We start from the raw sequence: 51,837 nt of genomic DNA, 5'->3' as shown, positions 1-51,837 counted from the left end.
TGTGCTTTGCTGTTGTGACACACAGAGTAACCAATATTATGAATAGGACATTTTGCACAAGTTGGATCTACAGTAAGTTATTTAGCAGCAGCAGATACAGTGCTATTTACTGATCATCTGCCTCTTCCTCCGGTGAGGTGCTGAAACTCTGATGAGAGCCTGGACTTTTAACCCTGGGCCAATCTATAAACTGATGAAGTTTTATTCAACTTTGCAGATTTTGACACAAGTACAGCCTTCACAGTTTTGTGTGTGTGTGTGAACATAGTGGCACAGCATAGTGATACTGCTTCACAATGGCTGAAGGCTAAGACCATTTCCTTGTGGAGTCTGCATGTTCTCTCCACCAGCTCCTGCTTCCTCCGATAGTCCAAGACTTGCTAAGTTTATTGATCACACTAAATATACTGTTTGATTTGAGCTTGTGATGTATGAGAGTGTCCTTTGAAGGACTAATAGATTGATTAGGGGTGATTGATATCTTTGTCTCCCTGTACCCTTGTATCAGGCAATATGGAAAACGGCTGTATGGAGGGATAAGCAAGAGGCTGAAGTGTTCACATTCTTTATCACCCATTTTCTAAAATTTCTTTGCAGAAATGACTGATGCAAAGACTTAACCTATTTGGGTAATATTTTAAATTCTTTATTCTTTAGGGGATGGACTCCTGACTCTGATATTTTCACTTAGTGGGAAAGAAAAAACAGCACTGCTGACATGGTGGAGGCTTGGGCTGAAGTCCTGGCACTGATCGTGGCACTTCTGGGCCTCACATTTTTGATACTGGCAAATGAAACTGATTGCTTTAGGGTAAGAGCACAATGTCCTGCATGACTCAGTAGCTCTGAGGTGATTTTTTATCCTTTACTGATTAAGTGAACCTTTTAAGGAGCATGCACAAAATGTCTGCTATGGAGGATTAGATATTCCTCCATATATATTCCAACATAAGAAGCTTGTCTTCACTGTTAATTACATAAAACTTGATTTTTGGTGAATTGGAATGTTCAAAATGTATTGGTTTTGTTTATCAGCAGGGTATCTCCTACTCAATAGCATGAAGGAATATTTGTTGTTATTGAAATGTAGCCTTCAGTTACCATCCAAGATTAAATTTTGAAACTCTGGATTAACTCCAGCTCTCTCTTATACATAAAATACAGCGGATTCAGAAAGTTCCCACACTCCTTTACTTCATGTAGACTGTAATATAGTGTAGATTAGATTTTGAATGGACACATTTGCCATTTTTGCCCATCAGTCTACACTCAGTGATACATCATTATAAAGTGAAAACATGTTTTCAGAAAGGTTAGCAAATTTATTAAAAATGAAAAATTGAAATCTCTCATTTAATTAGGTTTTCACACCCTATGCTATGGCACTGGTTAGTTTTGGTTCTCCTTGAGATGTGTCTAGAATTTGGTTGGAGTCCAACTTTGGCAAATAAAATGGATTGGATATACAGTCATATGAAAAAGTTTGGGAACCCCTCTTAATTCTTTGGATTTTTGTTTATCATTGGCTGAGCTTTCAAAGTAGCAACTTCCTTTTAATATATGACATGCCTTATGGAAACAGTAGTATTTCAGCAGTGACATTAAGTTTATTAGATTAACAGAAAATATGCAATATGCGTCATAACAAAATTAGACGGGTGCATAAATTTGGGCACCACAACAGAGATATTACATCAATACTTAGTTGAGCCTCCTTTTGCAAATACAACAGCCTCTAGACGCCTCCTATAGCCTTTGATGAGTGTCTGGATTCTGGATGGAGGTATTTTTGATCATTCTTCCATACAAAATCTCTCCAGTTCAGTTAAATTTGATGGCTGCCGAGCATGGACAACCTGCTTCAAATCATCTCATAGATTTTCGATGATATTCAAGTCAGGGGACTGTGATGGCCATTCCAGAGCATTGTACTTCTTCCTCTGCATGAATACCTTTGTAGATTTTGAACTGTGTTTTGGGTCATTGTCTTGTTAGAATATCCAACCACTACGTAACTTCAACTTTGTGACTGATGCTTGAACATTATCCTGAAGAATTTGTTGATAATGGGTTGAATTCATCCGACCCTCAACTTTAACAAGGGCCCCAGTCCCTGAACTAGCCACACAGCCCCACAGCATGATGGAGCCTCCACCAAATTTGACAGTAGGTAGCAGGTGTTCTTCTTCTGCCATGCAAAGTGCTTTTTGTTATGACCAAATAACTCAATTTTTGTCTCATCAGTCCAAAGCACTTTGTTCCAAAATGAATCAGGCTTGTCTAAATGAGCATCTGCATACAACGAGCAACTCTGTTTGTGGCGTGAGTGCAGAAAGGGCTTCTTTCTCACCACCCTGCCATACAGATGTTCTTTGTGCAAATTGCGCTGAATTGTAGAACGATGTACAGATACACCATCTGCAGCAAGATGTTCTTGCAGGTCTTTGGAGGTGATCTGTGGGTTGTCTGTAACCATTCTCACAATCCTGTGCATATGCCGCTCCTGTATTTTTCTTGACCTGCCAGACCTGTTGGGTTTAACAGCAACTGTGCCTGTGGCCTTCCATTTCCTGATTACATTCCTTACAGTTGAAACTGACAGTTTAAACATCTGAGATAGCTTTTTGCAGCCTTCCCCTAAACCATGATACTGAACAATCTTTGTTTTCAGATCTTTTGAGAGTTGCTTTGAGGATCCCATGCTGTCACTCTTCAGAGGAGAGACAAAGGGAAGCACACCTTGCAACTGACCATCTTAAATACCTTTATATCTCATGATTGGACACATCTGTCTATGAAGTTCAAGGCTTAACGAGCTAATCCAACCAATTTGGTGTTGCAAGTAATCAGTATTGAGCAGTTATATGCATTCAAATCAGCAAAATTACAAGGGGACCCAAATTTTTGCACAGCCAGTTTTTCACATTTGAATTAATTACTGCTTCACTAAAAATCTTTGTTCGGAAAACATCCCAGTACTCAGCTGTTCCTAGGAAATGAAAGACATACCACTGTTATCTTTTTTTTTGAAAGTAAATTATTATGCAGGCTGAGAGGGGATCCCAAACTTTTTCATATGACTGTAGTTTAGAAAGGCACACACCTATGTATATAAGGCCCGCGATTCATACAGCCTGTCAAGACAAAAACCAAGCCATGAAGTCAAAGAAACTGTCTGTATACCTCTCTTGTGATGAGGCAAAGATGAGAGGGAGTGTATAAACTATTGATAAAGCTTTGAGTTTTTCCAGGAGCAAAGTTGCCTCAATAATTGTGAAACAGAAGAAATTTTGAACCACTAGAACTCTTCCTAGACTAGGCAATCCAGCCACACTGCGTAAGCAGGGAAGATGGGCTTTGGTCAGTGAGGTGACCAAAAATCCAATGATCATGCTAACAGAGCTTCGGAAGTCCTCTCCTGAGATCCATCAATCAAGTGTTTATGGTTCAGTAGCTAACTCGGGGGTCTTCAATTACAGTCCTGGAGGGCTGCAGTGGTTGCAGGTTTTTGTTCTAACCCAGCTGCTCACTTAGAAAGCAATTCTTGCCAATTATGTAATTTCATGGCTTGTTAGTACTTTAACTCTGCTATGTCAGGTCATTCTCATATCCTAGATTTTCTTCATCCAAATGATTTGAAGGCTAAAATGGATGAGTAATTCTCAGTCCTTCACTTTTTTCTCTTCACTTTCCTTCCAAGTATTTATTTAAACCCAATAGTGCATGATAAATACACACAGGTGTAAATGGTAACAAGCTAAATGGAGAAATGCTGGTCTCTTTTGTCATTTGCATGTTATTGGTAATTAGGAACAATTAAAAACCAAGAATACAGCTGTTTAAGACTAAAATAAACAATAAGGGTTCAAAATCTTAACGAGCGAGACAACTAAAGTGAAGTGCTTCTTATTACGCAACTGGGTTGGAGCAAAAACCTGCAGCCACTGCGGACCTCCAGGACCGTGATTGATGACCCCTGATCTAACTAATTCTTGGAGTTTGCCAAAAGGCATTTAAAGGACTCTGACAGCAAAACAAAAACAATCATCTGGTTTGTTGAGTCAGAAATTTAATTCTTTGGACAAAACAAGTAGTATGTCTGGTGAAGACCAGGCACTACTCATCACCTGCATATATCCATCCCTATGGTGAAGCATGGTAGTGGCAGCATCATGTTATGGGGTTGCCGCTGGTGGCTGGGACAGAGAGACTGGTCAGAATTTAGGGAAGGATGAATGCAGCCGAACACAGAGAAGTCCTTGAAGACCACCTGCTCCAGACTGGAGTGACAGTTCACCTTTCATCATGACAATAACCTGGAGCATCTAGCCAAGCCAGTGCTGGACAGGCTTGGGGACAAGTCTGTGACTGTCCTTGAGTGGCCTGGTAGAAGTGCAGATTTTCAGACGCAATCTAATGGAGTTTTAAAAGATCTGCCAGGGAGAAAGGGATAAACTGCCCAATTCCAGGTGTACAAAGCTCTTACCGACTCTGTGACAATCACACAAATACAAATGACACTAAAATACCAGCTCCTTTTAGCATTGTGTCATTTGCACCTGTGTCTGCACTGCCTATCACTAATACTCAGTATTTGGATGCAATAAGTTTTACCCCAAGTCTCAATTTGAGGAGTTCTGGTGTAAGTGACATTTTAACAACAACTCACCAGCACAGCCAAAGCCGGACAGCAGAAAATGTCACATTTTGCTCCATTAAAAACCTTGACCAATAAGAAATTGCACTGCTCAGTGGAAATCCAAGTAGTGAATTGTATTGCTGCCAGCAGACGAGAAAAGTTTAATAATACAATCTACTTGATAGACCTCATACTCAAGACGTCAGTTTAAAGAATTTCTTTGGCCTTAAATTCCTTTGTTAATCATGACTCAAAAATGGCTTTAATGCATGCCATCTATGAATTTACTAAATATCAGAAGACCGTCTAGTAAGAGGTCACCAGCGTGTCCTGTGTGAAAGCTCAGGCCTCCCCAGACCCACCACCAAACCGGTCATGCTGAATGATGTTACAGGCAGCATAACATTATCCATGGCTTCTCCAGACCCTTTCACATCTGTTGCATATGCTCAGGGTGAACCTGCTCTCATCTGTGAAAAGCACATGGTGCCAGTGGTGGACCTACAAATTCTGGTATTCTATGGCAAAGGCCAATCTAGTTCCATGGTGCCGGGCAGTGAGCACAGGGCCCACTAGTGGAAGTCGAGCCCTCAGGCCCCCCTCATGAAGTCTGTTTCTGATTGTTTGGTCAGAGACATTCACACCAGTGTCCTGCTGGAGGTCATTTTGTAGGCTCTGGCAGTGCTGATCCTGTTCTTCCTTGCCAAAAGGAGCAGATACCAGTCCTGCTGATGGGTTAAGGACCTTTTACAGCCCTGTCCAGCTCTCCTAGAGTAACTGCCTGTAGCTTGGTCACAAAGTTGCACAGGAGAGTTCAAGGAGTAGAAACCTTATTGCTGTTCTGCCAGTTACAAACACAAGCCTCTTACAGAAGCGAACCTGTCTCACAGGGAGCAGCTGTCAAACGTGACACACCATCCCCAACTCCTGCTCAAAAGAACACAAAATCTTCTTCATCAAGGGGATCCAGTGGGTCTGCAGCAACGGCCGGAGTGGAGGAAGTCTGCGGGAAAAGAGACAGGAGAATGAGAGAGCACAGGATAGCTGCTTGATCTTTTAAATATTCATAGCACCACATGAGGAGCAAGTCGCACAGCAAGCCGACAAGCTGTCAGCTGATCCCGCAAACAGGTACTGAAATAGTGTGTTTCTTTTCCATTCAAAAACCGTTTAAAACGGGGTTTCTGTAGGGCCGGCACGTCCGCCAGTGGTAGTGGTCACTATATATATATATAGCATTGGCGATTCTAAATTGTCTCTGGTGTGTGGGTGTGTGCGCCCTGCGGTGGGCTGGCACCTTGCCCGGGGTTTGTTTCCTGCCTTGTGCCCTGTGTTGGCAGGGATTGGCTCATGTATTTAGGATATAGCGGGTTGGATAATGGATGGATGGACATTTGTATGCATAGCCCCATTTGCCTGTTTTCGTTTTTTTTCATTCTTCAGTAATATTTCAGCAAACCCGGAACTTGTCAGTTCAAATCCTGGTACTGACACCACTGTGTGACCCTGAGGAAGTCACTTCACCTGCCTGTGCTGCAAAAAACAAAAGTAATGTAACAAATTGTACCTCAGATGTTGCAAGTTGCTGGAATAAAGGCATAAGTCAAATAGATAAATATGTATTATACACATAGGAACTATTCATTTATTTTCAGTTAAGTCATCTGCAGCAAACCTTTATAAATGAGGGTTTCTCATTTTTAGAGAGTGCAAACTGTTTCTTCTTCATTGACGTTTTCTCTTGGAGAGCTTTTTTCATTTCATTGAAAATTAAAGCAGCAGCTACCAAAATATGTAGCTTTCTTATTAATTTTTCAACATTGTGTAAAATAACTTTATGAAGTAACATAAAAGGTTTAAATACTGGTTATCCTTTTACACTAAAATATTACTAAAGAGATACAAAAAAAGTAAAATGCATATGTTGTTTTTCTTTAAGGAGATTAAATATTACTGAAGAAAAAAAAAAAAAACTTAAACAGCCAAATGGGGCTATGCATACGAACTTAAAAGGTTTAAATAAAACAGAAATATATACCTTTTATTTTTACTTCCTTAACTTGTGGAGGGTGTATCTTGTAGCAAAGCCCTAAGTTTTTTCATGAAAGCCCGTTTCAGTCAATAAGTCTTAAAAACAGGTGTAAAGATATTGACAATAAGCTACACAAACCCACCAAGACATGCAATCGTTTAAATCAAGGCGTGAGTCGAAAAACACCATCCGATACTATTAGTTAACGATTTACACATTTCTATATGTATTGTAAGCATACAATACAACTGATAATATGTTGCGCTTATTTATCTGGTGTACCGACATTTTTGCGCGTTTAATGGCTGAAATCTAACGTGGTTTGTGCCCTTCAGAATGAAAACAGTTTGCATTTACCTTTTTAATAAAAGGCGAGCTTTTAAGCCTGAGAAATCACCCCGTAAATGCACACGTTTAATTCTTTATCACTTCAAACAACTGAACTATCCAGAACATTTCAGATAGATAGATAGAGATAGATAGATAGATACTTTATTAATCCCAGGGGGAAATTCACATACTCCAGCAGCAAAAAATATTAAATTAAAGAGTAATAAAAAAAAAAAAAAAAAATGCAGGTAAAAAACAGACAATAACTTGAATAATGTTCAACGTTTACCCCCTCTGGTGGAATTGAAGAGTCGCATAGTTTGGGGGAGGAATGATCTTCTCAGTCTGTCAGTGGAGCAGGACAGTGACAGCAGTCTGTCGCTGAAACTGCTCCTCTGTCTGGAGATGACACTGTTTAATGGATGTAATGGATTCTCCATAATTGATAGGAGCCTGCTGAGTGCCCGTTGCTCTGCTACGGATGTCAAACCATCCAGCTCTATGCCAACAATAGAGCCTGCCTTCCTCACCAGTTTGTCCAGGCGTGAGGCATCCTTCTTCTTAATGCTGCCTCCCCAGCACACCACTGCGTAGAAGAGGGCACTCGCCACAACCATCTGATAGAACATCTGCAGCATCTTACTGCAGATGTTGAAGGATGCCAGTCTTCTAAGGAAGTACAGGCGGCTCTGTCCTTTCTTGCACAGAGTATCAGTATTGGCAGTCCAGTCCAATTTATCGTCCAGCTGCACTCCCAGGTATTTATAGGTCTGCACCCTCTGCACACAGTCACCTCTGATGATCACGGGGTCCATGAGGGGCCTGGGTCTCCTAAAATCCACCACCAGTTCATTGGTTTTGCTGGTGTTCAGTTGTAGGTGGTTTAAGTCGCACCATTTAACAAAGTCCTTGATGAGGTTTCTATACTCCTCCTCCTGCCCACTCCTGATGCAGCCCATGATAGCAGTGTCGTCAGCAAACTTTTGCACGTGGCAGGACTCCGAGTTATATTGGAAGTCTGATGTATACAGGCTGAATAGGACCGGAGAAAGTACAGTCCCCTGCGGCGCTCCTGTGTTGCTGACCACAATGTCAGATCTGCAATTCCCGAGACGCACATACTGAGGTCTGTTTGTAAGATAGTCCACGATCCATGCCACCAGGTATGAATCTACTCCCATCTCTGTCATCTTGTCCCTAAGGAGCAGAGGTTGGATGGTGTTGAAGGCGCTAGAGAAGTCTAGAAACATAATTCTTACAGCGTCATTGCCTCTGTCCAAGTGGGAGAGGGATCGATGTAGCATATAGATGATGGCATCTTCCGCTCCCACCTTCTCCTGGTATGCAAACTGCAGAGGGTCGAGGGCAGGTTGGACCTGTGGCCTCAGGTGGTGAAGCAGCAGCCGCTCCATGGTCTTCATCACATGTGATGTTAGAGCGACAGGCCGGAAGTCATTCAGCTCACCAGGACGTGATACCTTTGGGACTGGGGTGATGCAAGATGTTTTCCAAAGCCTCGGGACTTTCCCCTGTTCCAGGCTCAGGTTGAAGATGTGCTGTAGAGGACCCCCCAGCTCTGATGCACAGACCTTCAGCAGTCGTGGCGATACTCCATCTGGACCTGCTGCTTTGCTGGCACAAAGTTTCCTCAGCTCTCTGCTCACTTGAGCTGCTGTAATTGTGGGTGGGGATATCTCTCCTATGTTGGTATCAGCAGAAGGATGTGTACAGAGTGCAGTACTCCGAGGTGAGAGTGGGTTAGGGTGGTCAAACCTGTTAAAGAAGATGTTCATTTGGTTTGCTCTCTTCACGTCTCTCTCGATGGTGGTACCCCGCTTTGAGCTGCAGCCAGTGATGATCTTCATCCCATCCCACACTTCCTTCATGCTGTTGTTCTGCAACTTCTGCTCCAGCTTTCTCCTGTACTGCTCTTTCGCCGCCCTGAGCTGGACTCGGAGTTCCTTCTGCACGCGCTTGAGCTCATGCTGATCACCTTCTTTAAAGGCCCTTTTCTTTTGGTTCAAAAGGCCCTTGATGTCACTTGTAATCCATGGCTTGTTGTTAGCATAGCAGCGTACAGTTCTTACTGGAACTACAATGTCCATACAGAAGTTGATGTAGTCAGTAGTGCAGTCAACAACCTCCTTAATGTTCTCACTATGTGATCCCTGCAGGATATCCCAGTCTGTAGTTCCAAAACATTGTCTCAGAGCATTCTCAGCCTCCGGGGTCCACTTTCTGAATGATCGTGTGGTTGTAGGTAGGACTCTCACTTTTGGTTTGTAGTGAGGCTGAAGCAGAACCAGGTTATGATCTCCTTTCCCAAGCTCAGGCAGCGGGGTGGCACTGTATGCGTCTTTAACGTTTGCATACAGTAAATCAATAGTCTTATTTCCCCGGGTGTTGCAGTCCACATACTGGGAGAATGCAGGTAATGTTTTGTCCAGCGTCACATGGTTAAAGTCTCCAGCGATTAGCACAAGTGCCTCGGGGTGCTGCATTTGTAACTTAGCAACAGCAGAATGGATGATGTCACTCGCTATTTCCACGTCCGCCCGAGGAGGAATATACACGATGACAACAATGACGTGTCCAAACTCTCTGGGCAAGTAATAGGGACGTAGACTTATGGCCAACAGTTCGATGTCCCTGCAGCAAGTGGAGATTTTGACTTTAACATGTCCAGAGTTACACCACCGTGTATTAACTTAGAGAGCGAGTCCTCCTCCTTTGTGCTTCCAACAGGTACTTGAGTCTCTGTCCGCTCTAACTGTGCTAAACCCGGGTAGCTCCACATTAGCATCTGGGATGGTGTTAGTTAGCCACGTTTCGCAGAAACACAACAAACTACATTCTCTGAAGGTTCTGACATTTTTCACCAGCGCAGCCAGTTCGTCGATCTTATTTGAGATTGAGTTCACATTCCCCAGAATAACAGAAGGCACCGAAGGCTTAATGCTTATGCTTCAGGCATACATCCAGCATTCAAACTATGTTTAAAAAGCACAACTGTAAAAGGAATTCAGCATTTCTTAATTGAAAATGTTCCTTTAATCCTCAACATGTCTCAATGAGTCGTTCTGGTGGTTTTACTTGACATTTTGATATTCTGGTTAATTGTGTTTGCAGTTGAGATGTTCTTTCCTGATTTATACTTGTTTTCTCGTTAATATTTGTTTCGCTGGTGTTAGTGTTCTGATTAGAGGTTATTGGTCCTTTGATGTCTCGACGGTTTCTTCTTAGAACAGCTCCTATTACGCAATTCCGTCACATACTTTTATATACATATGTTTCTCCGCTTTTCTGGAAACATGTAAAAAACTTGTGCCGCTCAAACGTCACATTGTGCTTTGGGTTGCAATACGTTTCGAATTTTTCAACTATTTTGTTCAATTTCATATTGTCTCCATCTTCTTCAAACTGAAAATTGTTATACACCTCTAGCCCCTCTTCGCCAATTACATGTAGAAGCATAAACGCTTTCATTTTTTCACTTTTCCTATCTGCTTCAATCGCAGCAAGATACAACTCGAATCTCTGTTTAAATCTTTTCCAATTTTCAGCTACATTTCCCTTTAACTGGAGATTTGGTGGGGGCTGTAATCCTAACATATTTTTTTTTCTCTTTTGCTAGAACGTCTTAGCGCTTTCTGATCACGTTTTTGGGTTACTCACAGACACGCGACTCGTTCAAAAGCTGAACCTCTTCTTCAGATTCCTCTTCCAATCCGCCACTTCTGACACCATGTAGTGATCTTGTTAGGTTCGTAGTTTAATCAATACACAGGATTGAAAGATATAATAACTTTTTAATAGACAGACTTTAGAGACATTTACTGTACAAGTTACTAATCGTTCTTTAGTTCACGCCCATTCTCCTACTTGCATCGGCATTCACAGGCATTACTAATCATTCTGTAAGTATCCCTTAACAGACCTTACTAATCAACTATCATTACAAAATCCAACGTGGTTTGTGCCCTTCAGAATGAAAACAGTTAGCATTTACCTTTTTAATAAAAGGCGAGCTTTTAAGCCTGAGAAATCACCCCGTAAATGCACACGTTTAATTGCACATGTATTAATATGTATGCTTACACAGTATTAAAAGACACTCAAAAATTAACGTCATTTACCTTTGTTCCCGCGTTTGATAAAAGGCGAGCTTTTAAGCCTGAGAAATCACCCCGTAAATGCACACGTTTAATTGCACATGTATTAATATGTATGCTTACACAGTATTAAAAGACACTCAAAAATTAACGTCATTTACCTTCGTTCTCGCGTTTGACTCGTGCTGTAAATCTCTTCCTTGTTTTTAGTTCAAGTGATTGCGTAGGAGGCGTGATGATGCGATACGTGACTCCGCCTCCTCCATTAGAGTATATGGACAAAAAACAGGTTCCAGTTATGACCATTACACGCAGAATTTCGAAATGAAACCTGCCTAACTTTTGTAAGTAAGCTGTAAGGAATGAGCCTGCCAAATTTCAGCCTTCCACCTACAGGGGAAGTTGGAGAATTAGTGATGACTGAGTGAGTGAGTCAGTCAGTCAGTCAGTCAGTTAGTGAGTCAGTGAGGGCTTTGCCTTTTATTAATTAGTATAGATATATATAAATACATACTAGCCGACGCCCGCAGTAGCATACGGTGGTGTAAGAATAGGAACAGAAAAACGGTGAGAAAGGAATTCAGAAATCAAGAAGAAATAAATTCTTCTTGAAAGACGCAGTTGTGCATAGGTGTTTGGTGGAGATGACAGATAATGAGTCGAAAGAGCTAACCCTAGAAAAAGCCACGTACAACTGACCGTGGCTGAAGACTGGTATCAGGTCTGTGCTCTGCTCTTTGGGTATCCGACAGTGCATGTAGAATTTCCGGCCAAGCAGGATTACATGTGAAAGTGATAAATACATCAAGCTTTCTGAATTTACGTACTATGGCCATGGCATCCTGGTAGTTTTGTTGCATGTATCTTGGACTTCCTGGAAATGTGGACAGTAATATGATCATTTTGCCTACACGTACGGTGTTATTTTCAGCGTTTGCTTGCAGTGCCTCTGCTAGTCCTTTGTCTTGTTCCACGTGCAGATTTTGTTGATGTAATCTGAGATAGTTGAGACGCGCCCTCTGTTTAAACATCTACGACGTACTGTTGGAATAGTTTGCCGCTGGAGTGCAAAATACTAAATGTATTCCTCATTGTTAATCTGTACACGTAAAATTGGCATTGAGTAAGCCTTATTCGCTTGCCGGTTCTTTTATCGGGAACATGTTGAAATTTTTGTGCCAGCCAATGTCTCGGTAAGGGAATAAAAGTGGGTAAACCATAGGAGCGCAATTCATATTGAGCGTGGAAATCTGTTCATAGGAGTTGCCTATGGCAGGGGTCCCCAACCACCGGGTCGCAGACTGGTACCGGTCCGCAGAGCATTTTGTGCCGGGCCGCGCCAAACGGATGGCTGTTTTATTTTGGAAAACACTTCCATCATAGGTGGCGATAAGGCAATGTACTTGGTGAATAGTTTATATATTGCGCACTTCATTATCTTTTGGTACACGTCTCCGCACCCTCCCCCAACCCGGTCCTCAGAAAACAATTACCCAAATTAAAAAGTTCCTAGGTCACAAAAAAGGTTGGGGTAATTTTAATCCACAAGCTAGCAAAAATGAGTAAAAAACAAACGTCTTTGGAGAGCTTCTTTGGAAAGGGAAAAAGGCCCAATGAGGAGACAGAAGAAGAGCCTTCGACTTCCAAGAAAAAGAAAGCTGCATTTAATAGACAATATCAGGATTCCTACTTAAAATACGGGTTTATCGCTACAGGCGATTCTCACGCACCAAGCCCACTCTGCATAATATGTGGCGACATGCTAGCAAATGAGGCTATGAAGCCTTCAGAACTGCTTCGGCACATGGAGACCAAGCACCCTGCATTAAAAGACAAGCCTTTGGAATTTTTTGAAAGTAGAAAACGTGAACAAGATGGACAGAGGCAATTGCTAATGGCCACCACCTCAACAAATACGAGTGCACTGAGAGCTTCATACCTAGTGGCTAACCGCATTGCTAAGTTGAAGAAACCTTTTACCATAGGTGAGGAATTGATCCTGCCGGCCGCTAAGGACATTTGCCATGAACTGCTAGGAGAGGCTGCTGTTAAAAAGATAGCACAGGTTCCTCTTTCGGCTAGCACCGTCACTAGGCGAATTGAGGACATAGCAGAGGACATTGAGACACAGTTGTTGGAGAGGATTAATAAGTCACCATGGTATGCAATTCAGGTTGATGAATCTACTGATATTGACAACAAGGCAATACTACTTGTTTATGTGCGATATATATATCAGGAGGAGGTGCATGAGGATATGTTATGTGCACTGTCACTGCCAAGCAACACCACTGGCACAGAACTATTCAAATCTTTAAATGATTACATATCAGGAAAACTGGATTGGTCCTTTTGTGTCAGCATATGCACGGACGGAGCTGCTGCCATGACTGGACGGATTTCTGGTTTAATTGCTCGGGTTAAGGAGGTTGCACCTGAATGTGAGGCTATGCACTGTCATTCACAGGGAAATGTTGGCTTGCCAAAAAATGTTACCTGAACTTAACAGCGTATTGAACGATGTCATTAAAGTCATTAACTACATCAAAGCAAATGCCCTAAACTCGCGTCTGTTCGAGCAGCTTTGTGATGAGATGGATGCAGAGCACAAACGCCTTCTCTTACACACAGAAGTAAGATGGCTATCTAAAGGGAGATCGTTGGCCAGAGTTTTTGAGTTACGAGAGCCACTGCGGAGATTTCTTTCAGAAAAAAAGCCACAACTGGCAGAACATTTCAGTGACATGAACTGGGTCGCAAAACTTGCTTACTTGTGCGACATATTCAATCTGCTTAATGAACTCAATCTGTCACTTCAGGGGAAAATGACAACTGTCTTCAAGTTGGCAGACAAAATAGCTGCATTCAAAGCCAAACTTGAATTGTGGGGATGCCGAGTGAACAGAAAGATATTTGACATGTTTCAAACATTAGCAGGGGTTTTGGAAGAAACTGAGCCTGATTCAAAATTCTCACAGGTTGTGCATGACCACCTGTCTCTGCTTTTAAAAGAGTTCGAGCGGTACTTTCCAACCACAACAGACCCCCGAACTTCGAAAGAATGGATACGCGACCCATTTGTGAACAAACCAGGTGAATCGAGCCTGTCCGTGCAAGAAGAAGATCAACTGCTAGAAATTGCAAATGACGGTGGCCTTAAAAGTATGTTTCAAACAACAACTCTGCCGGTGTTCTGGATTAAGATCAAGGCAGAATTTCCAGAGATCACCAAAAAAGCACTGAATGCCTTGCTTCCGTTTCCAACAACCTATCTTTGTGAAGCAGGATTTTCTGCAGTGACAACGATCAAAACCAAATTACGGAGTAGACTGGACATAAGTAACACACTTTGGGTGACATTGTCTCCCATTACCCCCAGATGGGACCGGCTCATAAAAGGGAAACAAGCTCAGGGCTCCCACTAATTCTGAGGGATGGTGAGTTGTATTTTTACGCACTTTGTTTTTAGTTGTTTCTATACCGTTCTGTTTACATTAAACTTGTTCATGGCGCAAGAAAGGTTGTTTAATGTGTTTTGTTACACGTATATCATCCCACCCGTACATCCCCCCGCCCCCCCCCCCCCCCCCCCCCCGTACATTTGGTGATACATTTGCATGTGTATTTAAAACAGTATGGTCTGTGGCCAGGAGGTTGAGTTATCTATGCACACATGGAAGCAAACGCTAAAGAAGTGTTGTATTCTCGAATGTGTTCATGATAATTTTTAGCTTCTGATGTTTGCTGTGTAAGAAGCTGTTGTAAAGACACAGGAGCTGCAGGCAGCATGTGGAAGGGTTTGGAAAAGAATGAATAGGAATCGAGAAATACCTTGTCGGCTGCATTAGGGCGGGAACGGTTTTGAAGTGGAAGCAGGACGAACCAGAAGAGAAATATATATATAAGATATATATATATATATATATAATACAGTTAGGTCCATAAATATTTGAACAGAGACAACTTTTTTCTAATTTTGGTTCTGTACATTACCACAATGAATTTTAAATAAAACAACTCAGATGCAGGTGAAGTGCAGACTTTCAGCTTTAATTCAGTGGGGTGAACAAAACGATTACATAAAAATGTGAGGCAACTAAAGCATTTTTTAACACAATTCCTTCATTTCAGGGGCTCAAAAGTAATTGGACAATTGACTCAAAAGCTATTTCATGGGCAGGTGTGGGCAAGTCCGTCATTATGTCATTATCAATTAAGCAGATAAAAGGCCTGGAGTTGATTTGAGGTGTGGTGCTTGCATGTGGAAGATTTTGCTGTGAACAGACAACATGTGGTCAAAGGAGCTCTCCATGCAGATGAAAGAAGCCATCTTTAAGCTGCAAAAACAGAAAAATCCCATCCGAGAAATTGCTACAATATTACGAGTGGCAAAATCTACAGTTTGGTACATTCTGAGAAAGAAAGCAAGCACTGATGAACTCAGCAACGCAAAAAGACCTGGACGTCCACGGAAGACAACAGTGGTGGATGATTGCAGAATCATTTCCATGGTGAAGAGAAACCCCTTCACAACAGCCAACCAAGTGAACAACACCCTCCAGGGGGTAGGCGTATCGATATTCATCCATCCATCCATCCATTTTCCAACCCGCTGAATCCGAACACAGGGTCACGGGGGTCTGCTGGAGCCAATCGCAGCCAACACAGGGCACAAGGCAGGAACCAATCCTGGGCAGGGTGCCAACCCACCGCAGTATCGATATTCAAGTCTACCATAAAGAGAAGACTGCAAGAAAGTAAATACAGAGGATGCACTGCAAGGTGTAACGGCTTGGGCGTGCATGGCTGCCAGTGGCACTGGGACACTAGTGTTTATTCATGATGTGACACATGACAGAAGCAGCCAAATGAATTCTGAGGTGTTCAGAGACATACTGTCTGCTCACATCCAGCTAAATGCAGTCAAATTGATTGGGCGGCGTTTCATGATGCAGATGGACAATGACCCAAAACATACAGCCAAAGCAACCCAGGAGTTTATTAAAGCAAGGAAGTGGAAAATTCTTGAATGGCCAAGTCAGTCACCTGATCTTAACCCAATTGAGCATGTATTTCACTTGTTGAAGACTAAACTTCAGACAGAAAAGCCCACAAACAAACAGCAACTGAAAGCCGCTGCAGTAAAGGCCTGGCAGAGCATTAAAAAGGAGGAAACCCAGCATCTGGTGATGTCCATGAGTTCAAGACATCAGGCTGTCAAAGGGTTTTCAACCAAGTATTAGAAATGAACATTTTATTTCCAGTTATTTAATTTGTCCAATTACTTTTGAGCCCCTGAAATGAAGGGATTGTGTTAAAAAATGCTTTAGTTGCCTCACATTTTTATGCAATCGTTTTGTTCACCCCACTGAATTAAAGCTGAAAGTCTGCACTTCAACTGCATCGGAGTTGTTTCATTTAAAATTCATTGTGGTAATGTACAGAACCAAAACTAGAAAAAAGTTGTCTCTGTCCAAATATTTATGGACCTAACTGTATATCTATCTATCTATCTATAATATCTCAAGGGGGAAGTCCCAATTTCCTATCTTCACAGAGGAACAAGTACAGTATCTTTTGATTAATCAACCCGCAGTTACACACCACAACACACTACGCAAACCATACACGAGTGACCCATTCCCACTAAATACAATGGTTGAATTGTGACCCTACACAACCCAACTGGAACATCCAGGACCCATAGTTTAAGAAACTGTGTTATAGGGGGTTATTGTTCCACATCCTGGGTGAGACAAAGATTAGGTTAACTGTGTTAGTGTGAGTGTGCTGGTGTGAGAGGGCCCCTGAGGCTTGTGTGTTACATTAATTGACAATTGTGTGATTGTGGGTGTGTGTGTGAGTGGGCCTGGAGAATAGATTGGTACTCTGCTCAAGGGGAGCTTCCTTTACTACACCTGATGTGGCCACAATGTGCTTTGGTTACCCCACAAATTTGAATTGTGCTTATTCGGGTTTGTACGAGATTTGGATAATTTTGGCATTCTCAGTAGCTTGGTATTGTGTAAGCCTATGAATAATAAAGGTATATAGTTGCACCATAAAGCACCATACTTAAGGTGGTGTGTGATATAAGAAATATATAGATTTTCAAAAACCCAATGAATGAATGAATGATAAGTGCCATGCTGCATCATGACTAGAGTCCTCCTTATCTTCACTGACTGTCTGCTGTTTTGAAGTATTTACAACTGATATCTTTGAAACTGGAAACCCACCTGCTAATAGGGGACATGGGCACTGTATAAATACTAGTAGCAGTAGTGACTTTATGTATCCTTGTGGAATTTCATTCTTATTATAAAGAATAAACATAACAAATAACCAACAACACAAACAAAATAAATTCATGAGTAAACTTTCAGCCAGGTGTCTTCACCTTCCTGGTTGCACAGACCAAACGCAATGACCAGTAATAAAGGGCATACATTCAAAAATATGTTACACTCTCACTGTGACAGGAGGCCATGGCCCTGTACTACAGTGCTTGTAGCCCACTCTGCAGAGATCTCTTTTTATGTTGACCTGTTTTGATCAGTGTCAAAAAAGCCAAATTATTTTCACTCCAATTCAATGTTGCATAACAATAAAATGCAAACACTTCCAAAGGTTAAGTATTTTTTATAGGCCCTGTAAGTGAAAAACACTTTAAAACAGCTATACAAGTCTACAAAATTGAACTCATAAAAATTTGTTTTAATTTTGCATACTTCTTTTTGCTTGCATTCATCGACACAATACAAAATATACACATCACATTTACTGTAAGTATAAAATTAAGAAGACATTTTATTAAACTTTAACTCCTTCTTCTTTGGGCTGCTCCCATTAGGGGTTGCCACCGCGGATCATCTTCTTCCATATCTTTCTGTCCTCTACATCTTGTTCTGTTACACCCACCACCTACATGTCCTCTCTCACCACATCCATAAACCTTTGCTTAGGCCTTCCTCTTTTCCTCTTCCCTGGCAGCTCTATCCTTAGCATCCTTCTCCCAATATACTCAAAATCTCTCCTCTGCACATGTCCAAAGCAACGCAATCTCAACTCTCTGACTTTGTCTCCCAACCGTCCAACTTGAGCTGACCATCTAATGTCCTCATAATCTAATTCTAATAATGCTAATCGCTGGAGACTTTAACCATGTGACGCTGGACAAAACATTGCCTGCATTCTCCCAGTATGTGGACTGTAACACCCGGGGAAATAAGACTATTGATTTACTGTATGCAAACGTTAAAGACGCATACAGCGCCACCCCGCTGCCTGCGCTTGGGAAAGGAGATCATAACCTGGTTCAGCTTCAGCCTCACTATAAACCAAAAGTTAGAGTCCTACCTGTAACCACACGATCATTCAGGAAGTGGACCCCGGAGGCTGAGAATACTCTGAGAGAACTTTTTGGAACTACAGACTGGGATATCCTGCAGGGATCTCATAATGAGAACATTGAGGAAGTTGTTGACTGCACTACTGACTACATCAACTTCTGTATGGACATTGTAGTTCCAGTAAGAACAGTACGCTGCTATGCTAACAACAAGCCATGGATTACAAGTGACATCAAGGGCCTTTTGAACCAGAAGAAAAGGGCTTTTAAAGACGGTGATCAGCATGAGCTCAAGCGCGTGCAGAAGGAACTCCGAGTCCAACTCAGGGTGGCGAAGGAGCAGTACAGGAGAAAGCTGGAGCAGAAGTTGCAGAATAACAGCATGAAGGAAGTGTGGGATGGGATGAAGATCATCACTGGCTGCAGCTCGAAGCGGGGTACCACCATTGAGAGAGACGTGAAGAGAGCAAACCAAATGAACAACTTTTTTAACAGGTTTGACCACCCTAACCCACTCTCACTCTCACCTCGGAGTACTGCACCCTCCACACATCCTTCTGCTGATACCAGCATAGGAAAAACATCCCCACCCATAATAACAACAGCGCAAGTGAGCAGAGAGCTGAGGAGACTTCGTGCCAGCAAAGCAGCGGGTCCAGATGGAGTATCGCCACGACTGCTGAAGGTCTGTGCATCGGAGCTGGGGGGTCCTCTACAGCGCATCTTCAACCTGAGCCTGGAACAGGGGAGAGTCCCGAGGCTTTGGAAAACATCTTGTATCACCCCAGTCCCAAAGGTATCACGTCCTAGTGAGCTGAATGACTTTCGGCCTGTTGCTCTGACATCACATGTGATGAAGACCATGGAGAGGCTGCTGCTTCACCACCTTAGGCCACAGGTTCAACACGCCCTTGACCCTCTGCAGTTTGCATATCAGGAGAAGGTGGGAGCGGAAGATGCCATCATCTATATGCTACACCGATCCCTCTCTCACTTGGACAGAGGCAGTGGTGCTGTAAGAATTATGTTTCTAGACTTCTCTAGCGCCTTCAACACAATCCAACCTCTGCTCCTTAGGGACAAGCTGACAGAGATGGGATTAGATTCATACCTAGTGGCATGGATCGTGGACTATCTTAAAGACAGACCTCAGTATGTGCGTCTTGGGAACTGCACGTCTGACATTGTGGTCAGCAACACAGGAGCGCCACAAGGGACTGTACTTTCTCCGGTCCTGTTCAGCCTATATACATCGGACTTCCAATACAACTCGGAGTCCTGCCATGTGCAAAGGTTCGCTGATGACACTGCTATCGTGGGCTGTATCAGGAATGGGCTGGAGGAGGAGTATAGGGACCTAATCAATGACTTTGTTAAATGGTCCGACTCAAACCACCTACACCTGAACACCAGCAAAACCAAGGAGCTGGTGGTGGATTTTAGGAGGCCCAGACCCCTCATAGACCCAGTGATCATCAAAGGTGACTGTGTGCAGATGGTGCAGACCTATAAATATCTGGGAGTGCAGCTGGATGATAAATTAGACTGGACTGCCAATACTGATGCTCTGTGCAAGAAAGGACAAAGCCGGTTATACTACCTTAGAAGGCTGGCTTCCTTCAACATCTGCAATAAGATGCTGCAGATGTTCTATCAAACAGTTGTGGCGAGCGCCCTCTTCTACGCAGTGGTGTGCTGGGGAGGCAGCATTAAGAGGAAAGACGCCTCACGCCTGGACAAACTGGTGAGGAAGGCAGGCTCTATTGTTGGCATGGAGCTGGACAGTTTAACATCTGTGGCAGAGCGAAGGGCGCTCAGCAGGCTCCTATCAATTATGGAGAATCCACTGCATCCATTAAATAATGTCATCTCCAGACAGAAGAGCAGCTTCAGCGACAGACTGCTGTCACTGTCCTGCTCCACAGACAGATTGAGGAGATCGTTCCTCCCCCAAACTATGCGACTCTTTAATTCCACCAGGGGGGGTAAACGTTAATATTTAACATTATACATAGTTATTGTCTGTTTTTTTCACCTGTATTATTATCATTCTTTAATTTAATATTATTTATTGTATCAGTATGCTGCTGCTGAAGAATGTGAATTTCCCATTGGGATTAATAAAGTATCTATCTATCTATCTATCTATCTATCTATCTATCTATCTATCTATCTATCTATCTATCTATCTATCTATCTATCTATCTATCTATCTATCTATCTATCTATCTATCTATCTATCTATCTATCTATCTATCTATCTATCTATCTAATCCTGTCCATCCTCGTCACACCCAATGCAAATCTTAGCATCTTTAACTCTGCTACCTCCAGCTCTGTCTCCTGCTTTCTGGTCAGTGCCACCGTCTACAACTAATATAACATAGCTGGTCTCACTACCGTCCTGTAGACCTTCCCTTTCACTCTTGCTGATATCCGTCTGTCACAAATCACTCCTGACACTCTACTCCACCCATTCCACCCTGCCTGCACTCTCTTTTTCACCTCTCTTCCACAATCCCAATTACTCCCACATGTATTCTGTCTTGTTCCTACTGACCTTCATTCCTGTCCTCTCTAGAGCATATTTCCACCACTCCAGGGTCTCCTTAACCTGCTCCCTACTATCGCTACAGATCACAATGTCATCAGCAAACGTCATAGTCCACGGGGACTCTTGTCTAATCTCGTCTGTCAACCTGTCCATCAACATTGCAAATAAGAAAGGGCTCTGAGCCGATCCCTGATGTAATCCCACCTCCACCTTGAATGCATCCATCACTCCTACCGCAGACATCACCACAGTCACACGTTTCCATCTTTATCCTTTATTACCCTAACCTGCTGCACATTTTCCCAGCTCGCTCCCTGTGTCTAGCCAATCGGTACAGGTCCTTTTCTCCCTCCTTAGTGTCCAACCTTGCATACCACTCATTATACTCTTTTTCTTTAGCCTTCGCCACATCTCTCTTCATCTTGTGCCTTATCTCCTTGTACTCTTGTCTACTTTCTGCATCTCTCTGACTATCCCACTTCTTCTTTGCCATCCTCTTCCTCTGTATACTCTCCTGTATTTCCTCATTCCACTAACAGTTTTCCTTTTCCTCCTTCCTCTGTCCAGATGTCACACCAAGCTATCCTCCTCCTATCCACACCATGATAGAACAATTTGAATCCACCTCCGATCCACCTGGCCTTACTCCCCTTTATTCTCTTGTACGCACAATATATCAACCTTCCTTCTGTCCATCATATCGGCTTATTCTTTCCCCTTACCAGTCATACTGCCAACATTCAAAGTTCCTACTCTCAGTTCCACTCTCTTTACCTTTCTCCTCTCCTCCTGCCTCTGGATACGTCTCCCCCCTCTTCTTCTCCTTCTTCGGCCAACAGTAGCCGAATTTCCGCCAGCACCCTGTTGGCCAACAGTACTGGTGGCGGTCGTTGTTAACCTAGGTCTCGACTGATCCGGTATGGAAATTTGTATTGTTGTCTGCATATTGATTTGGCAAAATTTTACAACAGATGCCCTTCCTAACATAACGCTCCCCATTTATCTGGGCTTGGGACCAGTTTGTGCATCCCCTGTGGCTGGGTTATTCAGATTATACAATTTATTCTTATATGCAGTATCTCTCTATTATAAAAAAAAATCTTGGGTCGAGACATGATCTTCTCAGTAAGACACTTCGACGTCCCGCAAGACTAAACTTTACAACCTTTGGAAGCAAGACCTGTGAGACGGTCATTTTTGCACGTCACTCCCTAGTTATAAACAATTTAAAACAAGATCACAGATATCTAACCTCTCAGTTATTGGAATGCTTTTGGCAGACACACTTCATGTGCACCCAGCTCTTAAACATTTTAAACGTTCTAGATGGCATGTCAACGACTAAGCTAAGAAGAAAAAGCAGCTATACGCAAATTCTGAAAATAAGGAAAGTAATATTCAGCCCGGACCAAGTGGAATTGAAAACCTCGTAGGTCCAATCGGGGTCAGAAATAAAAGTCTTCATAAAAATGTTCAAAAACGTTGGTGCGATACACATGCAGAGCAGGTTAGAGATTATGAAAGCAGTGGAATTCGAAAGGCTCAAAAAAACGGTGCGATACACAAACAGAGCAAGTTACAGATTATGAAAGTAGTAAAAGATTGCATTAGCACAAACAAACGGAAATTATTACTCGGTGAAATAATGGAACAGCACAAACAGATCGAATATATGGGCATAAGCGATATGTCAGAAGTATGTAGATATTGTAAGGCTTTAAAGTTTAAGTCGGAGACTTGTAGATCATCTAATTCGTGTTGCCATCAGGGAAAAGTAGTGTTGCCTCCCAATGAAGAGGCATATCCGCAAGAATTAAAAGATTTGTTGTTTGGTGGAAGTGAAATCCACAAACACTACAGGCAAAATAACCAATTCTACAATAATCTTTTCGCGTTCGCATCATTCAATGCTGAAAATGCAGATTTACACAATAATTGACCAGACACTATGAGAATCTGTGGTCCCACAACAATTAAAGCTACGACGAGTTTAATTTTGAAGAAACCACAAATTGGTCGTGTGTATATTTATGATCACCGAGAAGTGATGCAACATAGAATCAAAAGAGTATGTAACAATTCCCATGAAAATAACAATCTCTTTAAATTGTATATCTGGATAACCAAACCCGGGGCTGGGCGAGCGAATCTGATGTTTAAATAAAAGAAAATAATATACATTCATTGACTTACATATAGTTTATGTCACTTCTTTGGTGGCCCATCATTTGTACACTTTCCCTGGAGCATCCCAATGAATCATCCAGCAGTTGTCCGTCAACATACTGACCTCCCAACGTCCCTTGTACCTTTTTTATTTTATATGTTCTTGATGTCCTGATGGAATCTTTCACCTTGCTTTTCACACGCTGCTCCAAGATTTTCAGAGGAAAATTCCAAATGCAGATCTAAAAAGTGAACTTTGAGACTCATGTTATAACCCAATTTGATAAACATAACTAATACATTGTTCACAATTACTGTAAAATCAGTATCTTTATTATTACCTAAAAACATAGAAATGACTAATTTGAATGATACCTGAGCCTCTCGTTCCAGATTGATCTTCACATAATCAAATCCAGAATCAGAAATCAGTTTTCTAATATCAGATCCTGCAAAAGTGCCATTTTTTAATTTAGCCTCAAAAAGATATTTTCAACACAAAGGCATAAAACATGCTCCATCTTTTTGATAGGCTTTGACAAGCTTCCTCATTAAATCGCCACCATTAATACGAAGCAGTGGTAGCAGCACTTTTTCTGGATCCGCAAAGCCTGATGATATTTTTGACCCCAAATGTAACCCAATTTAAATTCTTGGCTGTGTTGTCCCACTCACAGAGAAAACCTGGGAGTTTTATATGCCCTGACTACTGAGTTGCAAGCTCATCCTCCAATCTGCAGGGAAAACTCATAGGTTGGGGGCAGGATTGGCAGTCCAGCCACTGTAAAAAAACTCTCTCAGTGTTCCATTCGAACGTTTGTGCTGCTGAGGTGTCACACATTGCACGGCTGTGCTTGGATCCTAATTTGGGATCCTGAGGTGGTTTGTCATATGGTGGGTGAAGTAATGCGCTGTAGCAGTGTATGCTCCCAGCCTCTTCCTCCTCCTCCTCCTGACTGCTGAGTGCTCACCAATGTGTTCAATTCCAGCTAAATTCTCAACTTATTATTGAATAAAATAATTTTTTTACTTTAAACTTAGACTTTTATATTAAAAAACTATTAAATAAATTATCAATATTTAATTAATTATAGCGTGAAAGAAAAAAAAAACTTATACAGTAATTAACAACTGAAAAATTGTGTTTTGTGAAAAAGTGTTAAATGATGGAGAAACAGGTTTTCATTTTTTAATTCAGTGCCCAAAACTACATACAAATCACATGAAATAAAATAATTTTGTCAGTGTTTACCTTTGAATTGAATTGCTAGAGGTATATAAGAATGTTGTGTCCTGTCTTTAAACAGGGCTGAAAGCCAGGACTTTCCGGCAGAAGGTAGCATGCCCAATTAAAAAAGTGGATGCCCAGGTTCCAAAATAATTTCTCAGCTTTGTTGTGAGATAATTATTCAAGAACAACTTTGGAATTCTTGTTAAAATTGCAGAATAGTATAAATGGAAAACTGAAGTTTATAGATCTTGCTTGACTGCAAACTGGTACAAGAAATGAAAAAGGAGTCTGAACCAGAAACAAAATTAAATGGGAATTTAAACCAAAAACCAAAACCAGCAGTAGAACCTGTACAGAACCAAAATAAAACAAATACCAGTACCAAACAATCAACAAGAATAGGATCAGGGTGCCTGGGATCTGAAAGAATGGTCTCAGCTTTGCTGTGTAAACATCTACTAGATCTGTCAGATTTGTTCTAAGGAACTTACAAGCAATAATTGTTTTTGGGCAGCAGTTGCATTTACAAACCAACAAAAAACACCATAGTTAAAAATAGTAATACTGTAGATAGATAGATAGATAGATAGATAGATAGATAGATAGATAGATAGATAGATAGATAGATAGATAGATAGATAGATAGATAGATAGATAGATAGATAGATAGATAGATAATTGCTCATGAGTTTTGAAAATGTGCATCACTTGAACATCTGATTGTGAACAGTTTGGTAGTATTCTGTCATGACAGCAAAGAAAGCACCCCTCTCACATGGATCAATATGATGAAAGCTCAGCTTTACCTTATTACTGGTTCATGAAAATTTAAGCTGAAAGACATTTTTATTGGTTTAGTGCCTTTATTTTCACATGTATGAAGTACAGTGAAATTCATTCTTGTAAATGCTCATCAATTGTGATGTGAGGGCACCTGTGATGTGTGTCAGCCATCTTTATTTCTATTAACATCGTGGAGGCTAAATGTAAAAAGAATGGTGCATAAATTAACAAAATGCTTAAGTGAAAGATGTACAAACGGTGAAAACAAAACACAAATGAAAAAGACAAATCAACAATTTTACAGTCTTTCTGAGATAGATAGGTAGATAGAACTTTATTTTCCAGCAAGGGGTAATATGGCTTTTTACAGAAGATTTTGTATCTCTGTTATCCCTAGCTGATCAAGACAAGCGGTTTGTCTGCTTACCCACCAAAGTCCTCGAAGCACTCTCTTTTCACCTCTTGCCTCTTTCCACGTGATTCCAGACACAGTGAGCCTCCTGGTAAGAATCGGTTTAAAACACCTGTCCAATTCCAGCTGTAGAGGTTTTGAGGCCTTCAGTTATCTTTATGTGTGCAGATCTTTTAGAAAGACTTTCATCTGTTCACTCCTTTCATGGTGAAATTAGTCAGGAAATGTGTGCTGCCTCCTTTTGGATAGACTGAAAAGTCAGCTCTCCTCATGCTTGGCCATAAATAAGCAGCTGGGTTCCAGCTTTCCTAGCTAATGACCTCTTGTCTGTCCTCTCTGTTTAAACTTGTTCTCCTTTTAGGCTTGTTCCTCTGTTTGATGTCCTTTGGTGTCACTCTAGATAGTGAGCTTACCATCCCTAGCAGCCCCTGTTGTTCCCATGTTAACAGCAGCTGGAGCTTTTTTGTTGTCAGTATGCTTTTGGAGGACTTCTGTAAGACTTCGGACCTCATGGTCAGTAAAGCTGTCTTTCTCAATCAGACTATTGTCAACCTGTCATGATTAGCGCTGAAATTTGAGATCTTATAGTCTTTTCCTGTTATGGAAGCCATTTTTGTGTACCATTGTCAGGTTCTCCCCCCACATTTCTAGGGGCATGGTCTCCAAGATGGTGAACTCAAATTAATCCACAGATGGGATAAACGGTCAGCCTTTTGAACTATTACGATCTGTGGATAAAAACCTTCTAAACCTTTTTGAATTCTCTTTGTGATTATTTTTCGTGTCTTTCCTGGTTTTCAACTTATTGCCTGATTGTTGACTGGGATTTTTGGCTCTCACCTCGGTTTCATTCCCTACGTTTTATTTTTATTTTCATTTGTATTGCTTTTTGCATGCATCTCCCGGTTTATCTCAAGAAACTAATTATCTGTTTTCCTGCCAAGTCAGGACACAATCAGACAATCCCTCACAGTATTATATTTTTAAAGTGCTTGATTCAAAGATAATATATCAAATAATAAACTGAGAGACCTAGAGGAGATGGACAAGACTGAAGCTCATTTAGTTCTTCAAGGGCACAGTGTGGCATGCATCAGCTTACTTTATTTAAGTTTATAATCAACAGATCAGGTTAATTCTGGTTGAATGACAATATGAGAATACAGTATGGCATAGAAGAAAGACTTGAGGAATAACATTAAAGAGAAAGGAGGTGGTTCATTTTGAATGTCTATAAAAGGCACAGCAGGGCACACATCAACATTATTTTGATAACTTTTGAAGATCACAATTCAGAAATCAATGCATGTGAGATGTAATAAGGGTACAATCAAAGGAATGAAAGAAATGACCTTAAAGAGGTATAACAAGTAGAAAGTAAGCATGTCAGTTTGTGATGCCAGCAGGAGGCTAGACATGTCACTCATTGACATTCTTTGATCATTTATTCAATGAAGAAGTAGATATCAGTTAAGTGAGCTGCATAGCAGAAGACTAGATGGCTTACAAGGAGTTCATTTTGCACACAAGCACATGAACACTTTGATGCCTGCTGTGATATGTGACTAACAAGCTCCGTTCTACCTGTTAGGAATTGACTGGAGCTGTGCCCGTATTTCTCTCCTATGTTAGCCTACAGCCCTTGATATTTCCCATCTTGGTTTGTTGCAATACAGTCATGTTATGCAGTGCCAGGGAACTTAATAAGGTAAAACCCAAATGATGCATTGTTAGAATATATATTATATATATTATTAGAATGATACATTGTTAGTATATATGTGTATACGAGGTACAGTATGTATGTATATGTATATATGTATCCTAAAGTGCTTAAGTAGGTTAAGGAGCACATATATAAATGCTTGATTAAGCATTAATTACCATTGTATTCTGGGAAAATTCCTAAAGACTGTAAGGAAGCAAATTCCATTAGATAAAAAGGTGACCGGGCAGTACCATGCATGACAAGTAAATGAATAAGAGAAATTCTGAAGTTAAAAGATCAATCATCATATGACAAGAATGGGAATTAATGAGCAGTCAGCATGGGTTTAGACAAGGAAGGTTGTGTTTCACTAATATGCTGGAATTCCATAAGGAAGAAACACCAATACAATCACAAAAATGCATGTAATATTATTTTTCTGGATTTTCAGAAAGCGTCTGATAAGGTACCTGTGTTTGTGGGTGCAGCAAGACTGATATAACAAAATAGAAATTGGCTTTTAAGTTGGATTGGCCAAAATGTAGAAATAATTAAAAGAAGAAAAGTGCAAAACTGTATAAAAATCAGAGGCCTCAAGACACAGGGTAAAATGCTGGGTTCCTAAATATTTTCCAATTTTTTTGTTATGAAAGGTTATTTAAAAGGTCACCTTAACTCAGTGAGTATTTATTTATAGAAAGGAGATGTGGCGTTAAGGTTAAAATTGAGCTTTTTTAGAATTAAAAATGCTGCAACACTAAATTGGATTAAGCATTTTGAAGAATGTTAAGTTATTTTATGTCATGCTGGATTAGAATTTAAAGGGATATGGCCTGGGTTTGAAAGGTTTTCTTCTGAATTCAATTGATGATTATTAGGGTCTTTACAGAAAAAAAATATTGGGACCCTAAAAACTTGGCCACAGAAAAAAATTGTATTATTGCGAAAAACAGCTAAAATGAGCTCAGTTGAACAGTGCTTAGCAGTGGTTTGTAGCTTCCTTTCCTCATTCTTACCCTGTATATTCATTGCTTGCATGTTCCATAGATTTGATCCATATTCCCTATCCCAATATTCTGACAATTCTTAATTTTAATGGCACATGTGAAATTTGTTGTGTTTGGTGTGCTCCCAAACGGGCTTAAAATGGAGAAGGACAAACAAACTGTGATTGCCTTTACTTCACTATTGGCATGTAGACTTATCCTGCTCAACTGGAAGAATCCTAGCCCACCTCTTTTAAATAAGTGAGTAACTGATGTTTTATACTATTTGAAATTGGAAAAAATCAGATTCTCACTTAGAGGATCTGTGCAGAACTTTTTTAAAAACCTGGCAGGATCTAATCAATAACATTTTAGATTAAGCTTTTAAAGCATTGAGGAGGCAGATTCTCTCCCCATTTCTTTTTCTTCTCCATTTATCTTTATTCAATTATTAATATAGATAGATACTTTATTAATCTCAAGGGGAAATTCACATACTCCAGCAGCAGCATACTGATACAAAAAAAACAATATTAAATTAAAGAGTAATAAAAATGTAGGTAAAAACAGACAATAACTTTGAATTATGTTAACGTTTACCCCCCCGGGTGGAATTGAAGAGTCGAATAGTTAAGGGGAGGAACGATCTTCTCATTCTGTCAGTGGAGCAGGACAGTGACAGCAGTTTGTCGCTGAAGCTGCTCCTCTGTCTGGAGATGACACTGTTTATTGGATGCAGTGGATTCTCCGTAATTGACAGGAGCCTGCTCAGTGCCCGTCACTCTTCCATGGATGTCAAACTGTCCAGCTCCATGCCTACAATAGAGCCTGCCTTCCTCACCAGTTTATCCAGGCATGAGACGTCCTTCTTCTTTATGCTTCCTTCCCAGCACACCACTGTGTAGAAGAGGGCATTCGCCACAACCGTCTGATAGAACATCTGCAGCATCTTATTGCAGATGTTGAAGGACGCCAGTCTTCTAAAGAAGTATAGCCGGCTCTCTCCTCTCTTACACAGAGAATCAGTATTGGCAGTCCAGTCCAATTTATCATCCAGCTGCATTCCCAGGTATTTATAGGTCTGTACCCTCTGCACACAGTCACCTCTGATGATCACGGGGTCCATGAGGTGTCTGGGCCTCCTAAAATCCAACACCAGCTCCTTGGTTTTGCTGGTGTTCAGGTGTAGGTGGTTTGAGTCGCTCCATTTAACAAAGTCCTTGATTAGGTCCCTATATTCCTCTTCCTGCCCACTCCTGATGCAGCCCATGATAGCAGTGTCGTCAGCGAACTTTTGCACGTGGCAGGACTCCGAGTTATATTGGAAGTCCAATGTATATAGGCTGAATGGGACCGGAGAAATTACAGTCCCCTACGGTGCTCCTGTGTTGCTGACCACAATGTCAGACCTGCAGTTCCCAAGACACACATACTGAGGTCTGTTTGTAAGATAGTCCGCGATCCATGCCACCAGGTATGAATCTACTCCCCTCTCTGTCAGCTTGTCCCTGAGGAGCAGAGGTTGGATGGTGTTGAAGGCACTAGAGAAGTCTAGAAACATAATTCTTACAGCACCACTGCCTCTGTCCAAGTGGGAGAGTGATCGGTGTAGCATATAGATGATGGCATCTTCCGCTCCCACCTTCTCCTGATATGCCAACTGCAGAGGGTCGAGGGCGTGGTGTACCTGTGGCCTCTGGTGGTGAAGCAGCAGCCGCTCCATGGTGTTCATCACATGTGACATCAGAGAGACAGGCCGGAAGTCGTTCAGCTCACTAGGACGTGATACCTTTGGGACTGGGGTGATACAAGATGTTTTCCAAAGCCTCGGGACTCTCCCCTGTTCCAGGCTCAGGTTGAAGATGCACTGTAGAGGACTCCCCAGCTCCAATGCACAGACCTTCAGCAGTCGTGGCGATACACCATCTGGACTCGCTGCTTTGCTGGCACGAAGTCTCCTCTGCTCTTTGTTCACCTGCGCTGCTATAATTGTGGGTGGGGATGTCTCTCCTATGCTGGTATCAGCAGAAGGATGGGTGGAGGGTGTAGTACTCCGAGGTGAGAGTGGGTTAGGGTGGTCAAACCTGTTAAAGAAGTTGTTCATTTGGTTTGCTCTCTCCACATCTCTCTCAATGGTGGCACCCTGCTTCGAGCTGCAGCCAGTGATGATCTTCATCCCATCCCACACTTCCTTCATACTGTTATTCTGCAAGTTCTACTCCAGCTTTCTCCTGTACTGCTCCTTCACCGCCCTGAGCTGGACTCGGAGTTCCTTCTGCACGCGCTTGAGCTCATGCTGATCACCGCCTTTAAAAGCCATCTTTTATAATAATTCATCTATTTACTTATTTTTAGTAGCTTTAAGTTTTACTCTGCTGGCCATGCTCTCTTTCTCAGGGGTGGGGGTCAATTTGTTTTCGATCTTATTTTTGTAAAAATGTATCTATTTGTATGGAATTTTGTGTGATTACAATAAAATTAAAAAAAAAAAAAAGAAAAAATTGGTTGTCTCATTCCAATGTAATGGTCAGGTGGTCCATAATAGTCTGTTACTGCCAGGAGGGTCCTTGGCACCGTTTTCGTCCAGTTATAGTACCTCAAAAATGGAAGTATTGATAATATGTGTTTTGTAGTCTATGGCAATGGAAATCACTCAAGACCAAATGTTAAAGTAATCAGGTGACAACTAAAAGGGACAAAGCTTTTTTTTATATTCTTCCACAAATAAATTTTTTAGAGACAAGTTTCATCCATGTTATTGGAACATTTTGCCTTGTGGAGAAGGTTAGATGAAGCCTCATTGCTGTAACAATTAAGTGAACTTAAATTAAGTGTATTTTCTGCTGATGTGGCCAGACCTGCCTATGCTGTGCCCTCCCTTGTTATAAAGGGGTCTCTGACTCTACTAGTGGCTGTTCTTTTATAGGTGGACTTATTGAAAACTTTCTCTAGAGCAAAAGTTCAAAGCACAGCTCAGTAAATGATGACTGAACATTATCAAACCCATTTTAATCCAATTCAGGGGCACAGCGTTTCAGAAAAAAAATTCTCCTTCTTTACAATTGAATGTTATCTGCTGCTTGTTTACTTTTCACAGCAGGATGCCAAGGACCAGTTTGCTTCTGTGGGCCTGAGTATCAGATGTAGGGGTTTATGGAGCGAATGCTTATTCGACAACACAGCAAATATCTGGACCTGCGACTTTCCTGTCTCTTACATGGGAGAACTCTCTGGTTAGTGCTTCTGCACTTTGTGAGTACTGTGCTTATTCTGGGTGCCATCGTAATTGTGGCATGACTTGTGATAAGATAGCATGTGTCTAAGACGTAGCAGTGGGTCAAGAGGGAGAAGGGCATTGTATTGCAGTGGGAGAAATCTATCAGAGAAAGAAAATGAACGAGAAAGATTCTAATAGAATATACGATGTTAGCCATCCACTGCCATTCTACTTCCAGTCTTACATTCCAAGCCATTAGGGTCTTAATCTTAGTAGTGAAGGTGAAGAACTAAGTACACCTCATAAATGTTTTATCTTTTTTTAACATGGGTTCACATATCAAGATTTGATCTTCATTAAATCAGTATCTATAGATAAAGGTAATACAATATAACAAACATCGTGCCACATTTACATTTTCTATTTTTTGTAAATAAACTTAAATTCATATTTTGCGAGTGGAAAAAGAAAGTACAGCCCTAAATTTACCACTATCTCATATACTAAAACCCTGTCTTATTATTTTACTCAGTCAGTTTGGTTTGTTCTTTGTCATTATCACCATACCAAGATCAAAAGAGCTTTCTAAGTCCTTCTGAAAAAAAAGGTTATAGTTGTCTTTAGGAAGGGAATTAAAAAAATCTCCAAAAAAATTGCAAATCAACCATCCTACTGTCTGGAAGATCATCTATAAGTGGAGAAGATTGTCAACAACTGCCAACTTGCAATGGCCAGGCCGCCCCAGCAAGTTCAGCCCAAGAGCAGATGCCAAGATGTTGAAAGAAGTCTTCAAGGACCCCATAATTTCATCATGGGAGCTACAGGTAGCTCTTGCCACTGTTGATCTCAAAGTGCACGAGTCTACCATTCAAAAAAGGTTGCAAAAATTACATCTGCATGGGAAGCAGCGCTCCATTTGGAAAACTAAAAGGGATATAACCAATTGTATCATAATTGTTATAAGTCACCTTGGATAAAGGCATCATGTAAATGACATATCCACATATGTTAAAGAAGAAAAACATTTCATGTGGTGTACTTACTTTTCATATGACTGTATGGAATTCCATTTGTGCAAAATTAAATGAGTACATTCTGAACTAGATTGTAATTAAAAACCATAAATGTGTAATTAATTTTTTTTTAAAAACTGCATAATTAAATAATAATCACTTGAAAAGTGCAGTATTAAATATGTAAGTAGTCATTAACTTCCAAAAAACAGCATTATTAAAATAAATGCAATCTAAGCATTGTAAAATATATCTTCATGATTTTATTTTGTTTCAATAATGTAATTTACATTAAATTTTAAAATATATAATTTATTTTAGAAAGGCCTTATTTTTATAGACTGCTTTTATTTAAAAATAGGACTTTTGAATGGCACATTTCCAAATGGTTATATGAGTTTATTGGGTCAGTATTGTCACATGTACAGAGTTCAGTAAAATTCTAATTTGCATGTGCTATTCACCACTCTGTTATGGGTATTTACTACTTTTTCATTAAAATGGCCTCTAAGACACTGTAGTTCATTTTATTGTTGCCAATTGGATGTTAGAAAATTGGATGAAGAAAGTTAATATGCAATAATAACTTTAAAAGGTACATTTTGTCCATTTGCCATCCTCTCCCAAGCAAAATATTAAATATGAAGGAATATTTCTAACAAATAATAACATACAAAAATAAATAATTGTATTTTTAAATGTGGCAAATTTTAAATAAAAAAACACAATGATGTGTGAGCATAAAAAATTAAATGTGTCATGAATTATGTTCTGTTGGTTCTTTCTTCATATATTTATTTATTTACACCACATTCAACATGAAATATGCTTTAAAGTGTAAACTGTCCTTTTCGCCCAACAAGGTAGAGAGGATGTGTTCCAGCAATTACTTTGTTTTGATTAGTTGAATCATCAGGAGAGTGGATGCCCACTGTCACAACTTTACATATGCCTATGAGCTACAAAGTTATGACTGTGCACATCCACGACAGATATACAGTAAGTGCAAAAAAAAAGTTGGCCAGACTTACTGTACAAAGCAGCTACTTTAATTCAAGAAGCTTTGATCATCCTCTCAGGAGTCTGCATTTGAATGGTCAGCTTCTTCATGTAGAACTACTAGCCACAGCCCACACTCTCAACCTTAGATGGGAGAACAGGACGGCTTACATTTCAAGGCTTATTTCATGTTGCATGCGATGTCACTGAAATGAATAAATGAAGGAAAAATTAAACAACTGCAGTGGGTTGGCATCCTGCCCGGGATTGGTTCCTGCCTTGTGCCCTGTGTTGGCTGGGATTGGCTCCAGCAGACCCCCGTGACCCTGTGTTCGGATTCAGCGGGTTGGAAAATGGATGGATGGATGGATGGATGGAAAATTAAACAAATACAGAAATAAATAATGACCATAGGACTGATTACTTCTTGGTACTGTTCCTTATAAAACTTCATTTTTCTCCCCCAAAGAACCAACCTCTGCCCCACTTGCTGCAAATAGTAAAACAGGTCCTGCAGGTATGGTGTGAATACACACCTTTAGGGCCATTGCACTTGTTGCTTTTTTCTTTGGTGGCCCTTGTCTCAGGAATACAATTTTAGGCTAAACTGGATGCAGTGGTATATAAAGTCATTCACCATTTTGTTGTCCGCACTAACTGAATGATGATTACACTGTGACACATGGTATAGGCAGGATAACAGGAGCAGGAATCTGTTCTAAGTATGCAATTCAATAAACAGGCATCCAGCCAACCCAACATTCAGCTCCACTGCAAATCATCCAACTCTTTCCCAAACATCCAGCCCACCTCCATTCTGAAAGCTACAGAACTGGGGATTTGAAAATTTAACTCTCACATCCATTGCTTGCCACCACCCCAGTTCTAGCTGCAGGAGACACTTCAACTCCACACTTGCTTGCACAACAAAACTAACTTCAGAGAGGAGCTTGGTTAAGGTCTTTGGTTGTTTGAGTAGAAGCAGTATAGAAGGCTACTGATAAATTACCTGCGCTTCATATGCCGCAGCATCCATTCTGATGGGTCACTATAATCTAATAGACACTAGCTTCCATAAGTATAGAATAATTTACAATAAAGTGAGATAGGTATCTCAAAGAAGAGAGCTGAAATACTTCTGAAACACCTTGTAAAGTGCATGTGAGATGAGGCAGAACAGGAAGATCCAGATAATAGATAGATGGATAGATAGATACTTTATTAATCCCAAGGGGAAATTCACATACTCCAGCAGTAGCAGCATACTGATTAAAAACAATATTAAAGAGTGATAAAACTGCAGGTATAACAGACAATAACTTTGTATAATGTTAACGTTTACTGCAGCATCTTATTGCAGATGTTGAAAGACGCCAGCCTTCTAAGGAAGTATAGTCGGCTCTGTCCTCTCTTGCACAGAGCATCAGTATTGGCAGTCCAGTCCAATTTATCATCCAGCTGCACTCCTAGATATTTATAGGTCTATACCCTCTGCACACAGTCACCTCTGATGATCACGGGGTCCATGAGGGGCCTGGTCCTCCTAAACTCCATCACCAGCTCCTTGGTTTTGCTGGTGTTCAGTTGTAGGTGATTTGAGTCGCACCATTTAACAAAGTCCTTGATTAGGTTCCTGTACTCCTCCGATTAATATTATCAAAACACAGTATATATTTTACACGTTATATGCTGTAGCAGACTCTTGCATCCTCTTTTTTCTTTTTTTTTTTTCTTTTGTTATTTCTCAGGGGCTGTTATTAGCCCAAAGGACACAATGATGAAAACAGGCCACAAAGGACAAAGCACATTGTAGGAAAAAAAGTATTTCTTGACCTGTAACAACAACAACAACAACATTTATTTATATAGCACATTTTCATACAAAAAGTAGCTCAAAGTGCTTTACATAATGAAGAAAAGAAGAATAAAAGACAAATAAGAAATTAAAATAAGACAACCTTGGTTAACATAAAAAGGAGTAAGGTCCGATGGCCAGGGTGGACAGAAAAAACAAAAAAAAACTCCAGAAGGCTGGAGAAAAAAATAAAATCTGTAGGGGGTTCCAGGCCACGAGACCGCCCAGTCCCCTTTGGGCATTCTACCTAACATAAATGAAATAGTCCTCTTTGTAGTTAGGGTTCTCACGGAGTCACTTGATGCTGATGGTTATACAGACTTCTGGCTTTTAATCCATCCATCATTGTTGGAACATCATGGTGCTTTGGGTAGATGATGGTGGCACAAGCCACCACCAATAGGACACCGGAAAAGGAAACAGAAGAGAGAGTAGGGGTTAGTACAAATTTTGAATGAATAGTTATTATAATGAATTGGATATACAGAGTGTCAGGATTAAATTACAGTGAAGTTATGAGAAGGCCATGTTAAAGTAATGTGTTTTCAGTAGTTTTTTAAAGAGCTCCACTGTATTAGCCTGGCGAATTCCTACTGGCAGGCTATTCCAGATTTTAGGTGCATAACAGCAGAAGGCCGCCTCACCACTTCTTTTAAGTTTTGCTCTTGGAATTCTAAGGAGACACTCAGTTGAGGATCTGAGGTTGCGATTTGGAATATAAGGTGTCAGACATTCCGATATATAAGACGGGGCGAGATTATTTAAAGCTTTATAAACCATAAGCAGAATTTTAAAGTCAATTCTGAATGACACAGGTAACCAGTGTAGTGACATCAAAACTGGAGAAATGTGTTCGGATTTTCTTTTCCTGGTAAGGATTCTAGCAGCTGCATTCTGCACTAACTGCAAACGATTGATGTCTTTTTTGGGTAGTCCTGAGAGGAGTGCATTACAGTAATCTAGCCGTAATGCTAATATGTTGTGAAAGTAGCACCATGTTAAGGCACAGAAAGGCAAAAGGCCATCAGAAATATGAGTCTCTGGCATAACTGTCACAGACAAGTATCAATAGCTAAAGTTTTACTTCTCCAGCTGTTTTTTTGGTTTGAAGGAAAGGTCCAAAGGCTGGATTACTCAATGATTTCAAGCACAACTACATACAGTTTAAACCAGTGGTTCCCAAACTCTGTCCTGTGGACCCACTGTGGCTGCAGGTTTTTGTTCCAACCAGATTTACAATTAGTGATAATAATCAATAACAACTGATCTCATTTAATTAGCTGGTCTTTTTTACTCTTCTCTTATTCTGCATTCAGAAAAACACAACAGTATGGTTTTTACAATTATAAAACATTTAGAAATATTTATATTTTTTCTAAAGCTATAAATTCTTAACTCTCTTTTGTTGTTTGCCTATTATTTTCCCCTTTTCCTGTGTCATTTGCTCCATTCATTTAACCCTAATAGTGACACCAGCATAGCAGACACCCAGGATGATGAAAGCTGCAACGACTTCAGTATCAGACCCGCTAATTAGTAAACAGTCAGTTAAATAACCAGAACACCTGGAAAAGCAGAATGAAAATTAGGTTGAAAATACTGGTAATGACTAAAAAACTACAAATTCCCCATATAACTGCCTATTACATTTTAATAAAAATCTTCCAAACTTAGTTTGTAATTTCTACATTGACTCCAAAATCTCCAGACAGAGGAGCAGCTTCAGCGACAGACTGCTGTCAATGCCCTGCTCCACTGACAGACTGAGGAGATCGTTCCTTCCCCACACTATGCGACTCTTCAATTCCACCCGGGGGGGTAAACGTCAACATTATACAAAGTTATTGTCTGTCTGTTATACCTGCATTGTTATCACTCTTTAATTTAATATTGTTCTTTATCAGTATGCTGCTGCTGGAGTATGTGAATTTCCCCTTCGGATTAATAAAATATCTATCTATCTATCTATCTATCTATCTATCTATCTATCTATCTATCTATCTATCTATCTATCTATCTATCTATCTATCTATCTATCTATCTATCTATCTATCTATCTATCTATCTATCTATCTATAACACAGAAACTGGGAAATAATGGCTCACTTAATTAGACTAAGAGTCCAATGAAAAATGGAAGTTGGTTGTACAAAAACCTGCAGTCACAGTGGGTCCCCAGGACCGAGTTTGGGAACCACTGGTTTAAACCATTCAGGTAAACCAACCAAATGATACAAAGGGTCACTAGCCAATAAACTGCAGCATACCCCAGATGCCCCTGATCCCTCAAATTCCCTCTGTAACCAGAATGGTATGTTCATGGTTATATAAAAGATTTTGTGCTTGACCCTTGACACTTTTTTAGTCTGAAGTTTGTCCTCATTTAAAAGGGTCCTTTTTCACAGCTCATGTAGAGTCTAATATTCATAGTACATGCTAAAGTACAGGCTGGCACATAGTTAGGAGTCCTGCCCTAGATTTAAAAGCAGCAGATACAGTACAGGAAAGTTAATCTTTATGCTTGTTATGTTCTTTAGCACTGCTACCTCGCAGTAAGGAGATCACCTTGGGTCCTCCCTGTGTGAAGAGCACTTTGAGTAGTAAGAAAAGTGTTATAGAAATGTAATTATTATTTATTTTAATTGTAAAGATCTATGTTCAGGATCCTTAAAGCTGACTCGTGACCGATTTGTGGAACAATATTCAACTGAGAATACTCCCATGAAATGCAAAGTTTAGCAGTTGGTGAAAAAGTGGAGTTTTGCTATAAGCGATGCACTGAAAACAAGAAACTCTTTTGTCTGCACCCTGAAGTTAATATCCGCATTGCAAATCTTGCTGAAAGTAGTCTTCATAAGTCAATGCAATGCTTATCACAAGAGATGAATAAAGGTCTTGTCAGCATGTACTCCATGATTTGACTTCTACTTTTTTCATTTTCCACCTGGGACTCATACAGTATGTGTGCATAAATGTAACCCACGTCAATATGTAAAATAAGTAAAATACAAGAAAAAAAATCATATACAGTATGTCTGTATGCCTCTTCAGAGCGTAAACATTAATAACGTCATAATTAATATATAATTATATTTACTGCCTGCTAAAACTGCAATTTGATGCCATTAAAATAAAATGAATCTTAATATAAAATGGAGAGAAAAACATCCAGATGAGATGCTGTATGAGATACGGACATTCCTGAACAACCGTTATCACGGGGCATACTGTGTATTATAAGGATCTTCACATTACAATACTGCTAGCAGAGACCACAGGTAATAATGGACAGAAGTGATTCTGTTTTATTGGTTTTCTGGAAGTGTGGCATGATTGGAGAGGTGAGTTTAAACCAAGATTACAGGATTTGATGGAGTTCAAAAAGTGTTCAATTTTGTTGATGACTCTAAATTTCGTTCAACCATGTGCTCTAGGAGTCAAATCTAGGTCCCAGCCCCATTAACCTCACACACATCATGCTCTACTTCCCTTACCCTTGAATCAAGATTGTAAGGCTGTGACAGATTGGGGGTGCTACCAAGCCCCAAACCCTGGACACAACCAACACAAATACAGTCACAGGTTCAAAACAGAGGTGTTTATTATAAAAATACTTCACAAAGGTTTCTTCAAAGTTTGTGGAAGCACAATTATACAAAAATCTTTCTATTCTCTTCTTTTTTTCTTTTCTCTCTCAATCCACCTCCTTCCAGTGAGTGTTACCTGTTTTCATCCCAACTTTGACTCCACTGAAGAAAGCTGGATGGCTTACCTTGGGAGTACTTCTGATGCAAGGGCATAGTATAATAGTAGCACTTCCAGGTCAAGCAGAAGTCCACAAAAAACAGGGATCATGCTTCCAACAGCACCCCCTGGTGGCACCCATGGGACACAGCAGGGCTGACTTAAGGCACTACAACTCCCATCATACCCCACAGGGGTCCACATGCTTGCTGAGGTCCTGAGATGCTGTCATCTAGCAGATGGGAGGTAAATGCATTTCAAAATTGGAGCCTTCCATGACTTTTTTGTTCTTTATTTCGCCTTATACAATTTCTTGTATTAGGAATTTGTTAGTTTTCGCATACCCCTTGGGGTCAGAGCGCAGGGTCAGTCATTGTACAGCGCCCCTGGAGCAATTACAGGTTAAGGGTCTTGCTCAAGGGCCCTTTGGCAGTGATGGGGATTCGAACCGGCAACCTTCTGGATATCAGCACATATCCATAGTCACAGAGCCACCACTCCACCCTGCATTTTCTCCTGCTGTCTGGGTAAGGGTCCCATACTCATCCCGAATGGGAAGCCGGAAGGTACACTCCACGCTAACCTATTTTGCTTCATTCAAATGCTCATTTGAGCATTTTCCATTTTAGCTCAGAAGACCATTTTCATTGCTTTATTTAACAATGTTTTAGTAAAAATACATGTGTTTTCGATGTTGTGAGCAAGCTACTTGACGTGTGGATTATTTAGCTTTACAAATATTAGATTTTTAATTGGAAGTTTTTGATACTGTTTGCTGTTGTCCAGTGTTGGTTCTTCATAAAGGCCTAATCAATCAAAAACTGTGTTCTCTCCATTCTGCATGAAAACATGACATTAAAAATTTTTCTTGGCCATCTCTACAAACTACATAGGGAAAGTTGCATATAAAAAAAGAAATAGTCACTTTTGCTTAACATTTATAAGGTACACTATGTGTGCACTCAGCATAGGAACATCCGTGCCTGCCTCTCATCTCATTTGTAACTGTTTTATTGATATTAAGGTTTAATGTAATACATATATTACAGGTTCACAAGGAATGCAATCAACATCTTATTCAGATTTGTCCTCACCTTGGGCTATAGCAGGAATTCATGGACATGAAGTACTCGGATTGAGCGTCAGTAAGATAATAAGGGAGGCAGACACAGCCGGTACAACAAGAAAAAAGTGCATTTATTGCAAAAAAACAAAACAAATCAGTGGTTAATAAATGCAATATCACAAAATAAAATCTAATACTTCTATATGTAAATAGGATGAAGGAGTCAGCCTTTAAATTAAAGAAAAAAATCTTTTTTGCCCGCTTTTTCTTTCTTATCAAATAAACACAGAAGGAAAGCCATCTTGTCCTGGCAGAACTGGAATAACTGTTTTTTTTCTTTGCCTATATCCTCTTTAATCCTGCACATACTGACCCTCTCCTGGTCAGAATTGAATGCCCTTACTTGATTTCTTTGTCCGAATTGTTTCTGGCAGTAGGCAGACCAACGTCAAGGTGCATTACAGCCAGCTGGAGTGTGGAGCATAGACTCAGGAGTCACGTCCTAAGTTTTTCGATTTTAATTGAAAAAAAAAAAATCTCAAATAATATCAAAATGTCCAACACTTTCTAAAAATGTAAATAAACGTTTTGATATGTTATATTGCCAACACTGCCCTGATATATGTCCATCCATTATCCAACCCACTATATCCTAACTACAGGGTCACGAGGGTCTGCTGAAGCCAATCCCAGCCAATGCAGGGTGCAAGGCAGGAAACAAACCCCAGGCAGGGCGCCAGCCCACCACAGGGCGTGCACACGCACACACACACACACCAATTACACACTAGGGACAATTTAGAATTGCCAATGCACCTAACCTGCATGTCTTTGGACTGTGGGAGTAAATCGGAGCACCCGGAGGAAATCCACACAGACACGGGGAGAACATACAAATTCCACACAGGGAGGACCCAGGAAGCGAACCTGAGTCTCCTAACTGCGAGGCAGCACCGCTACCCACTGCGCCACTGTGCCGCCCGGCCATGATATATATTGTATGCTAATTACCTTTACTTTCAAATATTTCAGTTTTTCAAAATGATGTTTTCTTTGCACTTCATATACGGTACATTCAAACAATATGTCTTTTACTGTTTCAGGATAAAAGCATTTTCTGCAAATCCCTGTATTAGGGTTGTTAGGGTTAGGGTTAGGGTTTGTGTTTGTTCATTTATACAAAACAGTGAATGACTGAAGCCTGAGTGCCCAACACGAACTGCCATGCCCTGTGAATAGTCAGCTTTTATCCCGTGTCAACAATCACCTGACCCGAATCTGACACCTGCCTCTCCCAGGTTACGGCCAAGCCTATTACTATGGCAACCCGCGGCGCAGACATCACTGCAGCACTCCACATTAGACAACTGTCCTGTTCACCCGTGCCAATTATTTTCTTATCCGCACCAGAAAAACTCCGGAATGAGACACGACAGGAAGCAAAGGTCAATCTAATGGAAACACGCACCAACACAGGCTCGACAAAACCTGGCTGTTCAGCATGTGCCCGCGGAGAACAAACCAGAGAGTAAATAAGAGCCTTTTAATCATTGTAATGAAAGTGCCTGGAAAAAAAAATAAAACAGAGTAAAGTGGTTTTAAATTGTTATATTGTGAAGCGGTGTCTCACAAGAACAGATTGTTAAATCCACATTAATACTTCTTACTACTTTTATGTCTTTATTTCAAAGTGGATTTACCATTAATTTAAATTTTTGAGTGTTCTGCTTAATACGTGTCTTATGTAATATATACCCGAATCTATATAGTTTGCTTTTATTCAACTGTTTGTTTTTTTTTTTGTATTACTAACAATGTTATCACTAAAGTCTGAGGTTTTCTCTTTTTTGCCCCTCATTCCCTTGCAGCAGAAGTTATTGTCATGCGGGTTATTGACGTAGTGACCTGTGGGATGTGCATCCTGGCCACACCCTTACTCGTCTGTGGAATGAGTTGCATCAGATGCATGAATGAAACTGATAGTTGTAAAGTCAAGCTGGTATTGAGCAGCGGTCTGCTTTTTCTTTTTGGAGGTAAGTTTTTATTATTATTATTTTATTTTTAATAATTTGTTGTTTTATGATGGCACTCTTGCCAGATTGCATTGTCACAATGTGCAAGCTGATTCTGTTGTTAGATGGAACCATTGCATTAGTCTTCTAACCTGTGCATCCCTGCTTGTCTCTAGGTGTTTGTGGACTTTCAGGAACTGGCTGGTATGCTGCTGCCACCTTGAACAAATACAAACAGGAGGTGGGTCGCTTGATTAAGGCTGTTTTCTGGGTAGCTGTCTCATTTTCAGCAGAAACCCCTTCAGTGTCCACACTTAGCACATTTAGGAGAAGTGCACCTTAGTAAGGTGGGTGAATGACTAGCCTAAGGGTTTTTGTATGTGGGTCTTATTATTTTGGAATATATGGAACAGCTTAACTTTAGCTAAACAAATAGGCTTGATGGACTGAATGGTCTACTCTCATTTGTCAAATGTCTTATGTTTGTATGTACAGTTTTCTAGACTTGTGAGTACAAGTGTAGCCTATAAAAATAAATTAAACAGTGTAATGGGTTGTAGCCTCACATTTAAACACAAGGTTTTGCTGGGAACATGAAGGAGGAAAATGCTCTCCTGATTGTTTATTGTGTTCACAATGTAAACCAGATACTGTTGCTTCTCTTGTAGGTCATTCTGGGAATCCCTGGTGTCACCTATGAACTGGGCTACTCTTACTGGCTTGCTATATGTGGTGTGCTTTGTGAGGTCATGGTGGGTATTCTTCTGCTCATCATTTGGCGCCATAACAGCCAGCAGCTGAACAGGAGAGAGCGTCAGAGGTGTATGCATCCGCCAGTGAATACATTACGTTTGGGTGCAAATACCAAAACATACCTGTAAAATTCTGTATTCTTAACATGGGATGCCACTTTTTGTGCATCCTTGTGTGCATAATATAACGCCTCTATGATAAGCCCCTAATAAAGCATGATTAAAACTAGGACAGCAGAACCAGTTTACAAAGTTGCCAAGCACTCTGAATTTCCTTATATGATTTTAAGCAGAAATGTGTCGTGGTAGGCATTTGATGTCTTCTAGCTCTCAGACACTGTCCATCTTTGCGGGCTTTGCACATTCATTCCACATGTCTGTGTTGGGATTTGTATTCCAGGTACTTTGATTTACCTCTCACAAAATGTGTGACATATTTATAGGGCCATTAATATCGCATGTACACAGTACAGTGAAATTCTTACTTGATTGTGCTAATTAACCTTCAACATATTGCCATGATTATTACCTTACCTCGACACTTCTATGTTCCTCATCTGAAACATCTGAGAACATTGGCAGATTAACAACCAGTAAATTCTAGGAATAGTCTTTAAACAGTATATTAAAAAAAAAGGCTACCATTACTTCAAGCTTTGCACAAATGTTTTTAAAATGTATATAAATATCTTAAAATGTTTTTCAGGATATTGAAGTGTGGGCACTTGTGACTGGATTGGGCAAGGGTCCGCATGTACCCCAAATATTTGAATTACTTTCAAAAGAAACGGCAATTGCAACATTCACAAAATGGATTAATTAGTGATATTAAAAATGGTCAATTTTAAATGAGTATGGGGGTATGTCCTCTAGTGGACAGCCTGTCCAGTCAAGGATAATTTCTGACTTATACCAGATCAATGCTGCAAGAGTGAGTTGTGTAGTTTTGTAGTTTTGAAATGGATTAATCAGGTTCAGTAAATGGCTTTTTAATTGCCTTAAAAAATTTGCCTTTCTTTCATTGGTAAATTTTTCTTTGCATACTGCACCTTGCACACAGCCCTGCAGCCTCGGATAACCTGGGTAATTCTGGTCAGACGGCACTTGCAAAGCTTTTGTCACGCTTGGGTCACAGAATTGCACAGAAACACAGGAGAATGTAGAGACAGGAACTTTATTCAAACACTTCAAACAAACATATCTCTTTCAGAAGTAAAAACAAGCTCAGTATGCAGTTAGTTCTCGATTAAAAGAATAGGCAAACATCATAGGGGAGCACAACGGGAGCGGGACCCACAAAAGGAGCAGAGGATGTCTGGGGGAGGAGAGAGAAACAAAGCAATCAGCCAAAAGGACAGGTGCTGTTCAGGCTTTTAATTATGCGTACCGCAGCGCGAGAAGCATATCACGCGACAAAGCAGCCTCTCCAGATGTAGTCACATCATCAACAACAGGAGCCCGGGATTGTCTTTCTGAGGAAACTGGATGTTCAGGGCCTTGAGCCCGCTGTTCATTGTGACGATCTCGGTCAGGTTGTGAGTGTGCCCCAGGTGAAGCAAATGCACCACCCTGTTTCCAAGCAGCCTGGGAGCCTTCCAATCATTTGTCGAAGGAGGAGAACGAGTCAACATCATGACAAAAAAACTTGTCACGGAGAACTTCAGGAATCCCCGCCAATATCACATCACTGGTTACTTTCTCCACAATCCGCTGGATCGAGTCACCCTCAAACCAGCAGTGAACGAGATGAATTAAATCCTGCAACTGAGCACAAACAGGACGATCCAGGTCCAGTTTCCATTGGCAAAGCGCAGAGCCCCTAGCCAGACCCAGAACATTCACATCGTCTTGAGAATCCATCTGTGCAACCACTCCTGGTACCACTTGCCACGTTTGGGTCACAGTATTGCACAGAAACACAGGAGATTGTAGAGACAGGAACTTTATTCAAACACTTCAAACAAACATGTCTCTTTCAGAAGTGAAAATGAGCTCAGTATGCAGTTTGTTGTCGACTAAAAGAATTTGCAAAAATCATAGGGGAGCACAACGGGAGCGAGACCTCCAACAGGAGCAGAGGATGTCTGGGGGAGGAGAGAGAAACAAAGCAATCAGCCAAAAGGACAGGTACTGTTCAGGCTTTTAAGTATGTGTAACGTCGCACGAGAAGCATATCACGTGTCAGAGCAGCCGCAAGTAAGCCCATCAAGTAAGGGAGCAATGTAAAAGTAGTCTATCAGCGTTTTCAAGAGGGGTTTTTCTAGGAGCGTCTGTGTCTTCTAGGGGTGCGTTCAGCCCCCCTGCTCACAATCTATACTGTTAAATGAGATGGTTTCAATGGTATTTGAAGTAAAAAAGCCAGGAGTAAGGCTCTTTGCTGCCTAACATTCCAAGCTTTAATTTTTATTTTATTTTTGGTCTGGATCATCACAGAGTAGAGACTTTGATGTAAAAAAAATAATAATAATAACTGCATGACAAGCAAGCATTGTGCAGAACTCCCTAAGCTGTAAGCAGTATTGTTCATTCTGGTTGTGAATGTGACTGAGATACAAATGCAAATGAAGTTTCTTGACAACAAAAAACATAAGAAAGTATGTGGGATGAAGTCTCTTTTTGGTACTTTTAACTTTAATGGTACACTAGGGAGGGTGGCACAGTGGTAACGCTGCTGCCTTGCAGTTAGGAGACCCGGGTTCGCTTCCCGGGTCCTCCCTGTTTGGAGTTTGCATGTTCTCCCCATGTCTGTGTGGGTTTCCTCCCACAGTCCAAAGACATGCAGGTTAGGTGGATTGGCGATTCTAAATTGGCCCGGGTGTGTTTATGTGTGTCCTGCGGTGGATTGGCATCCTGCCTTGTGCCCTGTGTTGGCTGGGATTGGCTCCAGCAGATCCCCGTGACCCTGTGTTCAGATTCAGCGGGTTGGAAAATGGATGGATGGTATATTAGGGATTCTCCATGGTAGACAATAGGACTGTCAGTTCAAATGTTGCTATTCAAATATAATTAGAATTTATTTTAAAATGGTCTTATTCAAAAGCAAAAACTGATATTTGATTGTAAAAAAAACAGTGTGTTGTTTTATCTCTGTCAATTTTGGCATTGAGTTACTCCAGATGCACTACACAAAGTTGTAGTATTTTACTGCACTATTTTTGCACTTCACTTCAACAATCAGTCTTTTGGTAATTTTGAATGGTTAGTGTATTATCTTCATTAGTAAACGTACTACCTTCCCAATATTTTCTTTTTGTTCTCTTTTCCATTGTGCCTCGTCAGTGTCAGCCAACATGGCCTTCCGCACAGTTAGTCTTAGTCTTAAAAGGCTGCTGGTTTGATACATAATGCCTAAAACAATGAAGTGTAATTAAAAATATTCAGGCCACCTTTGTTAAAATATTGCTGCATCTCTAAAGGAGAAAAAAAATAGTAGTCAGATTGTGTGGACCCTGGCTGTATACTGTGACGATTCCGCTTTTCTGGATGAGTCCAACGATACAGACTGTTTTTCTTATTCTGAATGGAGCGATATTAACAGTAGACTTCCATTGCCTGTTGGACAGGTCCACAATAATTAAACAAGTCTGCCTTCAACCTGCTTCCTTCATGCCTGCTCTTTTACTTCACTTGCTATTCTCACCCTGTCGCCGGTCTTACTAAATGACCCGTGTTCCTCCTGATACTTGCCAGGACAGCAAACCATAAAAGTACTCATGAAAAGGAGCTTGAATTTTTACAAGCCACATGTGCAGCATTACAATATTATTAACATTTTTACTTCTTTTTTCTTTTTTTTTTTAATCTCGTGATGCCTCTGCAAAGCATGAAGTGTTTATAGAAGTATTGTTGTGTGTGTCTCATTTGTGGTACTCGGCTGGCGTCTTACACTGCAAATGTATTGTGACGTATTAAGTACAGCTATGAAAAATGGAAAACAGGGTGAAGTGGAGCCCAATTTTGTTTTGCCCAGTGGAAAGCACTTTTTATAAGGGTATGGGACATTTGAGCAACAGGTGTGAGGGATAGTGAGGGATAGGGATTTCATGTCCAACAGGCTGAGCAGTTTAAGACCTGGTCACTTACAGTCAGTACCAGACCGAAAACAAGATGGCAGTGCAAACAGTAGTCCCTTATATAGAATGAGCTACTGAGGATTTTTGTGGCTGTTATATTTAAATAACAGTTGTCCGAGTACTACAAAAATTATTTTTTATTTTTGCTTGCTGTTAGAATTTCGTATCAGCATGAGCTTAAGCGCGTGCAGAAGGAACTCCGAGTCCAGCTCAGGGCGGCGAAAGAGCAGTACAGGAGAAAGCTGGAGCAGAATTACAGCATGAATGAAGTGTGGGATGGGATGAAGATCATCACTGGCTGCAGCTCGAAGCGAGGTGCCACCATCGAGAGAGATGTGGAGAGAACAAACCAGATGAACAACTTCTTTAACAGGTTTGACCACCCTAACCCACTCTCATCTTGGAGTACTGCACCCTCCACCCATCCTTCTGCTGATACCAGCATAGGTGAGAGTTTACCCCAACCCACAATTACAGCAGCCCAGGTAAGCAAAGAGCTGAGGAGACTTTGTGCCAGCAAAGCAAAGGGTCCAGATGGAGTATCGCCATGACTGCTGAAGGCCTGTGCATTGGAGCTGGGGATTCCTCTACAGCGCATCTTCAACCTGAGCCTGGAACAGTGGAGAGTCCCAAGGCTTTGGAAAACATCTTGCATCACCCCAGTCCCAAAGGTATCACATCCTAGTGAGCTGAATGACTTCCGGCCTGTCACTCTGACGTCGCATGTGATGAAGACCATGGAGCGCCTGCTGCTTCACCACCTGAGGCCACAGGACCATCACACCCTCGACCATCTGCAGTTTGCATACCAGGAGAAGGTGGGAGCGGAGGATGCCATCATCTACATGCTACACCGATCCCTCTCCCACTTCAACACCATCCAACCTCTGCTCCTTATGGGCAAGCTGACAGAGATGGGAGTAGATTCATACCTGGTGGCATGGATCATGGACTATCTTAAAGACAGACCTCAGTATGCACTGCAGGTCTGACATTGTGGTCAGCAACACAGGAGCGCCACAAGGGACTGTACTTTCTCCGGTCCTGTTCAGCCTATATACATTGGACTTCCAAAAAAACTCGGAGTCCTGCCAAGTGCAAAAGTTCGCTGACGACACTGCTATTGTGGGCTGCATCAGGAGTGGGCAGGAGGAGGAGTATAGGAACCTTATCAAGGACTTTGTTAAATGGTGCGACTCAAACCACCTACACCTGAACACCAGCAAAACCAAGGAGCTGGTGGTGGATTTTAGGTTGACCAGGCTCCTCATGAACCCCGTGATCATCAGAGGTGACTGTGTGCAGAGGGTGCAGACCTATAAATATCTGGGAGTGCAGCTGGATGATAAATTGAACTGGACTGCCAATACTGATACTCCGTAAGAAAGGACAGAGCCGACTATACTTCCTTAGAAGGCTGGCATCCTTCAACATCTGCAATAAGATGCTGCAGATGTTTTATCAGACAGTTGTGGTGAGCGCCCTCTTCTACGCGGTGGTGTGCTGGGGAGGCAGCATAAAGATGAGGGACACCTCGCGCCTGGACAAACTGGTGAGGAAGGCAGGCTCTATTGTAGGCATGGAGCTAGAAAGTTTGACATCTGTGGCAGAGCGACGGGCGCTGAGCAGACTCCTATCAATTATGGAGAATCGACTGCATCCACCGAACAGTATCATCTCCAGACAGAGGAGCAGCTTCAGCGACAGACTGCTGTAACTTTCCTGCTCCACTGACAGACTGAGGAGATCATTCCTCCTCCACACTATGCGACTCTTCAATACCACCAGGGGTGGTAAAGGTTAACATCATACAAAGGTATTGTCTGTCTTTATGCTTGCATTGTTATCACTCTTTAATATTTTCTTTATCAGTATGCTGCTGCTGGAGTTTGTGAGTTTCCCCTTGGGATTAATAAAGTATCTATCTATCTATCTATCTATCTATCTATCTATCTATCTATCTATCTATCTATCTATCTATCTATCTATCTATCTATCTATCTATCTATCTATCTATTGTGAGCTGCGAAGCTAATCCTACCCCCAAAAAGACACAGACGCCCCTGGAAAAAGCCCTAGGAAACCCCTAGGAAACATAAACAGACTACCTTCACATTTCTCCTCTTCCTTCTGGCCGACTCTGCCGTGTAATCTGCCTCCCGCGCGCTACTCCGCCTTGTCAAAAAGCCTGTGCCGACTTCTCTCTGTGGTTAAAAATTGATTTTCTGCGTTTTTCCCTCTCTCAGACTTCTGGTGCTCCTGGCACGTATTCCTACTCCTCCGAAGAAATCCTTGGTTGCTTTTAAATGACAAACGGAGGTGTAAACTCTTTCAAGGAGCACGTTTGAAACACTTTTAAAAGATAAATGTTTGTTTGCAGTGTCTGAATAAAAATTCGAGTTTTCTTCAACTTCCACTGGTCTTCTGTGCAATCTTGTAACCCAAGCGTGACAAGTGGTACCAGGAGTGGTTGCACAGATGGATGCATTAGCACAAGCGGAAGCCGAATACCTTTTCCAAATCGCCCAGAATGTTCCTATCCCATATGATTCGGAAGATGATTTACATTCCGAACGTACTGCGTCTAGCCTCCAGCCTCCGTCTGTCAGACGAACAGACACCCAACAATATATTCAGCCTCGATGAGCCTCTCCAATCCCTCAACAGTATATTCCGCCTCCACCAGCACCTGCGCAAGTTACTAGACGTATTATTCCTTTGCCTCCACTTCCGGACAATGCTAAGAATGTCCTGTCGAAGATGGGCCCATCTGATGACCCAGAACTATTTCTTTTGGCTTTTGAACAAGTGGCGACTTTGTTAGGATGGGACAAACGTCATTGGGCTGTTATCATCACCCCGTTTTTGTCTGGTGATGCACTACTTTCATTACGAAATTTACCTAACGACAAACTTGGCGATTATGATTTTTTGAAAGATCAGCTTGTTTTGAAGAAAGCCACGACGTTTTTGTCAAAAGGTTTTACACTTTACAACTGGAGATTGGATATGGACAGGTCTGTTCGTGCACAGATACAAGATTTGATTCTTAAAGTGCAATGCTGGTTTGAGGGAGATAAGGTTGAGCGCATCGTCGAAAAAGTTGTTATGAACATAGTGCTGTATGGAATACCTGCACCCATCCGAGATGAATTTCTTCGTCACAATCTTGAATCTCTAGATATTATTTTACAACGTCTAGAAGGCTCCCAGACCGCTTTCAAAACATAAACAGACTACCTTCACATTTCTCCTCTTCCTTCTGGCCGGCTCTGTCGCGTAATCTGCCTCCCGTGCGCTACTCCGCCTTGTCAAAAAGCCTGTGCCGACTTCTCTCTGTGGTTAAAAATTGATTTTCTGCGTCTTTCCCTCTCTCAGACTTCTGGTGCTCCTGGCACGTATTCCTCCTCCTCCGAAGAAATCCTTGGTTGCTTTTAAATGACAAACGGAGGTGTAAACTCTTTCAAGGAGCACGTTTGAAACACTTTTAAAAGATAAATGTTTGTTTGCAGTGTCTGAATAAAAATTCGAGTTTTCTTCAACTTCCACTGGTCTTCTGTGCAATCTTGTAACCCAAGCGTGACACTATCTATCTATCTATCTATCTATCTATCTATCTATCTATCTATCTATCTATCTATCTATCTATCTATCTTGACTTTGCCGACGATGCTGTGATCTTCGCGGAGTCAATAGAGGCTCTGATCAGGGTGCTTGAGAGACTGAGCGAGGAGTCTGAGTGTCTGGGCTTGCGAGTATGCTGGATAAAAACCAAAATCCAGGCCTTTAATGACCTCTTGGGCACAGCCATCAGTAGTGTGTCTGTTTGCAGAGAGAATGTCGACCTCATTGAGAGGTTTACTTACCTCGGCAGTTACATTCATGTCTCTGGTGACTCTTCCTATGAAGTCAGGAAAGCATGGGGGGGTCATAAGGTTGCTGGAAAGGGGTGTGTGGCGCTCCCAATATCTATGCAAAAGCACAAAGGTCCAAGTCTTTAGAGTCCTGGTGCTTCCTGTCTTGCTATATGTTTTTGAGACATGGACACTATCCAGTGACCTGAGACTAAGACTGGACTCCTTTGGTACTGTGTCTCTCAGGAAAATCCTTGGGTACCGTTGGTTTGACTTTGTGTTGAATGAGCAGTTGGTCATGGAGTCCTGAATGAGGCACATTACCTGCATTATGAGGAAGCATCAGTTACAGCACTACAGCCATGTGGCACGTTTCCCCGAGGGTGATCCAGCTCGTAAGATCCTTATTGTTGGGGACCCGAGTGGTTGGACCAGGTCAAGGGGTCGCCCACGTAACACCTGGCTGCGACAGATAGAGGGTCATTTGCGGAGGGTGGGACTGGACCGCGTGTATGCCTGGGGGATGCCAACTGGGATCCTGAGTTGTTTCATTGTGTGGTGGGTGTGGCAACGCACTGTACCAGTGCATGCTCCCCAACTTGACTTGACTTTCTGTGGCCATTGATGTGGCTGTTACCATAATAGTAAAGAATAAAAAAAGCACATACAAATGTATACATATGTAATGCCCAGAACTGTTGACCTAAGTGTGAAAAAGTATTTACTTATTTATAATTGGAATATTCAAACCTTATTTTTAGCTAATTTGACAGCCCTAGTAGACAAGGGTGCAAATCCTGTTTAGGGAGGCCTGAAGAATCAACAGCATTATTTGTTTTCCTTTTTAATTTTGTAACGTGTTACTTCTTGTGTAACCTTAACTTTTTTGTGTGTGTGTTTTAATAACAAGCACACATTTTTTGTACTACATTAGTCTCCTCACCTGCG

At 41.2% G+C, this 51,837-nt stretch overlaps 1 protein-coding gene across 1 annotated transcript; it reads left to right on the top strand.

Moving 5' to 3' along the window:
* The first annotated feature begins 708 nt into the window (after positions 1–708).
* LOC127528879 (claudin-16-like) lies at positions 709–43,162 on the top strand. Its single transcript, XM_051930398.1, has 5 exons — positions 709–811; positions 31,402–31,537; positions 42,067–42,231; positions 42,387–42,451; positions 42,879–43,162. The coding sequence occupies exons 1-5, from the start codon at positions 719–721 to the stop codon at positions 43,089–43,091; spliced, it is 672 nt and encodes a 223-aa protein (XP_051786358.1). The 5' UTR covers positions 709–718; the 3' UTR covers positions 43,092–43,162.
* Positions 43,163–51,837: the final 8,675 nt, after the last annotated feature.

This window comes from Erpetoichthys calabaricus, chromosome 8, assembly GCF_900747795.2.
Source record: "Erpetoichthys calabaricus chromosome 8, fErpCal1.3, whole genome shotgun sequence".
Taxonomy (NCBI): domain Eukaryota; kingdom Metazoa; phylum Chordata; class Cladistia; order Polypteriformes; family Polypteridae; genus Erpetoichthys; species Erpetoichthys calabaricus.
Note: the sequence above shows the minus strand (reverse complement) of the source record. Positions and strands in the feature narration are given on the sequence as shown.

What these genes read in the sequence shown, in the direction of transcription:
- LOC127528879 (XM_051930398.1), top strand. Translation starts at nt 719, where the DNA reads ATGGTGGAGGCTTGGGCTGAAGTCCTGGCACTGATCGTGGCACTTCTG. An exon ending in TTACATGGGAGAACTCTCTG is followed by an intron (nt 31,538 to 42,066) that starts GTTAGTGCTTCT and finishes ATTCCCTTGCAG; the next exon opens with CAGAAGTTATTGTCATGCGG. An exon ending in TCTGCTTTTTCTTTTTGGAG is followed by an intron (nt 42,232 to 42,386) that starts GTAAGTTTTTAT and finishes GCTTGTCTCTAG; the next exon opens with GTGTTTGTGGACTTTCAGGA.